This window comes from Tiliqua scincoides, chromosome 1, assembly GCF_035046505.1.
Source record: "Tiliqua scincoides isolate rTilSci1 chromosome 1, rTilSci1.hap2, whole genome shotgun sequence".
In the NCBI taxonomy this organism is placed as follows: domain Eukaryota; kingdom Metazoa; phylum Chordata; class Lepidosauria; order Squamata; family Scincidae; genus Tiliqua; species Tiliqua scincoides.
In genome coordinates this window covers 120,172,964-120,245,052 of record NC_089821.1, presented here as the reverse complement: position 1 = coordinate 120,245,052, position 72,089 = coordinate 120,172,964, and the positions used below count along the sequence as shown (strand labels likewise).

At 42.4% G+C, this 72,089-nt stretch overlaps 2 protein-coding genes and 1 pseudogene across 2 annotated transcripts in view; 1 reads left to right on the top strand and 2 right to left on the bottom strand.

The window, feature by feature from the left end:
• Positions 1 to 9,423, bottom strand: part of PLCL1 (phospholipase C like 1 (inactive)) — a 181,555-nt gene extending 172,132 nt beyond the window's left edge. Inside the window, exon 1 of the mRNA XM_066617874.1 lies at positions 8,784 to 9,423. Within this exon, the coding sequence (XP_066473971.1) occupies positions 8,784 to 9,050 (267 nt within the window). The 5' untranslated portion in view covers positions 9,051 to 9,423. The remainder of the gene's footprint in view (positions 1 to 8,783) is intronic.
• Positions 9,424 to 25,919: 16,496 nt separating this feature from the next.
• On the top strand, positions 25,920 to 69,524 carry BOLL (boule homolog, RNA binding protein). The gene is made up of 11 exons (XM_066637552.1): positions 25,920 to 25,943; positions 39,335 to 39,478; positions 41,706 to 41,797; positions 47,724 to 47,778; positions 50,884 to 50,959; positions 52,759 to 52,886; positions 53,981 to 54,052; positions 54,869 to 54,916; positions 61,213 to 61,341; positions 63,546 to 63,644; positions 69,366 to 69,524. Exons 2-11 carry the CDS (start codon positions 39,350 to 39,352, stop codon positions 69,522 to 69,524), a joined length of 987 nt encoding a protein of 328 aa, XP_066493649.1. The 5' UTR covers positions 25,920 to 25,943; positions 39,335 to 39,349.
• On the bottom strand, positions 41,041 to 41,159 carry LOC136637928 (5S ribosomal RNA; annotated as a pseudogene).
• Positions 69,525 to 72,089: the final 2,565 nt, after the last annotated feature.

Below are 72,089 nucleotides of genomic sequence, written 5' to 3'. Positions count from 1 at the left end.
TCTGGCCCTCCGGAGACTTGCTGGAGCCCATGCTGGCCTGAAGCAACTGCTCTCAGTGTGAAGATGACTGTTTGACCTCTTGCATGACCTGTAGGATGAGGGCTCCCTCCACTACTTGCTGTTTCATGTCTGTGATGCAGCAATGGCAGTGAAGGAAAGGCTAGCCTTGCTTTGTGCAAGGACTTTTATAGGCCTTGAGCTATTGCAAGACCTTCATTCATTTATACAAGTTCCATCTCCAATATATTCATTTATGTAAATTTATTCTAATTTAAAATGTAAATTAATTCAGCCCCCGACACAGTGTCAGAGAGATGATGTGGCCCTCTTGCCAAAAAGTTTGGACACCCCTGCTCTAGAGAGTCACCTTGAGAACCCATCATTCCACAACTAACACAGAGCAACAACTTCCCACACAAATGTTGAAATTAATAAGGTGAATACAAAAATTCACTGCCAACAAATCACCCAATAGCTTCCTTTCCTAAGATTCTTTTTTACAACCTAATGAAACAGAGTGCAGGGAAAAGAATTACAGATAAAAAGGATCAAGCAAAAAGATTGCAACCAAATGGTAACAAGGATACTCAAGGAATTCCAGATCAAAGTTTGTGCTGTCCTGCATGTTTAAGGGGGCAAAAAACATAATGAAACAAAGCAGATCACAGTCAAGGCAATCAGCAAGATTCACAGCATCTCCTAACATTTCCATTCATTTACAGTACTGCATAAGACTGAGAAGCAACAATAAGAAAGAAGGATGAAAAGCTTTAAGTCTTTCTGAACTGGCACATATAATAATGTTAACTTTTATTTTCAGAATATCATTTTTGGTCCTAACACTGCTGGGCTCTTGTGAAATTAACAGACAATAAGAATTCTGACTATTCACAAAACTTGGTTTCCAAAAATTATTTTAACCACACAGAAATCTTTATCCTGGATCAGACAGGCCAAGAAGGAGGTGAAGCCAATAGTAGTAAGTGGTATAGACAGGTTCAAGATGTATCAGAATACAAGTCGTGTCTCGTTATCTGCTAGGGTTCTGTTCCAGAACCACTAGTGGATTAAAAAAATCTGTGGAAAAACAGTGGGGAAATAGATTTAAAGATGCATTTTCAGGTTTCTTGCCCCTCCATTGCTCCTAATAAGGTCGTGTCTTGACATTCACAGGGGTTTGATTCTGGGACTCCCTGCTGATAGCATAAAATGTGTTAAATAAAAGCAATTTCAAAAAAATTAAAAAGTGTGTCCCTTTACAATTGTGGTTTAAAAATAGTTTTTTTTTTAATTGCAGAGAGGCAGTCAGCAATTAGAAATGCAAAGGACCCCATGCCTTTGCCTGGCTCAGCTGAAGAATGGAATGATCACTTGCATGACTCTCTCTACAACAGTAAGAAAAGCAGTTTTTAAACTGATTTTGAAGAGATGTATTTTCCCCTTCTCCAGGGATCAGCACATTCTTTCTCATTTGCAGTGGCCATTCATGTTGAGTCAAATCTGTGTATAAAAAATCAGTGTATAACAAGGTTGGACCTGTACACTGATTTCAGTCCAAAAAGGCACCTCCCCCCCCCCCATTTTGTGAAACAACCTACCAGATGAATAACAGCATGTCAGTTCTGGGGAGATGACCTTAACTCAGTGGTATAGCATCTGCTTTGTATGTAGCAAGTCCTAGGGTCAGTAGGGTTGGAAAACCCCATCTGAAATCCTGGAGAGTCATGACTGTGAAGTATGACAATATGTAGAAGCTGTACTTCATATGTAGTACTACAGTCTTACTTCATATGTTCATAAGGCTTCCTATAGTCACATTCCACATATTACTTCATATGTTCATATTCCACACATATTCCACACATTACTTCATATGTTCATATTCCACACATATTCCACACATTACTTCATATGTTCATATGTTCATAAGGCTTCCTATAGTCACATTCCACAAGCACAAACATGCATGTTTAATTCATTGCCCTTACAATTGCACACAGAAGCTTACAATCAGTCCTTATAACTACACTGTCAGGTAGAGAGAGAAACAACTCAAAGAAGGTCAGCCAGTGGTTAGCTACAGCCAAGTGAGGACTTGAACCATATCTGTACCCACACACTCTGTTAGCAGCACAGGCAGGACAACAAATGAGCACCAGATGAGTAAAGCAAGCAAACCATGCCATGGGCTGCAAGGGACAGCAAAGGGCAAAACAGTCATATTCCAATCCGACCAATATGACTCTCCAAGTACAACCTGTCTGCCAACACCCTTCTCCCCATCCACTTCCCATCATGGGTGCCTTAGAAAATAAAAATGTGAAGGGGGGGACCATTACTTATTATCTTTAGCAGATCCAAGTTTTAAACTAAAACAAAATTTTAAACTTTGTTTTGCAAAACAAACCCCAAAGGCAGTGTTCATTGTAAGTCATAGACAAAAATAGCATTTCTCATAACTCATCACTTTCACTTTCTTTTTAATTACAGTACTGATCTCTAGTATTTAAAAAACCACACACATGCACGCAACCTAATTTATACACAGCTGAGACAGACTAGCAGGAAATCTAGGAAAGGACAACTATGAACTGAGCTCAAAAATGTCTATCCTTACATAATCTACAACACATTCCTACACAACCTGCTAAATTCCATAAAGTGCCCCAGTACGTAATAAAGCACTTCTCAGAATCAAACATAACACTGTCGCTATTTAAGATTTATTTTGGAGAAGAATTTCTCTTTTGATCCAAGCCATGTCACAACCACAAAAACATCACTTTCTGCTTTATGTATATACCATACAGCACAAATTAACGCACTTGTCTTTAAGCTCCTGAAAGGTAATACAAGAATATTCATTGCTGAATAAGACTGTGCAGTAGGATCAATGTCATAAAAGTACTTCTAGTTAATTCAGCATAAAAGCTATTCGATCCAGATCTTTAATATGTGCATACGTTTCTGTGCAGGTAAGACTGTGTCAAACATGAATGGTTTTTCCCTACCTACCGTATTTTTCGCTCTATAAGACGCACCTGACCATAAGACGCACCTAGTTTTTAGAGGAGAAAAACAAGGAAAAAATATTCTGAACCAAATAGTGTAATAAAATATTTAATAAACTATAACAGAATAACATTTGAACCATGTAAAGTGAACAGCAGTCAACAGTGGCATTAAGAACCATTATCACTGTCATTAACAAATGGAGAGACTTAAAGGTTTGAGTACTCTAGTTTTCTGGAAATCCCAAGAACTCATCATCACTAGAGTCAGAATTTATGAAGCTCACAAAAGCAGGTGCACACAAATAGGGGATCACATTATCTTTCTGCTACAATGATGTTCTGCCAAATCCCAATCCACTGGGCCTCGTGCCCGCTTAAGGCTGATCAGTCCCCCTTGTGCAACTCACCAGTGCAGCAAGCAAAAATGAGTCCAGTTCCAGTCCACAGATGCCAAGTAAATCAGTCCCATCATTCAGAGTTACCAAATCAGAGTCCAGAGCCAATAAGCCAAATTACAGTCCAAGGTCAGGTTCCAGGTAGGTCAGTTAAATCCATCAGGGTATACAAGTCCAGCCACAGTCAGATTCCAAATTCAATAAACCCAGTCAGTCCCCCCCCCTCCAACCCTTTCTGCCTCTGGTACTCCTTATATCCCTGAGGGCCCTATTGCCTTCCAGTGGCTGCAGCTGTGCCCAGGATGCCCAGGCCTTACCCTTAAAGGGGCCACTGCTGACACCACATCTACCTCCTCACCAGATCTTCCTGGATTCCAATACAAGGGGGGGGGGAGCAGATCTCTATACAGACCAGTGCAAAAACAGGGGAAAGGTGTGGGGGAGGTAAGATCTCTGTATAGGCATCACAGCAAGACCAATGCAAAACCCCTTGCACACAGAACCAACAGATGGAAGTGGGGGGGGGGGGTGCAGATCTCCATATATAGCAGTGCAAAAGCAGGGGAAAAGTGTGGGGGAGGTAAGATCTCTGTATAAGCATCACAGCAAGACCATTGCAAAACCCCTTGCACACAGAACCAACAGATGGAAGTGGGGGGGGGCACAGATCTCTATACATAGCAGTGCAAAAGCAGGGGAAAAGTGTGGGGCAGGTAAGATCTCTGTATAGGCATCACAGCAAGACCATTGCAAAACCCCTTGCACAGAGAACCAACAAATGGAAGTGGGGGGGGGGGGGCGCAGATCTCCATACATAGCAGTGCAAAAGCAGGGGAAAAGTGTGGGGCAGGTAAGATCTCTGTATAGGCATCACAGCAAGGCCATTGCAAAACCCCTTGCACACAGAACCAACAGATGGAAGTGGGGGGGGGCGCAGATCTCCATACATACCAGTGCAAAAGCAGGGGAAAAGTGTGGGGCAGGTAAGATCTCTGTATAGGCGTCACAGCAAGGTCATTGCAAAACCCCTTGCACACAGAACCAACAGATGGAAGTGGGGGGGGGCGCAGATCTCCATACATACCAGTGCAAAAGCAGGGGAAAGGTAAGTCAGCCCCAGTAGAGCCAATGGGGCTCACTCCCAGGGATGAGTGGACAGGAGAAAAGCCTGCCAGCGCCTCCTCTCCCAGGGAGGAGCCCGTCTCAGTCCCTGGGCTCCCTGGACTCACTCCCTAGGCTCGCTCCCTGGGCTCACAAGCCTGCCAGGGGCTCACTCCTAGGGATGCGTGGACAGGAGAGAAGCCCGCAATTGACTCATTTCGCCTGGAGATGGACTGGTAGCTCGAGGATCGACATAATGAGCACCCCTGCTCTAGGGGCTTGCTCAGCAAGACTGCCATCCCACCCACGCTTTCCTGGGAGTGAGCCCCAGTGACGCTGAGACTTACTTCTGAGTAGACACGTGGGCTTTCTCAGCGAGCCTGCCACCCCACCCACGCTTTCCTGGGAAGCGGAGCCGAGCAGAGCGGGCAGGGGGCGGGGCCAGGGGCGGAGTTTTTTTTTTTTTTTTTGCAGTATTCGCTCCATAAGACGCACACACTTTTCCCCCCACTTTTTTGGGGGGAAAAAGTGCGTCTTATAGAGCGAAAAATACGGTACTTCTGCCTACTCATTAAAGGGAAGAGGAGCCGTTGTTGGTGTTAGCTATTTGAAACCTGACATGAAAGCTGCCTTTCTGCCTAAGCCTTTCCAGTTCTTAGTCACAGTTACAGATTTCTCCATACATTCAGCATAGTAACCAATTAACAACCAGCAAAGCGAAGCATCTGTGAACCACTGCTTTCCAAATTAACAAACACTGATGAACAAAACAACAGGAGCTTAGTCTGCCTCCCCTTCACCTACCCTGACTTGCACCTGCTGAAAATTGGCCACATAGCCAGAATTACCAGGGCTCAATTTCCAGGGCTTTCAACGTACCAGGGCTACACTTTCATTGGAGTGAGTTCCATTGAACATAATGTGACATCTGAGTAGAAATGCATAGGATTGCACTGTAAATCAAGTGTTTCCTCAGGGTCATCAGTGTAGGAACAAGTGCTCTTTACCAACACAATTTTTCCTTCATTTTTTAAATATATGTAAATAGAATCATGTTTTCATTCTCAGAATTTCAAGCAACTGTAGAAGAAACTCAGATTCAATCATCTCAAACTCTTTTCCTGTTACATATAAGTCTAACACTGGCTTACTGCTGCAACTACCACTGGAAGAGCTACTGTACATACTTGCTTTCCTATCAGTAGAGTAAACTCAACTCTGGTGTAAAATTTAAATCCAATTTGAAATCAAATTATAAGATTCTGCAGTTGTTTAAAGCAGCAAGCAATAAAAAGGGCAACATACAAACAAACGCAGGATTTGGAGTAACTACTGCTATCCTAGAGATAGCTAATTAGCTTAATATGATCTCCTCAGGTGTAGCATCCTCTATAATCCTTTAAAAGCATCAGACAGATTGGCCTAACATTGCCACTGCAGCATGGAAAGGGATAAATGCCCTTAACATGATAAACTAGAAGCAAAATAGTTACTCCCCAAATAGACCAAGTTACTCCACAGAAAAAGAAAGCATGAATTCATCAGCTGGCTGCTACTGAGTTCTTACATGCATTTGACAGGCACAACTTAATATCCTTTAAATAAAGTTCTAAGCAATGGTGGTCCAAGCTGATCCACAGCCCAAAATGGTAGCTGATGTGCTGTTCACCCACTTCCTGCCAGTGTACACACCAACTCTGCCCTCCCCATAGCAAGTGCAGAGGTGGACCCTGTTCCTCCCCACCCATCACTTTACAAGAAGCAGCAGGGGGGAGGCAGTAATCCTTTTGCCAATCACAAAGAAAAGGACTGTAGAAGCAGCAGAACTGAAAGAGGAGATCACCACCACCACCCTCTTCTCCTGGGCTTGTTGACTGGACAGAGCAAGTAGGCAGGTGGATGCAAACTGCAGGCAACCCCCCTCCCCAGATTTTAGCCTCCCCCAACTTGTCACTCAAAGTTCTCATTTTAGTCAGCCCCATGGATGGGTCACCTTGATCCAAAGTCTAGATTAGAAAATACATTCAAGCTGCCATGTCATAGCCTAGTCCAAGTGTGTCAAACATAAGGCTGCTGGCCAAAGGAGTCCGTCCCCCCAGACTTGTTTTAAGCAATTTATCCAGCTCCTGTCATAATTGGGCTCCCTCTTATCTTGAAAATATGAACAAGATTTGTACATTTTCTTTTCTGTCATTTGCAGCTAATTTGTTTCAATGTGAGAACAAAGTGCTTATTTCTGGCCATCATCTGCTAAATGATGTCACTTCCTGCTTAGTAAGTACTTCCAGCCTTCAGCAGGCAACATTAATGCTAACTTTGGCTATCTGTATGAAATAGGTTTGACACCCCTGGCCTAGCCTATCACACAGACCCATATGTTTACACATAAATTGGTTATAAACATCACGCCTTCCAGCCAATCACCCAAGATCATTATTAAATATAGGCATTCTTAGAGGTTGCACACTGAACACAAATCATATTAAGAAAGCATTCAGACAAACATATCTGAGTGGACTGTGTTTCAGGTGCCAATCTTTCAAACACTAAATATTTTCAGGGGCAGCACAGTCATGAAGCCAACTGAAACAGCCACTTCCAGTGGTGAGTTGGGGGAGGTGGCAAACCAGTAAGGGTACCCAGCAACCTCCACTCTCCTATCACCTTTCTGGGCCTGTTGCTTTGCTCAGCCTCTCCAGTCTACCTTTGAGTGTGACCTCCTTGTGCTGTGACCACCACCACCCTTTTCCCAAGTGCTCTCCTGTGTGTGGGGTCAAAGGGCCACTGCCTTTCCTCCCCCATAACTCCTTGTAAAGTGGTTGGGTGGGAGGAACAGGATCCTCCCAGTCTGGCACCTGGACTGGCACCAAGGAGCAGTGAAAAGGTGGCTGGGTTAGTGGAGTGGGACAAATACTACAGTGAGATAAGTGCTGGCATTGGGGAGAGGATACTGACACATACACTGGGTTAAACAGAACTGGGGACATAACAGCTCACCTGCCATTTCAGGCAGCAGATCAGCTTGGGCCACCCCTAAATGTTTTTTTGTCTCTGGCCAAGACAATGGACCATGTGGTCAGCCATCCCCTCACTGGCCATCAGAAGAGAAGGTGGGCATCACTTCTGTTCATCCCCAGATTGAGGGCCCAATTCTATCCAATTTTCCAGCACTGATGCAGCTGTGCCAAAGGGGTGGGTGCTGCATTCTGTGGTGGGGAGGGCAGTCACAGAGGCCTCCAGAAGGTAAGGGAATGTTTGGTCTCTTACTTCAGGGCTGGAAAGCTGACAGGATTGGGCCCTAAAACTCTTCTGATGTAAGAGTAGCATTAACTATTGTGGCTTCTCTTCTGCCACAAAGCATCTTCGACCTGCAGCTGAATCTCAAAACTTTTTTTAGAAAAAAAATAAATCAGAAGTAGTTTAATTAAGCCATTTCTGTGCAATGTTGCATATACACAACAAGGACCAAAAGTGTACACCTGTGGGCCAGGCAGAAACCGGTCTTGCTCTCTTGTTGTCACTGTGCTGTGAAACAAGGCTGCAATCCTAACCACACTTTCCTGGGAGTCAGTTTCCTCCACTGACTATAACGGGACTTAATTCTGAGTAGACAAGTATAGGATTCGGCTCCAAGATGGCACTCCTCTCCACACCTACCTGCGAGTAAGCCCTATTGACTATAAGGGGACTTACTTCTGAGTAGACAAACCTAGGATTGGGCTCAGCCCTCAATGCATCATCCCTCTTTGGGCCCATTGCTTGCTACCATAACAGGTAAACCTGAAGGCATTCTAAACCGCGGGTCAGGCGCCCGCTCCCCTCCAGCGCTCCATCCTGGAGCTGGTTTTCCTCCTGGAAAGAGCTGGCGCCCCTTGACACGCCTTTTTGCGCGGAACGCCTCCCCAAGAAGTTGCTGGTAAACCGAAGAAGCGCCCCGGACGCGCGTGTTTGCACGAAGTGGGCACCTCTGCTCGAGTGAGAGGCAGCAGCAAAGCCCTGGAGAGCCAAGAGGTGCACAGGGCGGGGTGTGCAGTCATTGTTTCCTTCGCCATGCAGGGCAAACGTCACGTGTGAATGGTACCACCCTCACCTCAGGAGGGAAAAAGGCAGCACACGCACACCCCAGACTCACTCACACATGCTCAGACTTACCCCACACTCACTCACACACAGTCACACTTACCCACCCCCACCCTCCCTCACCCCACACTCACTCACACTCTCACACACACGCACACCCACTCACGCCCAGAGGGAATGAACGAGGCGCTACCTTGATGATGCTGCTCCTCCGAGGGGTGGCCCGGGCAGCTTCGAGGAGCCCGGCTTCGGGGTCCGCGGCGGTTGGAACCGCCAGGCTGCTGCCGCCGGGAAAGCGCTCGGTGGCGGCGGCGGCCCCGGCCAGCGAGACTCCGCTCCTGCGCTCACGTCTCCTCCCCGCGGGCACCTCGGAGGCTCCGGGCTCCGGGCACATCTCCGAGTCGTCCTCGGCGGCGCGCCCCAGCGCCGGATGCTCCCGGCTGCCCGCGGCGTCTGCCATCGCGCCCTCGCCCAACAAAGCCCGGGCGCCGCAACTCTCCCAGGCGTTCCTCGCTTCCCGCTCCCGATCAGTGCACGGGAGCAGCCAGCCGCCCAGCGGGAGTCATGCTGTTGCCTCTGCTCCCGCCCGAACTCGGCCGCCCGGGGGCCGTGCAGGCTGGCTCTGAGCGCGGGCGGGCGGGGAGGCGCTCAACTTGGACAATGAGCGAATTCTCCGTGGCGGAGGCAGCCCAGCCCAGCCCCTGCAGACGCACACGCACGAGCCACCCGGGAGCGTCCTCGCTGGAGCCCGGTGCGCGCCTCCCTCCGAGGATGCGACCCTTCCCCTGGCAGCCGCTCACAGCAACGTGCAGCCAGGCAGCGCGCCCGCCAACGGGCAGGAAGTGCTGCCGCTGCCGCTCTTACTCCTGTGTTGTGACAAAGCCAGGCTTGTTTTGACAAGCGAGCCTGACAGGCACAGCCCCGCGCCACTTACTACAGGAGCAGCTTCCCGGTGGGGACCTCTGCGGCCAATGGACACCCTGCGGGGCGTGGCCGTGCGTGGGCTCCTCTCCCTCTGGAGACAGCCCCACTGGTGGCGGGGAGCAGGCGCTGCTGCCGCGGGACACAACCGGCGCGGGCAGGGAGGCTGCAGGCAGCTAGTTAGGGAGCATCTGCAGTGTTACTCACTGAGTGACAGCCAATCCTATCCGCACTTTCCTGGGAGTAAGCCCCATTGACTTACTTATGAGTAGACATGCATAGGATTGGGGAGGGAGGGAGTGGTGCAGGCAGGCTGACCACATGTCCTGTTTTTCCAGGACAGGTCCTCTTTTTTAGCCTCCTGTCCTGGGAAAAAACTTACAGCATAATCCTATGCGTGTCTACTTCAGAAGGAAGCCCCTTTGTGTTCAGTGGGGCTTACCACTGGGAATAGGATTGCAGCCACAAATGTCCCCCTTTTCCCTGTGAGCAAGCCCCTGCAGGCAGGACAGAGCTCCCTTATAATTAATAACTTATGTGTAATATACTTTTAAATTTTATAGTAAGTAATATAGTGTTTCAATTAACCACATGAAATCAATATACAAGTGTTTTTAGTTTTTATTTTGTCATATCCTACTTTTTTTGGTTGTCCTACATTTTGGGGTGCCATGTCTTCTTTTGCCGTTATGACATCTGGACACCCTGGGTGCAGGCATACGGTGCAGCATGCCTGCATGCCTATATTACTCAAAATTAAATCCCACTGAAATCAGTGGGATTTATTCACCAGTGCAGAGGACTGCAGACTCAACCCTAGGAATGCTGGAAGTTCAAAGGATGAGGCATGGAGGAGGACTTAGCACAAATCCTGACATCCTCCATCCTTCACTTTGTAATTACATTCAATTTGGTACATTCTGTCTGCTTTCTAACCACTTACCCACTGGGGGCCAATCCTATCCAACTTTCCAGCTCTGGTGCAGCTGCAATCTGGCTCTGAGGTAAGGGAACAAATGTTTCTATACCTTGAGGAGACCTATCTGACTGTCCCCTCACTGCAGGATGCAGCACACACCCCATTGGTATTGCTGCACTGGCCTTGGGAAATTGGATAGGATTGGGCTCTGAGTTCACACACCATTCTTCCCACTACTTGGCTGTAAAATGAGAACAAACCCATGGGGGTGTTCATTTGCCTCAAATGTCATGAGTGAGAAATGGCTGGTAATTTTTGGAAGTGTCATGAATGCCATACACACTTGGTTAAACTTGCTTATCATAAGAGCCACTTACAATAAAGTTCAACTGTTGCAGAGCCACACTATTTAAGAGGCACTTACATTCTAAAATATACTTACTCGCGATGAACTTTAAACTTACGTTGTAATCCAGTGGACTCTCAGTTTATATCCGGTAAATAAGTATAAAGTTTGAAAAATTTTATTTACCTTTTATATTAATTGTGATGCAAGAAGAAGCTCAGCCAACATACTTGTATTTTTGCAAGTTGCACTTTATATGTAAAAAAAATTATATATGATACATGTGAGCATGTGGCTCACAAGCTGCGGTTAGCCACCTCTGCTATAGTGAATTACTTTAAGAGTGGGATAGTAGTCTACAGAATCCAGTTCTAGATGGCCATTTTTAAAACAATTTTTGGAATTTACACCCATCTGCTGCAGGCTAAAATTATCAGAATAAAAACAAAATATAGAGAACAATTGGATAGGTTAGTTTAGTGGTCCTTGCCCACCTTGCTAGGGGCCCAATCCTATCCAATTTTCCAGCACCAGTGTAGCCACAATGCTGCCCCAAGGTAAGGCAACAAATGTTCCCATTCCTTAAGGAAGCCTCTGTGATGATTGCCTCTCCACCATAAGATGCAGCACACACTCCCTTTAGCATGGCTGCACTGGTGCAGAAAAGTTGGATAGGATTGGGCCCTTAATTATAGTAATGATTAGAATGAGATTAAAGAAAGGAAAAATATTAGTCTGAAGAAGTTCAACAATGGGACAACTTTAGAAATTCTATGGGGGAGACAAGCCCCTGAAGAGGACTTCAACCCAAAGCATTAAAAGTTATTAATGTAATTAAGGCTCAGTCCTAAGTACACTTACCAGGAAGGAAGGCTTATTAAGCATAGAGTGTGTATATAGGATTGCACCGTACATGTACAAACTAATAGATGTTGCGTTGGAAAATTACTTGATTGTTTCTTTATTTTAAGTCATGGGCAGCTATCATCATTAACCCCACTCTCTGGTCGCTATTTTATAGCAGTAAAAGCTGGTTTTGGATTGAAGGCTCTCTACCTCTCTAGCATCTGCTAATGGGAACATACAAATAGTCACTTGGTGTTATTTATTTTTCTTTTAAGAAGTGATATGCTATCCGCTAATGCAAACATTTCTAGAATAGCTTATGTATCACATATCATATCACTGATTGAAAGAGCAGCCAAACAACAATAATGAAAGTATTATCTTCAAACAGGAAATGCAATGACATGTGCATTTGTATCTCTTAAGAAGTTCTGAGGCTTGATGCAGCCAAACTAATCCTTTCTTCTGCCTGTTTACTGTACACCTGCACGTTGTTGCATGTTATTTTGTAGGGGTGCTGTGATATTTAAAAAGAAAAGGAGGCCCAGAACAACAGATAAAACCACACAGCCAACTACAAATGCACTTGTTAACTAGTATTATCTCTAACTATACAAAATAGTCAGGTATCAACAGAACAAAGAACTGAGTGGACCAATGTGCCCTCCAATTTTATGTGCAGCAGCGGATAAAAATAAGTCCTATAGGTGATTTATTTGTCCTAAGTAGACAGCAGAAAGCATCTTTCCAAACTCAGAAATTTCTGTCAAACCAAAAACATACTGGACATACAATGAGAAATGTAAGAAGCAAAAGTTGCAGAATAGCAAACAAAATAAATGGCCACTATACACATGATTAAGGACAGATAAAACAATTGAGAATATATGAAATGTGGTGAAAATGTGATTCAGGCAACAAAAAATAAAAGTCATTAATTCCTTCATTTAACATATGAGCAGCCAGTCAAGGTCCACATCATACTGGCAAGTGACTCCAGTAGATTTCCTCTGTCTGTTCCTCATAACTGGTACAAGAGGACAGCCCTAAAGGATGGCTGTACCAATGTCTGCAGACTCAAAGGCCTGATTGTCAAGCACGTAGGACATGCTTAGAGCCTTCTTGGCTGCTGTGCCAGACTCTAGTACTCCCTCCCTTGGGAAGTTCATACTACCCCGATATTCATACTACTTTCCATACATATTCATACTACTTTCCAGTAATATTCCAGTAATTATTGAAGATGTGTCTGTTTCACCAAGTATTTGGGGTTAGGCTGATCTTTTCCAGTGATGTTGTGGTTGATTCAAGAAGAACATGTGAGTGGCCAGCAAGGAAAGAAAGCGGGGTAAAAATCTTGTAAATAAATAAATTAACGTGTAGGGCACTCTCCATAGCCGTGCCCCACTAAGGACCCAATCCTATCAAATTTTCCAGTGCCAGTGAAGCTGTGCCAGTGGGACATGCACTGCATCCTGTGGTGGGGAGGAAGTCAGGCCTCCTTAAGGTCACGGAACATTTGTTCCCTTACCTTGGGGCTACATTGTGGCTGCACCAGTGCTAGAAAGTTGGATAGGAATAGGCCCCAAGTCCTTCGTTGTGTTCATTACAGGGTTTTCTTCTCCTGCCACTTAACTCTATTGTGAACTATTATGTTTCATTTAAAAGATCTCACTCAGTTCTTCCCAAACTCTTCAAGGAGGTTGCAACAGTTTAACAACAGTTTAATGTATAAATAAAATAAAACAAGACAACTTTCAGAATAGCAGCAGTATGAGGACCAAATCCTATCCCATTTTCCATTGCTGGTGCAGCTGTGCCAAAGGGGCCTGCGCTGCATCCTGTGGTGGAAAGGCAGTCACAGAGGCCTCTTCAAGGTATGGGAACATTTGTTCCCTTACCTCAGGGTTGCATTGCAGCTGCACCAGTGCTGGAAAGTTGGATAGGATTGGGCCCTGAGATTATTATTTTATGATGCCAAACAAGATGGATAAAATTTCTTCATTTATTTCTGAACTAACTTGATAAAATCATTAGTATCTATCTTTCAGACGCTGAGATAAGGGGAATAATTGTTAGGAAAAACAAGGAATTATGATCAGTGTAGATTCTGCCAGGCTGGATTGTTTTATTTTATTTTGCTCTGTGCTCAGTTTGTTCTAATGCTTCTCATGCTAGACATAAATGAAAAGAGCACTGTCAAATATAAATTCCTTTTTAAAATTATTATTCCTTATTATTGAAATTAGGCCCTTCCAATTAGATTAAAAACTACGTATATGAGACAGATACATAAACAAACCACACAAATTAAGATATGTTAATTTGATCCTCCTCCACTTCCCAATTCCTGCCTTTCAGAGTATATGCAGGGAAGAGTTTCAAATAATTTTTTACAATGACATATGAAATACTGGTGTATGAAGACAAGGAGGAGGAAGGGGGTTAGTTATATGACCTTATACTTCTGTTAGAATGGACCGACAATATCCTTACACATAAGGCTGCAATCCTATACACACTTTCCTGAAAGTAAGCTCTACTGAGTACAATGGGACTTAATTCTGAGTAGACATACATAGGCTTGTGCTTCAAATCTGATAGAGGAGATAACTAATGTCTTTGTCAGAGGTTTGTAAAGTTAAGGGCGCAATCCAAACCTGTGCTGGAGCAGGCAAGTCAGGAGGCTTGCGCTGGATCCAACACAGGTTCATTGGGTGCAGCAGCTCAGCCAAGGGCAGGGGAAGCTCTTCCCCTTACCCCTGGGTAAGGGCTGCATGTCCCAATGGGTCTCCTCAGACCTGTGCCACCTCTGGAGGTGGTGCAAGTCCGAGGAGAGCAGAGCGGCTGGAAGCCGCTCCGTTCTCTCTGGGGATGGGGGTTGGGATCCATCATAACTGCCGGGTCCCAGCCCTGCCCCTGGCTCCCCGCGCTCCCACCCCCGGGGCTGTCCATCGCCCGCCCTCCCCCATCCAGAAACATCCCCTCCTGCCACCCACGGCTAACTTTGTCGCTTGCGTTGGCGCACTCGCGTCAACACAAGCAGCGGCATGGGAGCTGCCATGGAGAATTCTGCCTGCCTCCGCGCGTCGGCGCATCTAAATGCACGGACACAGCTCCCACCAACGGAGCCGCAAACATGCTTTATGGCACGTTTGTGACATGGCCCAAGGGAGTTGGGCCGGCATAACGCACCTTTTGGATTGCGCCCTAATTCAACCAATGTAGGCAAACAGAAAAAAATACTTTTTTGTAGATCATTACTGGTTTGCCAAGCTTGGTGTACATACAGCAGAATAAATTAACTTGTGAGGGTTTTCACAGTTACTAATAGTGCTCTCTCTCTCTCTCTCTCTCTCTCACACACACACACACACACACACACACACACACACACACACAACAAAACAAACAAAATATATTTAGTGGCATGCACAAAAACACTTTGAAACTTAAACCTGAATCATATTCTATTGCCAAGTGCAAGCAACATGTACTTCTCTGCTGCACAACTGGACAAAAACGTCCTTTTTTTTTTTTTTAGTTCTTTTCACCTTTATAGGATGATGTAATTTGAAATAGAAAGTGTATAACTGCTTGTTGAGGACAAAAGATGAGAAAATGTTTCCGAAGAAAGATCGCCCTCTAGCTTTGATTCAAAAAATATTCACATTGCAAAACGCAGGGGTATTTCCGACAAACAGCCAAATCCTGTAACCTTCATTTTTCTAGGGTTTGCAGATACAAATATTCTCATTATGGAATAGCCATCAGAAACAAAGGTCACACATAAATCAAAGTGAATCACTTAAAATGCTCACTGATTGTCAAGATTGTCAAATTTCCCCTGGGGGCTGAGAATAAGAATAGGCCCTCAGTTTGGCTGTACTTGTCCTAAGAGGCGACTAAACAGCCACCGGGTAGATGGGACTCTTCAGCCTGGGAAGGCAGCTCATCTGAAAGAAGGAAAACTCTGACCCCAAACCTCCACTGCCTTGTGGCTACATCCAGTTATGGAAAAGGCTTCAGGAGTCAACCTCGAGGCAAAATCTGGAGCCGGAGTCCCTGAGGCAGTTCATGGCTGAACACAGTCACCTTCTGGCAACTACTGCGACGCTGCTGGAACCAACCATATTGGCTTCTGCCTTTCCATTGGACCATTTCAGCGATGTGGAGAGGGGGGATTTGCTGCATGGGTAACAGTCTATCCTCCATATCTACTTTACCCAGGCTTCGTGTACTGGAGAGGACACTCTGTTCCAGAACCACCATTCAGAGCACGATACCGTGGTCTTCCAAGACTGAAGGATGCCAACAAAAAAGTCAAGTTTACAAACTAGACATGTATTTCAGTTCTCTCTCCAACTGTGCATGAAAATACAAACATGTAAAATAAATACTGGCTGAAGAAAGACAGTGATCATGGAACGTCACACAGCATCTTATTAGGCAGGTTTGGAATTTTTAGTATTATCTTTTTGGGGAGTTTTGGATTCCTGCTGCTGAACTACTTAATTAAAACTTAGGCGTCTTTAATGTAATTTGAATATGATAATTTTGGTTCTCTGTTAAAAATGAATGAATGTATGTTTTCTGCATTGTATGTTTATCATTTGGGGTATTTTTTCAGCAAAGCAGAATAAAAATGCTCAAATATTTACATTTGATGAAGTCCTCATAATAAAGTTATTCTGTAGCAGAGGGATGTGCAAACTCCAGGCTATATGATCTACTTTGGGATTTTTAGTAGATCCATAAGAGCCTTCAATGGGAGCTTTTTTCCATCAAAAATAGTTTGTTCAAAAAAATTCCATCAAAAACAGGGAAACCACAATCAGGATCAAAACTGTAGCAGTAACAAAATTATAAAGGCCCCCCCCCACACACACACACACAATTTCAAGCCATTTCATTGCCACCCCTTGTGCACGATTTCCTTAAAAATAACTAAACACAGAGGTGCAACATTCAAGTATAGGATTACATCCTATGTAATCCTATGTGACAACAAGACATTTCCTTTAATTCCACACTAATGGCCTTGTTGATTTTTAGCAGCTATGAAGGCAAGGCATAAGGCTTGATGAAACGCCAAGTCCACTAAACCAACACAGTCACTCTATAATGTATAGAAGGATTAACTCTGTGTGTGTCCACATCCACACAAGTCCAAACAGCCATCGACATTATATTTCGTTCCCTATCTCTGCTTTACCAGAGTCATAAAGATGACATCAGTAAAGCCTTCATCAGGATCATTTGCTATTGCACCACAGTATTGTGAGATTGCATGGCTGCAATGCTATATTGAACAAAATACAGCACTGTCTTGTTAGGGTATGTTTCAAACACTAATCAAAGACACTTTACTGTTGTCTTCCTTCAGATAGTAACCTGCTATTAATCTAACTGAATTAATATTTATTCTATTCATTCTGACTGCTGTAAGTTCAGACTCTCTCTCCTACAATGTTATATGAAAAAGTGCTTGTCCTTGAAAGACATTCTTGCTCACAGTCCTGCAGATCTATTGTAACATGTTGTCCTTGTAAATGTTTTGTTCCCTAAAACAATCAATGTATAGTCTGTATTAAATTCACAATGCAAAAGGATAGCCTTGAGTCACTTTCCCACATTGCTTTGTTTGGGCTACAGCTTGCAATAGTCACTTTTAAAATAAATATTTATTAGACAGAAAGAGCAAATAAGAGTAGAAAAAGTCTTATGACAGAGCTGTCTACAATATGTTAGGTACTAAAGCTACTGGGTTGCTTCAAACAGGATCCAGGCAGAGCAACAAACCAGAGCAGCAGAAGCTGAAGGTAAAGGGGAGGGTTGGGGGATTTCCTGGCTCTGCTTGGATCCTTCTCTCCATTCCCCATAGTCACTTGGAAGAAGGAGTTGGCGGTTACATGCTCTAACACATGGAAGATATTTTATTTTATTTGTGGGGGCGAAGAGGAGAAAGATGGCAATTTGCGACTGGTTTGGATGTCACACAAGGATTGGCTGGGCCTGACATCAGAGCTTACATAGGTAGAATATTGATGGGTTTCTATACTCTCCCTACAATATCACAGTAACAGCAAAGGTCCAGTTTAGTAGTAACAGCGATTATATCACCACATACCTTTCACATCAAGTGCAGACATTTCTCCCAGCAATCACAACCAGACGGCAACAAATAATAGAACCTTGCATCACAGGCTCAGGTTAACTTAAGTAACTGTGCAACCATATGCACATTTATTCAGAAGTATGTCCCACTGAGTTTAATGGAGTTTACTCCCAGGAAATTGTGCATAAGATTGTAGCCTGACAGTGCAAGCCTATAAATACTTATTCGGAAGTCTCACTGTGTTCAATGGGACGTACTCTCAAATAAATCTGTATTGGACTGCAGCCTTAATTCATTCCTCACTTCCATCCAAAGCAATGACATGAGAAGGTAGAGGAAGGCACAGAGACGCCCACTATCAACCAACATAGCCCAAAGGTTTGGAGAGCACCCACATGTGGAGATGTGGAGATCACCCACATTTATGGAGATCACCCACATGTAAGAGGTGACAGACAGCATGGGAGCAAGGACAAAAGGGGACCATGGGCAGGACAACACAGAGAATAAAAGAGCAAAAACACACAGCTTAAACTGGAACGATGGGTGCAAGGGGGAGGCAAGGAGGATTCCCTAACAATATGGTCTCATGATGACCAGGAAGGCACAGCTGCAGAGAAATAGGACCAAACCACTGGTCACATGTAAATACATGTTATTATTTACTTATATACGGCCATTCATGTACATAGCACTTTGGAAAGAGTGAGAAGACAGGTCCCTGTTCTTAAGGCTCAAAATCTAAACAAGGAAGTCCATAGAAAAAGGAGAGGGAAGTAGATGAAGGGAAAGACTGGGAGATGTGGTGATTTATCAGGGCAGGGGGTCTGGTCTAGAGGGTAGAGCCTCCATTAGCCCGAAGATAACAGCAGAAGGTCGCCAGTTCGAGGACACCTGAACGGCTGAGAATGGTGAGACCTTGAAGCAGTTGACAAGCCAAGCTGAGTGATTCCACCTGCTCTTGGCTGCCCTCCATGTGATGGGGCTGCTTGTCAGCCTGCATGGGAGAACTGGAGGCCAGAAGTGAGACCAAACCAGGAAAGAGAGAACCTCTATGACTGTAAAAATTGTAAAAAAAAAAGGGGGGGGGATTTAGAAACGCCTGCCTATGTAAACCACCTTGAATAAAGTCAATCCGATGACCAGAAAGGTGGTATATAAACACCTAGTTATTATTATTATTATTATCAGGTTTATTTACAAGTAGATGTTAGGCCAAAGTCTTCATTAGAAAAGTGGGTTTTAATAAGACTCCATTAGCAGACTCTATGGGCAAAACAGCTTTGGTTGGGAGCCATTTGCAGCATAGAGAGGGGAGGGGGAGGGTCAGACACACTGTTCCATCACCTGCTCCGCAGTGGCTGAACAGCCCTGCCCAAAGCTACTTCATCCTGAAGAGCCTGTTGCTAGGGCACCACACATATGTGTTTATTGTGAAGCAATACCCATAGGAACCCAGAGTGGGTAGTCATGCAGGTTTGGGGGAATCTCACCACTCAGCCTCCTCTAGCTACTCCTCTTCTGGCTACCTGACTCCGGGCACTGGTTCCTTTACTTCCCCAATTGCCAAAACTGGAACTGCAAAAGAATAAACAGTGAAATGAGGAGAGGAGATGGAACAGCAAGTTAGACAGCTTCACTTTTACTCCACAAAAAGTGCCCCAAATGTGCTCATAAATACCGTACTCTAATATCATTATCTTTATGAGCCTTCAGTTTCTTCCTCAGGGAATGACAAAAACATATGCATCTATTTTACAACACTGTCAAACTCAGTCACTCATATCATATTTGTTACTATAGTATTAAAAACATATTCTACTTGGTATAAAAACTTAATATTTCATTTGAAGTATCAAATGCATTTATCTTTCTCGTTTCAATGGGAGTTTCAATTTCTTATCTGAATATGTGTTATGACTCAATATACAGTATTGTCCCTGGGCTGCCCAATGAGGTGCCTGCTTCAAGTACTGAGCTGAAGGAGGTAGCAAATTAGCTGGGGTACCTTGTGTCTGCTCATGAGTAGAGGTGATTGTTTCTGGTGAGTAGGATAGGATTATAGCCTAAGTCTTACTGAACACAATGAGTAAAATAAAAAACTGTTTTCCAACACCTCTACTCATGAGCCCCCACTGGCATTGTTTTTTTAAAACACGGATAATGTGTACACAGGGGGAAAACAATTGTATGCAGAAATCCTGTGTAGTGGCCAGTGGCACAGCTGTACAAATCAGGTGGGAAAAGACAACAGAGATGAAGCTGAAAGTGCAAGAAAAGGATGTGTTTAGTGACTTAAACTATTACAAATTTAAAACCGGAGCCTAGCTGAACTTGCTCATTCACACCTTAATGCAGATAGGGGAAAACTATATCTACCATTCACTCACTACAGAACCTTATGTAAAGTCTAACAGAAGGAGGAGAAACAGGGGAAAAAAGTGCTTAGGAGAAAGCAGCAAAGTAAGAACAGGGAAATTAACTTGGGTCTCATCTAAAAATGGTTGACAAACAGATCAAAAACATATGCATTTACAGAAAAAGAAAGCAACAAACATTAAACATGCAGTCAATATGACTAACATGAGACCAAGATAAGAAAAGACAGAGGAGAGTTTGTAGGTCTTCGGTTAGGTCAGGAGAGGGCAAACTGCAGCCCGAGGGCCAGATCTGGCATCCTCATGGATCTGAGTGCCCAGTGAGTGGACCTTTTGGTTCTGCATGGCCGCCACGTGATGTCCTCCCTGTTCAGAGGACAGGGACACTCTAGGCCAGGGATGCCCAAACCCCAGCCCTGGGGCCACTTGCGGCCCGCGAGGGCTCCCAATCCAGCCCGCTGGGAGCCCCCAATGAGCTCTGGCCCTCCAGAGATTTGCTGGAGCCTGCACTGGCCTGACGCAACTGCTCTCAGAGTGATGGCCGACCTCTCATGTGAGCTGTGGGATGAGGGCTCCCTCTGCTGCTTGCTGTTTCACGTCTGTGATGCAGCAGTGGCAGCAAAGGAAAGGCCGGCCTTGCTTTGTGCAAGGCCTTTTATAGGCCATGAGCTATTTCTTCATTCATTCACATAATTCCATCTCTAATATATTCATTTATATAAATTTATTCAAATTTGAAATGTAAAAACTTTTTTTCCTGGCCCCTGACACAGTGTCAGAGAGATGATGTGGCCCTCCTGCAAAAATGTTTGGACACCCCTGCTCTAGGCAGTCGCATCTGCCCAGATGTCCTGTTGCGCAGCATTCCGGAATGCCGGACAGACGACACGACTGCCCAGAGCGTCCTTGTACTTCATATGGTGAGAACATTGTATGGTGACCACAGAGAACACTTGGAAGCAGTCCAGACGGGGACCGCATAATAGTCATGCAGCACTTGAAAGTTTGAGCAGCACTGAGTTAGGCTGTGCGGCCACGGTTACTGATCAATTTCTGTAAGGCTTGAGAGTGTCGTGTTGTAGGGCAGTAGTTCTCACACATTTAGCATCGGGACTCACTTTTTAGAATGAGAATCTGTCGGGACACACCAGAAGTGATGTCATGACCGGAAGTGACATCATCAAGCAGGAAAATTTTTAATAATCCTAGACTGCAATCCTACCCACACTTACCCAGGAATAAGTTCTATTGACTGTCATTGTCAAAAGAATATACATAGTAACTTGTTAAAAATACAAGTTTGTAACATTTCCCCAAATGCAGTCACATACCATGGTAGCATCAAGTTTAATATATTAAAAATAAAATATTGAAATGAATGGAGACCCACCTGAAATTAGCTCATGACCCACCTAGTGGGTCCCAACACACAATCTGAGAAATACTCTCGTAGGGGCTATGGTGGCAAAAGAGCCAGGACACATGAATGTTTCCAAGTAAAAGTGCAGCCTCACAGACAAAAAAGGGCTATGACTAGAAGTAGTTTAAAACACACACACAAAACACCACATTTTGTGTTTAAATTATCCAAATAAACACAAAACACCACATTTTGGTGTTTTTTTCCAGAAATTAAAATAGATTACTTTTCCAGGTAAAAATACTGTAATACAGAGGTTGCATCTGCCGACACTGTATCATCTACTTAATAAACTTTAAAAGTGTTTAAAATTAATAAGAATGAGAACTTAGAATATAAACACATAACATCGCTTTCTGCCTTTTTCATTTTTTTCAAATCACAAAATCAGTAAAAAACTAAAATCATTTTCAAACACCCCTAGCTATGACACAAGCCCTTGCATGCAATTTAGGTTGTAGGTTTTGTTGTATACTATTCCTTTAAGAGAAAGGCCAAATGTTGAATGCAAGGCTGTACTCTTCAGTCCTGCTATGTACCTGTTTTCTTCTCAACCTGAAAGGAGAGACTAAGGCCAAACCTCAAACACTAGTAGTATGGATTTGTGCTAAAATAGAATTTCAGTCATCAAATATTTATCCTTTTGAAATGTGTACATCAACATCATTGATTTACAAAGTGAGACTCTAGAATTCAAAGCAGTGTTGTCATACATAGAGGATAGTGTGTTCCAATAGTGATTGCCTGTGATTAGACAGACCCTGGCAAGATTTGAACGTGTGTTATCCTCTTGCAAATGGATAGCACTGCTGATTGCTCAACAGTGCTGAGCATAAGCACACCGAATTAAATAATGATGACCAAAGATAGGAGGAATATAGATAAACAAAACTCGAATGAAGAGCTGTGCAATATTTAATGAAGAGCTATGCAAATGATTTCTGGTAATGTTATGATTTTCTGGAATATAAATCCTAAGCATGTCTTGTTTATGTAATTTCATTCTAGTTTCTAGAATGAAATAAATAAAAATGTAAGCTAAACTTTAAAAAGACAGCTAGATTATGCAAAATACGACTAAGTATAAAACAGGCTCTGTACCATCACCATATTTTCTGAATGTAAACAAAATGAAGGCTACTTGAGTTCAGTGGATATTGCGAAAGCATTCTCTCACCAAGATAAATGTTTCTTTGTGATGATCCACTTGTTGGTTTTCACCACCTTACTTGGATGTAATCTCCTTCTCGTAATCCCTTATGATATATTATCCCTGCTGAGCTGTTTTGCTAGCCTGTTTCAGTTTTTCCCTTTACATAACCAAACTGCTGCTCAAGACATCAGGCTGTGAATCTGTTGAGTAATATAATAGTTCTTTGTTGCTCACTTGCTCAATAAGCTGTCCTGAATCAGGCGGAATTTTGTTAGACAGCTCTGCAGGTCCAGTCTAAGAGCTCCTGGTGCCTGGGATGTGCACCAAGTGTCTCGCACCAGGTGGCACCTTGCCAAGCCAAATGTCACCCCTCTGTATCTGGTGATGTCAGCCTCAGTCACTCCTCCTTTATTCCCTGGATTTGAAAAGAAAGAGAGGAATTGAATGGTAGGTGACAAGTGGAAGAGAGCTATACCCTATTATTCTCCTCTCTGCACACTTCCTCTTTGGTTCTGTCACCTCTTTCTTTTGAAATCCGGACACTGGGAGGACAAGAACCAGTAGAGGCAGGTGAAAATGGAAGCCAGGAAACTTTCATCAACCCACTGCTTGAGCTGTCCACTGTTTTCACTGACCTCATAGATGAGCCAGCCCTGTTCTTCTCTATAACTAAAATTGCTGGCACAGATCCAAGTAGCCCCTTTCTGATATTCCGCTACCCTCTCCAAACCCCCCCCCCCACACCTCCAGCCTCCTTTGGCCAGTGCACTTACTGGGTCCAGGGCTGGATTTGGCCTGATGGCTCAACTGGCTCCAGAGTAGTCATGAATGCACTGGCGTCGCTAGGGAGGTGTGGGTCGCACCAGGTGACATGCTGGGGGGTGACACGCCCTGGGGGGAGGACGCGCTAACATCGCGGGGTTATGACCTACCATGTCATGCCATAGACCATCGGATGCGGAATGGCCAGCGGAGTGCAGTGCAAAAAGCAGAATTGAAATTGCTCCTTTCTGTCAAAAGTTATGGCCAAAAAACTGGAAGGAAAAATGCATGGAGCCCTAAGGAAAGTGAAAGTGAGCCCTATCATGCGTTTACTCGCGTGTAGGCGTACTTGCCATAGTCCGTTGGAAAGGGCAGGCTGAGAGGAATCCAACGACACCAGAATGGTCCTCACCCAATGAGTGCAGCCCCCAAAAACACCGAGAAGGAGGTTCCTCCTTCCCTCCCAGTCTATGGAGCCCTATGGAAAGCAAAGCAGCCTCACAGTCGCGTTTACTCATGAGTATGCAGACGTGCCTTGGCTGGTGGTCAGGCCAGGCAAAGTGGAATGTGAGGACACCAGAAGGGTCCTGATCTGATGGAGCTGCTCCAGAAGGCAGCCTCCCCCCCCTAAAAAGAACAAAAAAGAGGCTTGAATGGTAAGGAGAAAGTTTTCTATTTTGCACTTGTGAAGCCAGGTGGGTCTTTATTCTGATGTGCCTGAAACAAAAGAACTTTAAACTGGGCACTGGGAGGGCTGAAGAGCTCACTGATTCTTTTTGGGGGGTTGTTATTGCAGGCAGACTACAGAGTAAGCTCTATTGACCACTATGGGACTTACTTCAGAGTAGACATGCATAGGCTTGGGCTCACAGGTTGCAATCCTACCCACACTTTCCTGAGAGTAAGCCCCATTGACCACTGTGGGACTTACTTCAGAGTAGATTCACTTGGTGGAACAGGACTGGCTCCCCCCTATTTAATTATTTTATTTTAATTTAATTATTTATAATTATTTATTTTAATTTGCTTGATGATGTCATTTCTGGCCATGACATCACTTCTAATGGGTCCTGGACAGATTGTCATTCTAAAAAGTGGGTCCCAGTGCTAAAAGTTTGAGAACTGCTGCAATAAGGTATTAGTAAGTTGACACGGGGGTGTATGTGTGAGACTCTACAAGTTTTCAAAATCACTAAAATCCGAATTTGGAGGAACTATCAAACAATGCGTACTTTCATGCAGAATGCAATGAAACAAACCACATTGAAATATCTGTGTTCTAACAAAAGGTACACCCACTGGGGCGGGTTGATAGTACATAACCACACCCACCTGGGGCATTGCCCTGCCCACTACATGGGATGACGCACAGGCCTCCTGCACTGGGTGATGTGAATCCTAGTGATGCCACTGCATGAATGTGTTTTATGGCATGTTCGCGACACTCCTGGGTTGGTGTAAGAGACATACGCCAGCCCAAAACAAGGTTGGGATTACTCTCTAAGGGCCCAATCCTAAAGAGTGCGCGCCAGCTTACTGCCAGCTGTAAGGCATGTTTGCAGGCCCTAGCACTGGTGAAGAAGAGAAGCTGGAGAAGCAAAGGTCACAAGCAAGAGTGTAGCAGGATATGAGAGTTGGAAGTAGGGAAGGGTGAGGTAATGGATAGCTTTGAAGCTGTGCCTTTCTTTTATATAGAAGGCAGTTTTGCACTAACGGAGAGTCATAAAGTGCAGTAAAAGACATTTCAGTCATATCAACACCATTAATAGAGTTTTACATACTGCACTTGCTTTGCATATGAAATTGAGCTGCACGAGTTGGTTTATCATGGAAGAAGTTAATAGAAACTCCAGCAAATGTGCAAGTGTACATAATGATTATCCTCCACAAAACAAATGAAACATGAACAAATAATTGGTTGTAATATCTCTATCTGCAGCAAAATTATCCCACTGTTTTTACTTTATACCAGCAACACAGTCTGTGAATAGCAGAAATATTAAACAGAAATAACTAAGATGAAATCGCTGATTTTGTGAACAATACTTATAGCTAGCTACAATGCCTCCCCTAGAAAGTGGATAGATTCTGTTTTAATATCTCCCTTTGGGCCCCAAAGCAGTTTTTGCTATGTGTGATCCAATGAAGCATTTACTGTACTTCTTCATTCACAGAGTTCTCCTGGAGTGGCAGTTTAAAACCCCTCCCAACACTCCTCCTCCCTGCTGCTATTCCTGTACAATCTGTGTGTCAGCCAAGCTGGGATCAGTGGGTATATGTGTATATGGTGGAGGATTGTTGGCAAAATGATACCAAGAAGGGGGAGGAGAAATGTGTGTGAGTGGCAGAAAGCTAACAGCACACATGGAATGGAAGAGCAGCCAACAGTCAGCTGCTAGTGCCTCCTGCTGTTCCAAGCGTGGGAATAAGACACTCTACTTGCTACCAATCTTGGGCAGAGGAAGATCTAGTCATTTCCACTGTGCAGAGGTGAGTGACTATCTCTCCTTCTCCTTGTACTTTACGGTGTAAAGGGGGGATCTATGCAACTCCTGAGAGTTAAGTGTGCCTATCTCAGGACAGCAAGTTTCTTTGAGTGAGTGACAGCAGCAACAGGGGCTAGGGATGGTGGCAGAGGTGAGGAGACAGTCCTCTTTCTCAAGCATGGCAAATAAACCCAGATCTTTTCAATCCAGGATGGGGGGGGGGGATCTATAGTTAGTCATGTAACCATGCAAGGCTAATACAGTACACTGGGGGCTTAAAGGATGCTGATAATGCATTTTGAAGAAGAACTTTAGGAGGTGTCATGGATTCGCGCAGTGGTTGTGGTGGTGGTACAGGGCAGGCTTTTGGAAAGGGACTGCATTTATACAATTCTAGATTGTTAGTCTGAGGTCACACTGTTCCAGAAAGGAGCAAAAGGACTGCCAGAGACTAACTGCCAGAAAGCACTTGGGGAATGATGAATGCAGACAGTTTAAACCACATTGATATAATATGAAGCTATAAGCTTGTTTGACCTCCTGGTAAACGAAGTACAATATTGCACTTCATTTCTGTCTTCACATTACATGTGAAGCTGTAGTAAACAAAGTAACAGGTGGATAAGAACCACCTCATATCTCTGTGACTGTAGGAGATCATGATACGCTAATTTGTTAGAGCCATCATTTGTTTGTGCTATTTACAGGAGAAATGTGTAAAAGATTAGGGTGCACTGCAGTGATCATCATTGTTGTCTAGCTGTGCAAAGAATGCTGTGGTAGGGAGAATAACACCAGACACATAACACCAGAACCAGGTCTCACATAACACCAGAACCAGGGGACATCCACTAAAATTGAGTGTTGGGAGAGTTAGAACAGACAAGAGGAAATATTTCTTTACTCAGCGTGTGGTTGGTCTGTGGAACTCCTTGCCACAGGATGTGGTGATGGCATCTGGCCTGGATGCCTTTAAAAGGGGATTGGACAAGTTTCTGGAGGAAAAATCCATTATGGGGTACAAGCCATGATGTGTATGCGCAACCTCCTGATTTTAGAAATGGGCTATGTCAGAAGGCCAGATGCAAGGGAGGGCACCAGGATGAGGTCTCTTGTTATCTGGTGTGCTCCCTGGGGCATTTGGTGGGCCGCTGTGAGATACAGGAAGCTGTACTAGATGGGCCTATGGTCTGATCCAATGGGGCTGTTCTTATGAGAATAGGTTTAGCTACTCAAGGCCCAGTAGATTTAAAGTTACTTTCTGGAATTTAATTGGTTCAGCCAGAATTTGGCCTTCTGGGCTGACAGGATGATGCCAAGCCAGAATCCACATTTGTGTGGTGATAGCTTCAGTTAGCATGTGGGTGTGCATGCAGTAGTCAAAACTTTTATGAGGTACAGGTCCAAAGCACTAACACTTGTGTGACAATGGTTTCATTAACTTCCAGTTCCCTTTAGAACTTTTCCTCAGAATTTTTTTAGTCAAATTCATATCTTATTGAAAGCAGGAGCTGTTTAAAGAGGAAGGTGCTCTGTGAACACACTCTGTGGCCCTGTGTCCTTAGGGTGCCAAAACAGCTGAAATAAACAACAACAAAACTGAACACATACATACAGTTCGTAATCAAATACTGTTGATTGTAAGCCTAGACTCCATTTTGACACACAGATTAACACAGCAATTTTTCAGTGTGTTTTCATGGTGTGCTGTGAATGGTCTGCAGGTATGCCACAGGAGTTTGGGGAGAATCATTTATTGGTAGGGCCCATGGGGGTGTGAGCCCCCCGCCGGCAGTATTGTGTTCCTTGTCAATTGTCAAAAAACCAATGGTGTGCCTTGACAATTTTAGCACCTTGTCAGTGTGCCATTAGATGAAAAAGGGTGAAAATCACTGGTGTGTGGAGGGCAAGGGAGGGGGTGCCAGATCTGATTCCAGTTTCACCACCCACCCACTCCTGCACACTCACATGTTCGTGGGGGGGGGATAATCCCCTCTGTGCAAACCAAAAGGGGTGTGAAAGCACATTAACAGACAGGTGAGTGCGAGGGAGCGAGGGAGACAAAAATTATGGAAGGTCTTTGTGATCTTAGCCAACAACATACCAAGATACCACTACAAGTGTGCATCACTGAATGACGGGGATATGTTCTCCTATCCCCGTTGTTATGCAATAGGTCATTAAGTGAACATTCAGTCCAATCTGTTGCTTTTGCTGTGTAAACACACACTCCACGCCAGATGCCAGCTGGCTGCAGGTAGATTATCTTTTCTTTGCATTAAGACCCTCTGCTGCAGGCTATGGGAGACGCGATTGCCTCATTCAGAGCATCTTTATTGTGCTTTGACCACCACTATATATGAGGCATGTCGTTAAGCGAGCCGTCGTTAAGCGGTAATACGCTGGGTGTGTGCGTTAAAAACAAAATGACCAACATACTACTAGCCTGTTGCCCTCTGTTGTTGAGAGCAGAGTCTCATATGCGGCTCACAGGTGTGTGGCAGTGCGGAGGGACTCAAGAGGCGGCAGTGGCGTCGCGCTGAGAAGGGCGGGGAGGAGCGAAACCCCGCCGCCCGTTTCACTTCAGAAGCCCGAGCCCTGCGCCAAGCAGAACGCCGCACCCTCTCGCTTCGCCCTCAGCCTCTTCCCCCCCCCCCCCCACGCGCGTGCTCTTTCCCAGCCAAGCCGAAGCCGGGCCACGTGTGGCGAGCGGGTGTTTGCCGCGCCGGCCCCACCCCGTTTCCCGCGACTCCTCCCGCTCTACCCGTGGTTGGATGCGCGCGCCCGCCGCTGCGTGTGAAGGGAGCTGCGTGCGGGGAAAGGCGCCGCCGCCACCACGAGTCTGAAGACCGCAGTGCATGTGCTTTGTGAGGAGGAAATATGGATTCTGACTCCTCGGTTAGTATGCGCCCTCCCCGCGGGACGAGAGGGGCTCCCTCCCCAGAGAATGGCGCCGTTGTCTTGGTCACGGGGCTGCTGAGGGGAACACGGCTCCCGAGGCCAGCCTGCAGCTTTAACCAGCGGGGGGGGAGGGAGATGAGGAAGCCGCCGACGGCCGTTTATTGGACCGTTGGCGAGGCGCGCGAAGTTCCTTCACGAGCCGACGCTTTCCCGCCAAAATAGGCGAGAGACTAATGGAGGCTCAAGACGAGGGAGGCTTCTGGCGCGAGCCGCTCCCCCTCTACCCCGCCCCCTCGCGCTGTTATGGTTGCGCGCGCTGCTTCTCAGGGGCAGTTGGGGCTCGCGCAGGGCTGTAACCGCTCCTCGCTCGCCTCGTGACGGGGAGGGGGAGGGGCAGTTGGAGTGGAGTGACAGTTGGCCCCTCCCCCACCGCACCATTCAGTTTCAGGTGTTTGGGGGCACTGTCCTGTACAGTCGTCCACATTTGCTGGCTCAGCTTTTCTCTTGCCCTTGCAGATTCTCCTCCACTCCTTTGACACCATTGCAAAAAGACATGAAAGTCATTCACTGCAGTAAAAACTAATTTATAATATTTCTATTCTCCATTTCCAAAACTGACACTGCGTGTCTACTCAGAAGTAAGTCCCATTGCGTTCAATGGGGCTTACTTCTGAGAAAGCGCATGCATTGGATTGCAGCCTGCATGTCCAAAGCAGCTAGCGACCATCGCAACACGATCAACCAATCATGTCAGGAAGGAAGCACGCTCAAAAGATTTTATAGTGCCACTTTGGTATAGCTCAGTGTTTCTCAACCAGTGGTACAGATACCACCAGTGGTGCTTGAGGGGGTGTCTGGTGGTACTTGCAGGACCCCTGCTGCCGGGGGCAGTGAGACCAGGAACGTGACACAACAAACAGCGGTAGGAGGCTTGGCTCTGTGAACAGAGCACCAGAGCATGCTTTTCTGCTCTCAGGAAAGCGCCTTTAGTGGTGTTTGTCATGTCACATCTGGCCTCCCAACCCAGAAGTAACTGGCGATGATGGGCCTAATCTTATCCAACTTTCCAGCTCCGGTGGGAAGGGTACACATGTTCCCATACCTTGAGAAAGCCCCAGTGACTGCGCCTCTACCACAGGATGCAGCACACACCCCACTGGCACAACTGCTCCAGCACTGGAAAATTGGAAAGGATTGGGCCCAGTGTCATCACCAGTGACTTCTGTTGGTACTTCAAATAGGAGGACTATGTGAAGTGGTGAGGAGGACAAATGTTGAGAAACAAATAGTCATCTACCTTATTTATACTATTTTAATGATCCATTGGATTCTAATTTGTTTTATTGTTTTAATTTTTTTAGGTTCTAATGTGTTAATATTGTTTTAATCTTTTACTGTATTGTGTGTTCCTTTAATGTTGTAAACCACCTTGGGTGTAAACCACTGGGTGGTAGAAAGGTGGGGTAAAAATTCATTTATTATTTCTATCTTCTCCATTTCCAAAAACTGAATGTTCAAAGCAGCTAGCAAACCATCATAACACAATAAATCAATCATGTAGGAAGAATGCATGCTCAAAAGATTTTATAGTGCCACTTTGGTATAGCTGTTCACTGGGATACCGACAGTGTGCCCTTTATTAATAAACACGTTTATGTGTGGCATAATGTACGGTTGTGATTTTGAAAGTCAAAGCAGAAGAGAGAGTAGCTATCAATTCCTGATTAATGAAATAAAAAAAGATCAAGCTTTTGTGTGCAGTGGATGCTTTCATGCATACAGTCTTCTTGATTTCAGCCTCTGGTATTATGTTCATATGTGATAAATACAGGAGAGCCATTTTAACATTGAACATGAATTATCACAAAATGTAGATTTTCTGTTTGAACTACAGATCTACTTTTCCTTCAGTCTGTGAAAAATACCCTGAGATAATCCTGTCTCTTCTCCCCAGTATTAAATATTGCTGTTATTTAATAATTAATCTGGTTTCCGAAGTTAATTTGGAAAATATAACTTCATGTTTTTATGAAAGAAAAGTCATGATCCTGCCAAAGTTAAGCAAGTTAAGAAAGTCTCATTAATTTTAATAAGTGCTCACTTTATTATTTTTGTAGTTTTGTCAAAGTATGTGGCATTTTTACATATTGTAAAAAGATGAATCTTTGTGGGTTCACAATCTTGATGCTGACAAAAGAGGGAAACAGGTGAGAGAAAAGGAATGGAAAGGCATCAACAGGGGAAACATATCATTGTTGGCAACCTTCAGTCTCGAAAGACTATGGTATCGCGCTCTGAATGGTTGTTCTGGAACAGCGTCTAGTGTGGCTGAAAAGGCCGATCTGGGAGTGACAATCCCTTCCACACTGGGAGCAAGTGCAGTCTGTCCCTGGTCTGTCTCCCTGGCTATGGGCCTTCCTTCTTTGCCTCAGACTGTTGGCCAAGTGTCTCTTCAAACTGGGAAAGGCCATGCTGCACAGCCTGCCTCCAAGCGGGCCGCTCAGAGGCCAGGGTTTCCCACCTGTTGAGGTCCACTCCTAAGGCCTTAAGATCCCTCTTGCAGATGTCCTTGTATCGCAGCTGTGGTCTACCTGTAGGACGCTTTCCTTGATGTATTATATTAAAATCAATGGTTCAGTACTTTAAAATGCTGGATGCATTACCCCAATGCATTTTAAATTTTTGAATCTTTAAGGACTCAATCCTATCCAATTTTCCAGTGTTGGTGCAGCTGTGCCAATTGGGCATGCACTGCATCTTGCAATTTGGGAGTGGTCACAGATGCCTCTTCAAGGTATGGGGACATTTGTACCCTTACTTCAGGGCTGCATTGCAGTCCTTTTTGTGCAAATAGCGGCACATCCAAAAGAGAAATTTCTGGTAATGTAGAATATTATACCTTGCAAAGTTTCTTGATATCCTTTGTCGTTTGCACTTCCAGGGATCTATGTATTTTGGCTGTCCATGGGGGAAGGAAGGAAAGAAATCTTCTCTGACATCTTGCTGTGCTTCAGGGGTACTTGGAATACCTCCAAAGCATATTGCAAGGTTGTATTGTTGTGCTCTCTCCTTTCTTCAAGCACAGGTGGAGAGGAAGGACTTGTTAGTGTAGCACTACTCTTTGGCAGTGCTTGGAATATTTCCGAAGTGTCGTGCAACTGCAGGGTTAGTTCTGCATTCTCTTCTCCAGCTTCAGGCTTGGGAGAAGAGCAGGAGTTTATTACACTTGCTATGCAAGCAGATTTTTGGCCCCTTATCCTTTTTTCCGTATATGCGAAGATGAACATATGTTCAAAAAAAATGTGCAGCTGTCAGTATGTGTAAATCCAGTGAGTTTTCTCATAAAGGCTAAAGTAACATATATTCAAATCATGTTGGGATCATAACTATTTTAGAAAATTCCACATTCTTCCCTGATATGGTCTTTAAAAAGGGTACTACCTGTGAAGTTAAAAAGGCAGTGATTTGCCTCCTCTTGAAAAAGCCCTTCCTAGATCCTGCTGTATTGGATAACTTCCAGCGAGTTTCAGACCTCCCTTTTCTGTGCAAGATTGAGTGGATGGTGATGGCATCTTGGGTCCAGAGAGTTCTGAATGAAATGGATTATTATCTAGATCAGGGTTGTCCAACTTTTGGCAGTCATGGTGCTGCATGACCTTTGTGTGATCCCCTGCTGTGCCAACCCAAAAGTAATTGGCAGTGACTTGATGACTTCACCGCTAATGACTTCCGCATTCTGGACCTGCTGAAGTCATTGGTCAGGCTCAGAATACAAGTCTGAGCCTGCTTCTGGAGGCAGAGATGGGTGTGGCAGCTCTGTCTCTCTGCTGCACAATTCCAGCTTCTCCTTTTCCAAAGGAGTTCGGAATAGTGCAGCAGGGAGACCTAAAAGTTTCTGAATCGGGAGGAGGCAGTAGAGGGGCAGTGGCTGGGCTTTCAAGACCACCCAAAAAGGCCTCATGGGCCACACATTGAACCATCATGATATCAATCCTTTTTAATCTGACTTCAGGCTTGAATTCAGAATAAAGGCAAACAGCAATAGGAAGAAACATGAAACCGACATACCTCCCACCTATCCTAACTAAAACAGAAATGTTACTGAAACAATTAAGTTTTTAACCTGAAAGGCCTCTTAAGAAGCTCTTAAATCACAAAGAATCGAGTTCCATAATCGCAGTACCATCACAGAGAAGCCCCGAGGAGCTTAGGAGATCCCTCAGAAAATCACAGGGCCAAATTGGTGCATGCAAGAAAGATGGTCTCTCAGGTCCCCTGATCCTAAGACATAAAGGACTTTAAAACTAAAACCAGTACCTTGATTTGTGGCTAGACAAATTGGTAACCAGTGTAGCTGTTAAAGCAGCAGTCCAACTGAGTTGAACTACCTGTACTGGTAACCACACGGGGTGTGTGTATGTCACATTCTGCATTAAGTGCAGCTACCAGACTGTCTTCAAAGGCGGCCCCAGGTAGACTGTGTTACAATAATCAAGACAAGGTGTCAGCATGGTGTGGACTACTGTGGCCAGGTCCAAAAGACACAGGTATGGCCACAGCGGGCACACCAGTCAAAGCTGGGCGAAGGCCCCCTTGAACAAAGCTACTGCTTGGATATCCAAAAGCAGCTGTGGATCTACAAGGACCGCCAAACTGAGTACCTGTTTCTGCAGAGAAAGTGCAACCTAATTCAGAACAGGTTGATAGTCCAGCATCTCCATCATGGATTTCTGGACCATAAGAACCTCTGTTTTGCCAAGATTTGATTTAAGCTTGTTAGCTTGTCGCTTCCTAACCACCTCCAGACAATTCTCCAAGACCTCAACAGCTTCCCTAGAATTTGGTGGAAAGCAGAGAAAGAGCTAGGTGTCATCAGCATATTGATGGCACCTGACTCCAAATCTTTGAATGACCTCTCCCAACAGTTTCACATAAATATTAAACATCTTAGTTTTACCTTATCATGCCTAGTTTCAGAGATATGGCATAGCCATGTTAGCAAATGGTTCAAGCAGCTTCCTCATGAGGAAGCCATGGCATAAGCTGTTTTAGCATTCACTAAAGAGGTTATGCCATATCTCTGAAACTAGATGTAAAAGGGCAAAACAGATGCCATTTTTTAAATCAGTACTCCAAATATACCCAGGAATATGTCTAACTTTTACGATAGCAGAGTTTGTGTTGGGCCATGTAATTGTAAAGCTTGGAAATTTCTTATTTATTTTTTATTTATTTATACGGGTATTTATTTACCACCTTTCTTTGGTCATCAGATTTCTCCTCAGACTTTAATCCAAGGCGGTTTACATAGGCAGGCTGTTCTAAACCCCCGTAGGGATTTTTACAATTGAATAGTTATAGTCTTACATAGAACTCCACAATCCAGCTGGATTCCTTCCCGGTCTGGCCTCTTTCTGGCCCTTCGCCTCCCACGCTCCACTTGACGGCAACTCCTCTCTGCCACCTAGGCTCAGCTCATCAGTATATCAGCGTGTCGTCAGTTCTTGGGTACTTCTGGTTGTTTCGAACTGGCAGCCTCAGATCTTCAGGCATACAAGGCGGCAGCTCTACCAACTGAGCCAGACCTCCTGCTCACTTTTATATTAATAGTGATGCTAAAAGGAACTCAGTTTACCATATTTCTGTGAGCTGCACACTATGTATCAAAGAGCTGTATATGGCTCGCAAGCTATGGTTTTCCCACCCCTGCTTTATAGTGACAAAGTGTTGCGGTGCCCCAACCTGAAGCCCCTGGCCTCTGCCCCCTTAAGGGGTGGGGGCAGGGAGGAGGCAACGACGTGATCCCCAGGATCGCGTCGCTCAGGGGGGCTGCTGGAACTGAGATGCACTCACCAGTCCCTGCAACAGCCACCCTGGGGTGCAGGGAGCCCTGCGCAAGAGTCTGCAGGGCTCTGCAGCCTGCAGAAAGTGAAAGTGGAGTGATTGCGCTCTGACTCTGCAAAACCGGTGAGTGCATCCCAGTCCTTGCAGCCCCCCTGAGTGACGGGATCCTGGGGATCGCATCACTGCCTTCCCCTCGCCCCTGCTGCCTCCCTCTCCTGCAAGGACTTACTGCGGTTTTCAAACCCCTTGAGAGTTTGTAAACCGCAGCCTTATGCTATAATTCACACATATACTATAATACAGTGGGCCCACTTTATCTGCAGATTTGACCCACCACAGGTTCCAAACCCACATCTAGAGAACCCAGAGAGGACCTCCCAGATGTGACCAGAATTGCATACTTGGAAATCTCCCAGCAATTCAGAATGTCTGCTGGAGCCTTCTAATAAGCACTTCCGGTTTCTGGGGAAAAAAAACTTTAAATGCCTACTAAAGGGCTCTAGCAGGCTTTCTGAATTACGGGGAGGTCGTCTGTGACCTCCATGCACCTCAGAAAACAAGTCGGACTGCTGATTTCATTATCCATTGGTTTTTTGGGATCAGCAAAGGTTCTGGGAATGCAGCTCAGCAGAAGTGGCAGTGCTGAAAGGGCGGCCTATGTAATAATTGGGCTTTCCCAATACCTCAGCAGCTTCTCTCTCACCCCCACTTGTTGTGCCTCTTTCCTTGTACCGTTGCTTGTTTTCTGAGGCCTCCTTACATCTCGTCCTCCCAGCACCTTGGCAGAAGCAGTCCTAAAGGTGTCACTGGGAGAGCCAAATTACCACACAGGCTACCCTTTCAGTAGTGACACATCAGCAGTGCTGCTGAAAGTGTGGCCTGCATGATAATTGGGCTTTTCCAACACTGCCATTTCAGCACTGCCGATTCTGCTAATTCACTTTGCAACTTACCAGCTGAGAGCAGCTGATTGCGGTGCTGAGAGAGTCCATTTATCACAGGGGTCATATAAAGAGCTTCCATGGGCCTTATGTTTGACATCCCTGAATGAGGTCTCATAAAAATGTGTATACAGTTTTTTTCCAGGTACCCTGTATATCAGGGCTTCTCAAACTAGGGCATTCTGATGCCCTAGCCTGCGGGCCCTGGCCTCTGCCCCCTTAAGGGGTGGGGGCAGGGGGGAGGCAGCAGTGCAATCCCCAAGATTGCGTAGCTAAGGGGGCTGCAGGGACTGGCATTTACTTACCTCCTGGGGGTGCAGGGAACCTTGCGCAGCCCTCTGCAGAGCTCCCCGAAGCTTAAAAAGTGAAAGTGAAGCATTTGTGCTCCACTTCCAGTTTTGCTGGGGTGGAGCATGATCACCCTGCTTTCACTTTCTCATAGGGCTCCCCACACCCTCGGGAGGCTGTAGGGACTGGTAAGTACATGCCAGTACTCTTAGTTTCCTATGGTATATGCTGTTAACTGTTTCAAGCTGTATTTTTTAAAAAGAAAATATTCCAGAAAAAATATTATAGATGTCCCTGGGAAAAAATTCAGTTAATATCGCCAAAAAAGAACCACAGTCATTTTTCAAAAAGCATAGTTGATTGTAAAAATGTGGAATAATGCCTGTTCTCAAAGAATGGATTATGATGTTTTCTTTTAAATTAATGTGAGGGCAAGCAGAGTAAAAAATTCTTTCCATTTTTATCATTGTATATAATTGTGTTTCATTTCAATAAGTCTTAACCTCTGAAATGATAGCTCATTAGCAATTTTTTAATATTTTAGTGACATTTTCTGAGCAGATTTTTTTTGTTTTCAACAGACTCAGGAAGGACCTTGTCGTGGTTCTGTTGCTCATAGCACACCATGCTATGCTAACGCTTCCTGTGCAGACTTTATATACTATAATATGAACAGTTCAACTATGACTAGGCTGTGTGATATTTTTCTGGAAAATAATTTTTAAGTTTGATTAAATTTACAGGCTGTTTACACTGAGAGTATATCACATTTCTTATTGATGGATAGTTAATGGGATATTTACTCAGCATGTGGTCAGTCTGTGGAACTCCTTGCCGCAGGATGTGGTGACAGCATCTGGCCTAGATGCCTTTAAAAGGGGATTGGACAAGTTTCTGGAGGAAAAATCTGTTATGTGTTACAAGCCATTATGTGTATGTGCAACCTCCTGATTTTAGAAATGGGTTATGTCAGAATGCCATATGCAAGGGAGGGCACCAGGATGCAGGTCTCTTGTTATCTGGTGTGCTCCCTGGGGCATTTGGTGGGCCGCTGTGAGATACAGGAAGCTGGACTAGATGGGCCTATGGTCTGATCCAGTGGGGCTGTTCTTATGTTCTTAATACTGTTTCATCCTTAAGTCGTTCACTGTCTTTATATGCCTTCATAGTGGATCACAAGATGCAGTAACAAGTTATACACATTCTTTTGCGATATGCATTGGATTCTATCCTCCCCTTAGCACAGCCATTTTCAACCATTGTGCTGTGGCACGTTGGTGTGCCGTGAGTGGTCCATAGGTGTGCCACAGGAATTTGGGGGAAGGTCATTTATTACTAGGGCCAGTGGGGGATATGAGCACCCACTGGCAGCATGGTGTGCCTTGTCAATTGTCAAAAACCTGATGATGTGCCCTCACAATTTTAGTGCCTTATCAGTGTGCTGTGAGATGGAAAAGGTTGAAAATCACTGTCCTATGCAATTGAACTGGTAGTAAGCCCCATTGAAAACTGGATTTTTGCTGAGTAAGCACACATAGGACTGTGGTACATGCAGTCTCTATTCCATTTTTCATCATTGCCATTATTAAGAATGTTTATATTCCACATTTAAACAAAACATTCAAAAAACGTCTACAGAGAAAATCAAATAATTGAATGGCTCAAATAATGTAAAAATATGCTGTAAAAATCTTATGGATATTAGAGGGAACAACCTTATGTCTACAACCCATCTGTCATTTTTGAGGAAAAAAATTGATTCAGAAAATGCCAGCTGAAGAAGTTGACTTTTGAGTATGAGCAACAAGAACCAAAGCCAGGGCTGTTCTTCCATGGCTGAATTGCTGGCCCAAGTGTACTCCTATTGCTAGAAACTATTGAGTCAAACTCGTTCCCTTAAAAGGCCATGCCTGGTTGAAATGTTACAAAGACTTGGCACCGAATTATGGTCAAAAGTGAAGTAGGGTCAGATGAAAAGTAATATAGTATAGTAGTACATTTGCTAGGGACCAAACCGAAACTGTGAGTGAGCTAGTTTTGGCCTATTTACTGGAGAAGTATGTTGTGTAAGTGATTTATATCCCACCTTTCCCTCCTGAATAATTGGGAGTGCTTAAGGTTCCTCACTTGTGACCGAGTGCATAATTATCTGAATTCATTATGGTGGTGTGCTTAAAATTTTATAACCTTAGAATAACAGATGCAACATGTGATAAGATTTGGGGCTTGTGATGAAACATGGGAGCTGGGTAGGAAAATAGTGTGAAACTACTGAGCTCTGGGGCCAGTGTAGTGGCTTCCTGTGCATTTAGCCAGACCTTCAGCAGTCTAACACTGTGGTGGAATTGTCCTATGGTGGCTGACTGGTAAGTGTCAGAACCAAGTGAGCGTACTTTCCTTCTCTATTGCATGATGAGAATGAAGGATGTTCGAGAGCAGTGATTTTCACTTTTTCACTTTTTCATCTCATAGCACACGAACAAGGCACTAAAATGATCAAGGCGCACCATCGGTTTTTTGACAATTAAGGCGCACCATGCTGTCAGTGGGAAGCTTGCATCCCCCAGTGGCCCTACTAACAAATGATCCTTCTGCGGCACACCAGTATGTCACGGCACAGTGGTTGAAAATGGCTGTACTAGAGTCACAGACCATAAAAACTTGTAGCATCCTAGTCTTGTCAAGCATCCCCCAGTGCTTATGTTCCTCCAGGACATTATAGACCCAGGGGTGTCAAACATAAGGCCTGGGGGCTGGATGTGGCCCCCGGAAGCTTTTTATCTGGCCCTCAAGCTCTCAGCTGCAGAGCATTGCTGAGGTGTTACTGCTGAAAAAGAAGCCCACATGAAAATTGGGCTCTCCCATATCTTGAAATGTGGTCAAGATTTTGATCATATTTTCTCTTCTGATTTGCAGTTAATGAGAACAGAGTGCGATTTCTGGCCATCAGCTGGTTAATGATGTCACTTTCTGGTTAATGACATCATGTCCAGCCCTCAGCAGGCATCCTGAATGCTAACGCCTTCTGTAGAAACGAGTTTGACACCTCTGTTATAGACTATCAATTGTTTGAGAAGGCCGGGGTTAGAATTTAGCAGATGTGGTATCCTCAATGAGGATGGGCAAATGTGAAGGTGAAGTCTTGAAAGACTATTGTATAAGCCTACAGCACTCGGTATTCCCAGACGGTCTCCCATCCAAGTACTAACCAGGCCTGACCCTACTTAGCTTACGAGATCAGACGAGATCGGTCATGTGCAGGGTAGATTTTTCCATATCCCACCCATTAAATGATGACTTGGCTTTTTAGACTTTTATGTCTCTAAGAAACTGTAGTTTTTCTGTACCTATGTTTTCTGTTTAATGGCATATTTACTAAAGTTGAAAATATATCTTAACAGGTCTATGTTCTTTTAAACAGCAAACCACAAATCAGATGCAAACTGATTCTTTGTCTCCATCTCCTAACACTGTGTCACCAGTGCCTTTAAATAACCCTACAAGTGCCCCAAGATTTGGAACAGTCATTCCTAATCGCATCTTTGTTGGAGGAATCGATTTTAAGGTATTTTTTTCTAATGTTTCTAAGTTAAGTAATGTTAAAAGTATTTTTATTACTTCAGTCTTACAGGTTTACTTTTATCTTGTTAGATACATAAGATTATTAAACATGAATAAAGCTTGACTGTATAGAAAGTATGTTTTTAATATGTCATGGGAAGAACAGTAGCTCATGAATTTGAAAAGGGTATATTCACCATGCAACAAACAGATATCAGTGGTATTTTTTGCTGCAGTGCTCCTTTTCCTCTTGAGTTAACTGATAATTTAAGAAGAAAATAAGCCAAGCAGAGCAATAGCTAACAGAGATGGTCTGCCAGCCTTGAACCAAGGTTGGTTTTGAAGGATACAAAGCATAAGGATATAAGAAAAACTCCTCTGGATCAGACTATAAGTTCTATGTAGTCTAGCATCATGTTTCCCTCAGTGGCCCACCAGCTGGCTCTGGGAAGTCTGTAAGTAAGAGAGAGACATATTTTTCTCCTACCATTGCTCCCCTGCAGCTGAGGAAACTTACGTTTTTAGGTATAGCACATACTAACAGTAAACATTTTTTATAACTTAGGGTCAAACTCAACATGCAAACAATACATGCTTTTGACTCTTGAATTTTTTTCTCTTTAACAGATAGCATGAAGCATACAAAATAGCACCAAACTTTAAGGGCTTTAGCACTTACTCAAATTAGCACGTACATCATGATTTCTAGTCTTATTGCATCCTCTCACTCTATTTATATTTTAAAACAAAATCTTCTGTTGACTCTTCCCCATTATTCGTTAAATTCAAGGGTCAAAAGCACACATTTGGTTGCCTGTTTAGTTTGATTCTTAGATCTTGTTTCCCTACTTATGTATTTAGAGGCTAAGTAAAGACTGTAAGATTTATTTGCTCAAGAACAGCTGCAGTTTCTGTTAAGATTCAGAACTTCAATCAGAATCCAGCCCTTTGTCATTGTCATAGAACAAAAAGTCATGTGATCTTTCTGAAATCAACTGCTATTCTAATTCAATGCAACAAACATCCAGCTCCTTGCATATTATTCCCTTGCAATTCCATATATCCTCCACTATCTTCAGGACTGTAATCAAAATTCCTTTATCGCTTATCCAGCTGTTTTAGGACTGCGATTAAAGAGTTTTGTGATAGCCTGCCTATGTGAACTACCTTGGGTCTCTGAGACTCCTTACTTGTTGTGGGAGTCATTGAGAAAAGCAGTATATATGTACTATATAATAATAATAATAATTTCTAACCAGTCCAGAATATGTCCATACCTGGAGATAAAACGCAGAGCGCTTTTGGTTCTGCTTCTAGAAGAAAGCAGTGTATTATATTTATGTCAATGAGTTTTTATGGTGATGGTCATGATTTGTGTCTGAATTTTATTCCAGATTGTACAATGCAGGTACTGCCAGACAGATTGGTTGCTTCAAGAGCTTTGGGGTGTATAGATACTAAGCTTATGTACATTAACCAAACAGGAATGCCCATTCCAGATATGCAAACTAACAATGGAAGTTTTAAAATGGTTGGCAACCTTCAGTCTCAAAAGGCTATGGTATAAGCCTACAGCACCCAGTATTCCCAGGTGGTCTCCCATCCAAGTACTAACCGGGCCTGACCCTGCTTAGCTTCCAAGATCAGACAAGATCAGGCATGTGCAGGGTAATAAATCTATGGTTCCAATCCATACGCTTGTGTAGTTGTAAGTTTAACTCATTTAGTGGGGCAGGCCTTAGAGTAAGGGCATGAAAGATTGTGTATAAGATTGCAGATTGTGTTTGTGTATAAGATTGCAGTCTGCTGTGAAATAATAATGAACTAGGAATGTGGCAAAATTAGAACAGGCTGCAATGAGATTCAGCTGGTGGTAGTATTCTGAGGAATGATATAATTGCAATGGGCCAATGTCATGTGGCTTTCAAAATAAATGTTAATGAAGGAAGTCAAACTGAGGGTGCAGTCCTAACCCCTTATGTCAGTTCTTTCCAGCACTGACATAAGGGCAGTGCAGCTCTGAGGTAAGGGAACAAACATTCCCTGACTGAGGAGGCCTCCGTGAGTGGCACCCAACTGCAGGTTGTAGCACCTGTCCCATTGGCACCGCTATGCCAGTGCTGGAAAGTACTCACATAAGGGGTTAGGATTGCACCCTTAGAATTTTATCTTTAAATATATTGATTGTAATCATTTGATGTAATCGTTGTCTTTTTATTTTATTTTACTAGACTAACGAGAATGACCTAAGGAAGTTTTTTTCCCAGTATGGCTGCGTTAAAGAAGTAAAAATAGTAAATGACAGAGCTGGAGTATCAAAGGGGTTAGTAGAATAAAGCATGCACAAGTGGAATCATATCAATTAGTGCAATATATGCAGGAATATGTCCCAACTGTTTGTATTTTCAGTAAATATGTCACATTTAAAGTTTAATCAAAGTTCTTTAAAAAACCAAACAAAAATTAAGCTCTGATTTCTTTGGATACAGGTTGGGCATCCCTTATCTGGAATTACAAAATACAGGGTATTCCGAAATGCAAAACATTTTCAAATGCCAACATGACTTTTAAAAAACTTTTTTGCCAAAAAAAGAAAATCACAAACTGTGTTTCATGCACAAAATTATTAAAAATATTGTATAAAATTACTTTCAGGCTATGTATACAAGGGGCATATGAAACATAAATGAATTTGTTGTTTGGGCCCCGTCCCCAAAATCTCTCATGTATATGCAAGTATTCCAAAATACGGAAAAATCCAATAGCCAAAATGCATCTGGTCCTTTCAGATAAGGGATGCCCAACCTGTTTTAATTTCATCCTTCTCTTGCAGCTATGCAAACAAATTTACTATAATTACTAGCCCTCAAACATTTTTACTTGCCTACCTCCCAGTGTGTTCCTAGTAATTTATAAAGAGAAAAAAGAGTCCCAACTCTTTTAGAGATAGGAAAGCTTTCCTGCCTAATCACATAGATGCAATTCTTGTTACAAGCAGCCAGGCAACTGCTGAGTTTAGCTTCAGTCTTAATTTTTTGTCTGATTACAATTAAAACTTGTTAAGTTTTTTAGAATTGTGATTTTTCAAACAGTATGAACCTGCCTGCTTCTCCGTAGTCCTTCCTAATATTGATTAAATGAGGCTATTTAGACTTCGTTAGAAAGGATGGTGGCACTTCCTTTCAATGAAGGTCTTGCAGTCTAGGGTCCTTCAAGCTGCCCAGTGTGTAGTTAGATGAAAGTACACACACACTGACAGGCATTTGGACATAAACTCCTGACAAGTCAGGTAATACCTGATTAGCAAAGGCATGCAATGCACAGTTTTCATAATACATGCCCCAGTTTATATCACTGGCACCATTAGGAACTTCCTTCGTGGCACAATTAGCAGCTACTGTAGCGAGGGAAAGGAAACTGTTCTGGAATGGGATGCAGCAGGAGCCAGTGGCTGAAAGTGGGACAAGTGGCCCCCTTGCCACAGTCCCTGTCTAGATTGGGATGCACTTCATGGTTGCTATTTAGTTTAGTGCTATTTAGGTTGCTATTTAGTTTAGCTAAATAGTTTAGCTATTTAGTTTAGTTTAGAGGTTTAGTGCATCTGAGTCAGTGATGTGTTTAACATAACATCTAGTTTGGCCCTTGTCCTTCTACAAATAGCCCCCCCCCCCCCAGTTGTTGTTTCCCAAAGATTCTTTTGATTAGTGCATGATCTAAGAAAAACTTTTGGGTTTCTTCCCAACAATACCTTCTGGAAGAGCAGTTTAAATAATTTCTATTCAGCATAGCAATGTCCACTAAAGTAAACTCTGTTTATCTAGAAAATGTTCTTATACTACATTTGGAGGGGTATATTTGGCTACCCCCTTTAACCTCACAACAACTTAATGAGATACATTGTGAGATACATTTTCATGAGTTGTGATTAACCCAAAATCACTCAAGCTGCAATCCTATACAGGTGAAGTTTATCCGCAGATTTTACATCCGCAGATCTGACTCAACACGGGTTCCCCAGACCAGTGTTGGGCCAGACTTGGCCCCACTTGAACCCTTTGAAGGGGACCAGGGCTGTGCTCCAGTCCCTGCCAGAGGGCTTTCAAAAGCCCGCGGAGGTTGCACACATCTGCTTGTGGCCTCTGCAGGCTTCAGAATGACCTGTACAGGCAAAAAAAGTGACTTCCAGTTTCCCTCAAGAAACTGTGACATTTTTATGCCTTTTAAAGTATTATGAGACCCGGAAGAGCTGTTCTGTATTTCAGTTTTAAGATAAATAAAACAGAATATCTACAAAACCTGTATTTGAAGAATTGGCAGTTCCTAAGTCAAATCCAGTCCCCAGTGCAGTACCATATGGCAATTGCCAATCTAGAGGAAAAAGAGGGAAATGGATAAGCAGTTTCTTTGCCAGTGGAAAGTGGCAGCAGGTCATTTTAAGGTATTTAGTATTCATAACACTCCACACACAATGACCCACTGTTTATTTATTTAAATGACTTGTATCCCATCATTCCGTCCAAATACATAAGCACTCTAGGTGGTGTACATGATAGGGAAAAAACCAGTAAAGTGCCAAAATAGGAACAAAATATAAGATGCAATAATCATAAAAATATAATTAAAAAATTGATTGCGAAGCAGAAAATTGTGGTACAAGTTCATGTGCAGCTTATTTTACAATGTATACAGTTGTACCTCTGTATCCGCGGAGAATCCGTTCCTGAGCCCCATCCAGATACCAAAACCTGTGGATAAGCAAATCCGTAGGTCTGGTCCATACAGTCTCTGAACATGACCAGATATGTTCTCCAGTCAGTGTCTGGAGGTGTGCTGAGGCCTGTAGAGGTCATAGAGGCCTCCGGAGGTGCTCAGATTTACATCAAAACCAGAAGTTCCTTTCTGGCACTTCTGCAGGTTTTTCTGAGGCCCATAGAGGCCAAGCAGAGAACACCTCTGGTCACATCTGGGAGCTCAGGTCTGGCCATCCACTGCAGGTCTGGCTGAATCCATTAATGAAATGGCCTGACCTGTACAAGGGCCAAACTACATAAACATGTAGTGTGCGCTTCAGAGGAGAGCTTTTAGTCAAATGCCTTCTCTTTTCCTTTAAAACAGCCACATGTGGCTTTTTCTACCTTGTGCGCTATTTTAAAGCCAAACATTTTCTCACTGAAGAGGCTATTTGCTCCAAATGTGAAATCATCACTTCAGGGGCAGATTCTTCCTTCAGCAGGGCAATTTTCAGGTTTAAAACAACACGCAAGGAAAGAAGGAATTTCTCCCTTCCATGTTTATTAGTTCTGACCAGGATCTCTGCCCTTTGCAGCTGTTTTAAAGCAAAAGAAATGTGCTTTTGGTTGGTAACTGCCTTCTGGAACACGTTTGCATGCTTTTGTAGGTTGGCTCTTAGTTAACCATTCAAGGAAGGGGAATTTCCAGATTCAGAAATTGTTTTAGTTTCTGTATAAGCTAAACTAACTATATTCAAGAAAATTTCCTATTTCTTGGACTAGTTGGTTGGACTGTAGTTCAAGCAATTGAACTTAGAAAGTACCATGAATTACATCAGGATTTTCATTTTCAGCATAGCCAAGAAACTCACTTGATCTAGTTCAGTGGTTCTCAGACTTTTAGCACCAGGACCCACTTTTTAGAATGAGAATCTGTCAGGACCTACCAGAAGTGATGTCGTGACTGGAAGTGACATCATCAAGCAGGGAAATTCTTAACAATCCTAGGCTACAATCCACACTTACTAAGGAATAAGTCCCATTTACTATCATTATTAAAAGTATATACAGAGTAGCCTGTTAGAAGTACAAGTCTGTAACGTTTCCCCAGTGCGATCACAGGCCATGGTAGTATCAGGTCTAATATATTACAAATAAAATATTGAAATGAATGGGGACCCACCAGAAATCGGCTCATGACCCACCTAGTGTGTCCCAACCCACAGTTTGAGAAACCCTGATCTAGTTCGTGAGCGTTTTGAGAGAGTTCAAGGTTTGCTGCTTAGATGATGTTCTGCTGATACTTGAGTAAAAAAAAATATATTCCACAAGTATTGTATCACATAAATACTTGTGTACTGCATATTGGCTTGGATCCAAATAAGCATAATCAGAAGAAAGTCAACAAGCAGATGTCACTGCCCGCTCCTCTCCATGGCATTCATGCGAAGAGTTACTCCTGAGGGTTGGAAGACTCACAGAAAGCCTGGGACACGGTACACTGAGTGGAGGATGCCCAGTATTGGGACAGTATATCTTCCTGCAGTTCCTGCATTCCACTCAACTCCCTTTCCTGTGGGTCCCCCCCTCAGGAGCAGCATTTTGGAGAACTTCGGGAGAAGGGAGAGGTTTAGGAAGTTTGCCAGTGGTTCTTTGGATCTAGCTCATTGGCACACAAATACCAATCTTCATATACGTGGCAATCCTTAGAGGCAGTAATGGCAAAGGAAAAAGTATGGTCCTTACTTCCACGTAAGGACATTTTTGTAAAATACAATAGAAAGAATAAAGACCAGAATAATTACTGATGGATGACAAATGCATCTGCTCAGCATTTGCAAATACAGTTCTGAAGGTGACAGTAGAGTTAATAGTCATTGTGGATAACTTGAATTTCATTTGAATATGTCACAAGACTTTTCCCCCCAGCAATAGCCTTTTTTTTCCTCCATCAAAGCATTGAACAGATATATACAGATTGGTAGAGCGCAATCCTAACCAACTTTCCAGCACTGGCATAGCTGTACCAGTGGGGCATGTGCTGGATCCTGCAGTTGGGGGGCAGTCATGGAGGCCTCCTCAAAGTAAGGCAATGTTTGTTCCCTTATCTTGGAGTTGCATTGCCCTTATTTCAGTGCTGGAAAATTGGTTAGGATTGAGGCATCTATTGCTCAGGTGTAAACTATATGTATTGACACTTCCTCCAGGTTTATTTTTATGTGTGTGATCTGGGTTATATTTTTTTAAGTGCAATCACAATTTGGATATGCCACTAATATTGGACTAACTAATCACAGCGATGTAGCATGTATTGATAGAGCAGTATTAAGATGGGAAGTGTTAATATTTTAAATAGAGAGTAATCTGTTTTTTGCTGGGGTGGTAAAAATCATCCTGGTAACTACACATAATAAGCTAAAAATTCTGTATTTGATAAACAGTATTCTAGTACTGTACAAACCGCATGTTCCTTTTAATGTGTTTTTTCTTCCATTTTAAAATGTATGTCAGGAGCCCCATGAAACTATGAGGAGGGAGGCTTTAAGACTTTTGCTCCCACTATTTAATCGCAGTTTGAATAATTTAAATGAGGAACAAAGTCAGTTAGCTTTTTGTTGTGGTTTTTGTTTACATAGCATGGTGGTGATTGTGACTGGAACCACTGCAAGGCAAAGTCTTAAATCTCCTCCAACCCTGTCACCTTTTTTTTTGCTACAATTTAGAGCAGTGGTTTTCAGACTGGGGCGTCGTGAAGTCCCAGCTTGAAGTCCCTGGCCTTTTTCCTCTTAAGGGGCAGGGGCAAGGAGGAGGCAGCGATGCGATCCCCAGGATTGCGCCGCTCAGGAGGGCTGCAGGGACTGGGAGGCACTCACCAATCCATGCAGCAGCCGTCCTGGGGTTCAGGGAGCCCTGCGCGAGTGTCTGCAGGGCTCCCCAGCTCATTAGAAGTAAAAGTGGAGCGATCACACTCCACTTCCACAAAAACGGAAGTGGAGCGCGATCGCTCCACTTTTACTTCTAATGAGCTGGGGAGCCCTGCAGGTGCTCGCGCAGGGCTCCCTGCACCCCTGACAGGCTGCTGCAGGAACTGCCAGTCCATGCATCCCTCCTGAGCAGCGCGATCCTGGGGATCGCGTCGCTGCCTTCCCCCCACCCCTGCTGCCTCCCCCGCCCCCACAAGGACTTAGAGCGGCGCAAACTTTCCTGGAAAGTTTGAAAACCGCTGATTTAGAGGATGTCCTTCACCCACACACACACACACATACTTCATGTTGTTTTACAAGGAATAAAAAAATAGCAATCCAAATTGCGCTTTAAAGGTAATGTGTGATTTGGCAATAATAATGCATAGTATTTGAATTTTATTTTTTTTAGTTCTCATCAAACAAATGGTTCCTCTTCTTTTTTGTGACAGTAGAGCAGAGATCCACACCACACAGATCCAGCAGTGGCAATTCTTGTTTGAAAAGTTTCAAATATTATATATAATAAGAAAAACAACTTATCTGTTTTACTTAGGTATGGTTTCATCACGTTTGAAACTCAAGAAGATGCACAAAAAATTTTACAAGAGGTAAAACAATGTTATATGTGTGTACAAATTGGTAATAGCAATATCCATTAGCATTATTGTTTAGCTTTAGTATTTGAAGAATGGTGTGCTGCAACAAAACGTTACATTGTTTTCTAGTCCCTAACCAAAGCATTCTTGTTTAGAGCTTCAGTAACCTGGAACAGAAGCCTTATAGTGCTTGGGGGAGGAACATTTAATTTTCTTTCTAGTCCTGCTGAAACCTTCCCTTGTGGAGCTGTGTAGCATTAGAGGACTCAGCTTTGAAGCTGGGTTATCCCTGAACTTGAGCACTTTATTGCTTTGGGGGGGAGGGGAAAAGAGTATATTTTTTCCTTTCCTCCTTCCCCAAATGTCCCAAAATAGGGTAAGAAGGAGAGTTCTAATACTCATTGCCAATCTTCCTGATGTAATGCATAGAGGATACTACAAGGGACTTCCCCTTTTGATATTCCATGGCTTCTGAAGGGCACTGAGTATGCTTAGTCTTTGCTGGACTACTTTAGGGTTTAGGGTTCGTTTTACATTTTCCCTTCTTCATTAGAAACTCAAATACTTCTGCATATCTGGGAAGTTCTTAGAATATGTAGAAATCACTATGCAGTAGACATAGGGCACAAAATTCAGTATTAGAAGGGATGATTGATAGCAGGAATGGGCCTTCAATGAAGTTTCTCTTCCAGAGGCATTGTTCTGGAAATGTTTACCTGTATAAATTCATCAAGTCATCTGTTTTGAATTGGTATGCTTTCCTCATAAGTGGTGTTTGTTTACATTTTTATTTTGAAGAGCACTTCTACTGCCATTGCCATCCATCCCAGATAAATATGAAAGGAATTACTGTTTCCTGCTGGCAGTTCTTGTAACAGTATAACCTTTGCTTGACTTAGGACCCAATCCTAACCAACTTTCCAGTTCTGGTGCAACCAAAATGCAGCCCCAAGATAAGGGAACAAATGTTCCCATACCTTGAGGAGGCCTCTGTACCTGCCTCCCTACCACAGGATGCAGTACACACCCCATTGGCATAGCTACACCAGTCCTGGAAAATTGGATAGGATTGGGCCCTTAAACATTTATCTATGCCTGGGGGCTGATTAAATGATTTGGTGAATATACAGGTTTTCATACAGTCTATCTTTGGATGTTCAGAGGTTATTCACCAGCAATTTGTGACCCAGATGCTGATATGTGAAATCTGAGGGGACCAGCATGTGGGTTATAGACCCTTTCAAGATACGGCTTCTCACATGTTCGGCATCTTGTTTAAATAGATCCAGAAGAGCTTGTGCATACAGTTTAGGTTTTTCCCAGTCTGGTAATGAGTGAACTGTATTCCTCTCTGCCACAATTTATTTTATTTTATTTTATTTATTTATACCCCGCCTTTCTCCCGGAAGGAACCCAAGGCGGCTTACAAACTGATTAAAAACACAATTAAAAACATGATTTGAAAACAAAATTAAAACATATTAACAACAGACATCTTAAAAACAGCAGTCAGATAAAAAAAGTGTAAAAAGAGCAAACAGCAACAGTTTATAAAAGGGCCTAAGCCTGTAACCATATGTTAAAAGATGTTAAAAATGATGTTAAAAAGGCTAGGAACTCAGAAGGCTTGTCTAAAAAGAAAAGTCTTCAGGCCTCACCGGAAAGTTTCAAGAGAGGGAGCAGTTCACAAATCAAGAGGGAGGGAATTCCATAGTGTTGGTGCCACTATTCAGAAGGCCCAATTTCTTGCCCCCCGCCCCATGTACCTCCCTGGGTGGCTGCGCTTGTAAAAAGGCCTTCTCTGACGATTTAAGAGGACAAGCCGGATTGTATGGGAGTAGACGATCTCTAAGACTTAACATGTAACAGATGATGATGATCAATGTTTATCAGAGTACAAATCTGGGATTAACTGCAACTGAGCCCCTTTGTTGAGGAACCTTAGATAATTGCCCAAGATTCTCCTTAACGCAGTTCGGGTGCTATAGCTCTATCTCATCCCCCCCATTGCTATTAAAGACACAAAATGATCTTGAGCAATTTCATTACTGTTTTTACTGATCTGCCTTATATATCTAATTCCTGTAGCTGATGGGGACATGCTTTGAGCAGGGGATAGATTTCCTTTTCCTAGGAAGGGCAGGACAACACATTGCACTAAAAGCATGAGTTAGTCGTGTTTTCTGTTTGTGTTAAATAGGATGCAAGAGATTCAGAAAATTGCAGTGGGATAACTTTGTGTTCATAGTTGCCCCCACCATTTCTGTTACAGCCATGCAGACCACCTTCATGAAATTTACATTTAAAAAGTAAATAGTATATTATTATTTTTTAATTATTATTATTAATATTTATAGTGACAAAACGTAGTTCAGAAAGTGCTTTAGGTAACAAAACAAATAATAAATCAATAAATGGTTCCCAATCCCAAGGGCTCACAGTCTAAGAAGTGATGCAGAAGAGACACTAGTAACAGCCCTGGAAAAGTGTTCCATTCCTAGAACTCATGTGGATGGCAAAAATTGCATTAAAGCAAATCCATTTAAAAATCAATGTCCCTTTGCTAGGTGATTTAAAAACAGCTTTGCCTACCTTTGTGATGTAAGACAGAGGCATTAGGCAGACAATCCATCAATTAGTCTCTCTCCAGGTGCTTAGAAAGGTTTCACTCAGCCAGCAACCAGCAACCCCTCCCTTCAACCAGAGCACAGCTCTGAGAAAGAATGTGAAGTGATTATCTTTCTTTCTCATGCTCAGGGGGAAGGGAGGGGTGGCTTACCTTGGAGTGAAACTGTTTTAAGTGCCTGGAGAGAGAATGATTGATGGATTTTCAGTTGGCTGCCCTCTCTCTCATTAACGAGGCTATTGTTAAACAACTTTTTTCTTTTAATTTAAAGGGCCCTTCTCATTGCATTGAGATAAAACCGCGGGTGAAAAATCTGTGGATAATTAGGTTATACCTGTATTTGAAGTGAGATAACAGAAATCTATAAATCCTTGTTGTTGCATGATTAGTATGTTTGTAAATAAACAATTGTTTGGACATTAATTTGTTGATTACGTTTTGTAAAACAATTATTATAAGGAAATCGTGATATGTATTTGTTTTTGGTTTAGGCTGAAAAACTAAATTATAAGGATAAGAAACTGAATATTGGTCCAGCAATAAGAAAACAACAAGTAGGGATTCCTCGTATGTATTTGCTTGCTTGCTTGCCCCCCTCCCCGTTTTGTGGAAATGGTAAATGTAATGGAAAAAACTTAACCTGTGCCAGTGTTGCAGTTTTGTTTACAGTGTAATCCTGTGTGTGTCTACTCAGAAGTAAGGCCCATTACAGTCAATTTCTCTGGAATTTATTCCCAGAGAAGTGTGTCTAGGATTAGTAAACATAAAAATTTCCTTAGTAAAATGACCAGCCTTTTTCAGGCTTAGGATGGTGGTGTATGCCTGCAGTAGCATCACTAGGGGAATGCAGGGAATGCAAATCACAGTAGGGGACAACATGGTGGGATGAAATTGACTGTTTATAGCTGGGGAGGCTAAACTGTTACTTGCAAGCTGCATATATTGTTTGGCTCCTAGAAATGTATTGAATGAGGCTAGGTGCTATTGTTGCTCCTGCAGCAGGAGAAGACAGAGACAGTGAAGAGAGAGGCATGGTGAGGCAGCCAGGCAAGTCCTGTGTGCCAGAAATGAGTATAGTGTGAGATGACTGGGGAGAGAGTCCCCAGGCAGTGGGAACTGCTTGCCGATATTTGCAGTGGCTGCAGTTGGCAGAATGGCATTCAGGAACATGAGGTGGAACAGAAGGGAGGGGAAGAGAGTCTCATCAGTGAAAGGAGTCTCCTCTGGTGCTGGGCTCCCACACACAGCAGGCAGAGGCAGTGGCGGGAGCAGGCAAAGGTATGTGCTAGCCCAGGAGTGTCCAAAGTTTTTGGCAGGAGGGCCACATCATCTCTCTGACACTGTGTTGGGGGCCGGGGAAAAAAAGAATTAATTTACATTTAAAATTTGAATATATTTACATAAGTATACATAAATGAATATATTAAAGATGAACTTACATGAATGAATGAAGGTCTTGCAATAGCTCAAGGCCTATAAAAGGCCTTGCACAAAGCAAGGCTGGCCTTTCCTTTGCTGCTGCTACTGTATCACAGATGTGAAACAGCAAGCTGTGGAGGAAGCCCTCATCCCACAGCTCACGCGAGAGGTCAAACAGTCGCCCTCACACTGACAGCAGTTGTGTCAGGCCAGTGTGGGCTCCAACAAATCTCCGGAGGGCCAGAGGCTCATTGGAGACTGGGGGCTCCTTGAGGGCCGCATGTGGCCCCAGGGTCGGGGTTTGGGCACCCCTGTGCTAGCCTAATCAATGACTGTCAGGAACAGGCAGACAGAAATACCACACTTTCTCCCACCATTTCCTTGGAGATCTGCCCTTTGGAAGACCATGGGGGAGACACCATGACCACACAGGATGACAACTAGTGATACCTATGTTCCTGGCTAAGGCATATGCCTGATAGTGGCCCAGCAGTCTTTGTTCTTATTACATTACTCTGTTTCATACAACTTTTTCTATTCTTTTAAAAATATTATATAACAACATCATTTTAAATAGCAGTGAGTTGAATTTTTAAATTAACACTTTTTGTAATTTACTAATTAACAAATTACTCAGAATTCTGATTTCTGGCCGCCTCCTGCCCACTGTAGTTCCTTGCACCACCTGTAAAGCAACTCTTGAGAGATGGGGACCCGTCAGAGTTTGATGTGGTGCAGAGGGCTGTAGTTGTGGGGAGAGAGATGGTAATTTAAGAACCCTGCTTATCACATGGTGGAAGTCTGCATGCATAAGTGCTCCATTGAATCCAAGACAATATCTACTAGAATTTTCCCAACTTTTATTCTTTAAAAAATCCTGTTTTCTTTGCTGTATTTTACGTATGGAAAATGTCTGTGCGTTTTTATTCTGTTATTGCACATTTTAGGATCAAGTATAATGCCAGCAGCTGGAACAATGTACTTGACCACTTCAACTGGATATCCTTATACATATCATAATGGAGTAGCTTATTTTCATACACCTGAAGTTGCTTCTGTTCCACAGCCATGGCCTGTAAGTAACTTTTTACATTGTGATATACTGAGATTCTAAGGTAGTGCTGGTATATTTGAGCTGAGGTGTCACTTCTGGTTTTCATGCAAAACCGGAAGTGAACCTCTAAGGCCTTCCAGAGGCCTTAGAATGCTTTCTGAGGCCCACAGAGGCCATTTGCATCTTCCACAGGCCTCGGAAGAAGCTTCAGAGGCGACCGGAACACAACTCCAGTTGCCTTAGGTTGGTCCTAATCCAGGGGACCTGCTTTGAGCCAGAACTGTGGATAACTAATCCATGGATATGGTGGCCCCACCTGTAGGTCTTCTGAGTACTCCTGACAATTTCTGAAATTAGGAGCATTGCAGAAATACTTGGGCTGATTGAGATGTCATGCAAAGTCAAGATCGCATTCTGGTTTCATGTGACATCCTATAACTTCAAACATCCATGCTCATGCTCCCCTCTGTCCATAAGGGAAGGAAGGATTCTACTTTCTGTTTCATTTTAGAACAAGCCAGGATCTGCTTTGATGTCTAACCCAGCCAGTTCTGACTTATTCTACCCAGAGTTTCTAGGTTCAGATCCTCTTTTATGTTAAAAGAAACCAGAATTAACTAATTCAGATATTACTGCCAGTCCTGGCTGTTGTAAACCAAAACAGGAAGTAGAATCTTTCCTTCTGTCTTACACAGAGGGGAGGAGCAGGCTTGTGGGCATGCCTGAGGCTATGAAACACCAAGCAAAGACAAAATTAAGTCCTTACTTCACATGTAGTATGAACTGATACTTTGTTCCTTGACCTTTCAGTTATGTGTCAAGAATGCCTCACAGGCTCATTCACTCCCCTTATGCAAATTTTCTCTCTTTTTATCATTGACCATGGTGTTGCACAAATTCTGCACCAATCCTAATTTTAACCATAGTTAGCCTGAAACAAGCTTAAAACCCTGATTTCTTATTTCAAAGCTAACCGTAGTTAAGTGGCATTGGTTCAGATGTAAGCTGGACCATGCTGTATGCTAATGAAGGAGAAATTTGCACTGGAAAAAAAAATAATTCTAGTACTTTAATAGAATGCTTGTAATGTTGTAATTATTTTTTCTCTTTTAAAGTCACGCTCTATTTCCAGTTCCCCTGTGATGGTAGCCCAGCCTGTTTATCAACAACCTACATATCACTATCAGGTAAAAATTGAAATATGTTGTTGGTGAGATTATGGCACCAAGGTGAAATTGGATTCAGACCAGTTTGCAATTGTGAAAATTTGTTTGCTGAAAAGGAGTGGACTAAAGCCAAGGAGACCTCGCTGGCCCCAGCAACAGCCATGCCACACTCCCAATCAATCTGGCAGCCAATGGATTGCCTCAATTTTCCTGCCTCTGCCTCAAGCGCATCCGGGGAGGCTGGGCAAACAGCACCGGGGTTCTAGGTGCCCCAGTGCAATTCTGTGTTGTTTAAAGAAGAAACATTGTAAAAATTTGCCAGCTTGTCCACCTTGGCTTTTATCACGTTGTTGCAGTGTTTCTGAAACTATGGGTCAGGACCCACTATGTGGGTCATGAGCCAATTTCAGGTGGGTCCCCATTCATTTCAGTATTTTATTTTTAATGTATTATACTTGATGCCACCATGGTAAGTGACTGCATTTTGGGGAAATGTTACAGCTTTGTACTTTTAACAGGCTACTATGTATGTGCTTTTGCCAATGATAGTAAATGGGACTTACTTCTAGGTAAGTGTGGGTAGGATACAGCCTTGGATTGTTAAAAATTTTCCTGCTTGATCATGTCACTTCTGATCATGACATCACTTTCTGACAAATTCTCATTCTAAAAAGTGGTGCTAAAACTTTTGAGAACCATTGTGTTATTGTATTTCAGTCTACTATGTTATAATTAATGTCTTCAGTATTTATTTTATTATACAAGCTGTGTACATGCATGGATTGTTGCTTTTGACCTTGCAGTATTAAAATACATTCCTGTTTTCAATTACCATAGGCTCCTGCACAGTGTCTTCCAGGACAATGGCAGTGGAGTATTCCACAGGTAATTATATTCAGTATCCATTATCTGTGACTTCATAGAATTTATATCCTGCCCTTCTTTCAAGGTGCTAAGAGTGACATACCTTGTCCCTTTTCCCCAATTTTATCCTTTAGACAGGTTAGTCTGTGTTGTAGTGACAGGCCCAAGATTACAGGTTCAATCTCATTATTTGTGAGGGTTTTGTTCCCAGAACTCATGTGAATGGCAAAAATGGAACTGTAGCAAATCAATTTTAAAAACTTTGCTCAGGTGATTTAAAAACAGCCTTGCTTACCTTTGTGATGTTAAGATAGAATCATTAAGACAACAATCCAACAATCAGTCTCTCTCCAGGCCCTTAGAAAGAATTATCTTTCTTTCATGTGTTCATGGGGATGGGAGGGGGTCGCTTGGAGAGAGAATGATTGATGTTTTGTCAGCTGGCTTCTCTCTCTAACTATTATAAAGGACTGTTTTCCTTTAATTTAAAGGGCCCTTCTCATCATGTTGAGATAAAAAGCTCTACAACAGTAAGAAAAGCATTTTAAAGGCATCCATTTTTCCTTTTTTCCAAGGATCAGCACATTCCTTCTCATTGGCCATTTGTGTTTAGTCAAATCTGTGTGTAACAAGGTTGGACCTGTACCTGTAAGTTTGGTGGCTCAGCAAGAATTTGAACCCATAACACCATACTGGTTCTGTTTATTGTTCCTTATTGATCTTAAGGCACATGATGCAAGCAGCACAAGTAGCATACTGACCACGTGAACAGATGTTCACACGGTCCTCTTGCATTGGTGTAGCTAAGGGAAACCAGGTGTCAGTTGTCCTGGACTCCACCCTACTGGGGGGCTCCACACTGACTCAGGAGTCTTTAAACAGGGACTTCCATTTTGCTCAAAGAAGCACTTTTCTTGCTCCCCAGCTCCATGTGGGCAGGCTCTCTCCTCCCCCCGATTTCTCCAGGGTTCCCCATGTCTTTTATTTAAGCAAACTTGACTTCACCGCATAATGGCGTATTCTCCCTACTTAGCAAAGTAATCTGTCCCCTGCTTTTGATTGGATTCCTTGCTTTTTGTCTTGGTTTTTTTTGCCTCAGGAGTAGGAAAGCCAGCATGATGTAGTGTGGTGGTTCCTAAAGTCCTTTTTGAGAGGAGGGAGCCACTTGAGTCTTCGCAGGGGCAGGCTGCAGCAGCAGTGTAATCCCCAGGATTCCACCACTGCTGGCACAGATGGGGTGCTTTACTTACCAGCATTGTAGCGCTGGTCTCTGGAGGGGGTGCGGGGAGCCCCACAGAGCCCTCTGCAGGGCAAGATAAAAAAACCCTGCTGGTAAGTAAAAACCTCCTTCTGTCCCAGCAGTGGCACAATCCTGAGGATCGTGTCATTGCTACCTTGCCCCTTCCCTGCCCTTTAAAGGGCATAGGTCAGTGCTTCCCAGGCTTGTGGGTCAGGACCCACCAGTTTGGGAACTGTTGGTTTAGTGGTTAGAATGCTAGACTAGAACTATGAAGGTTTGGTTCCCCAGGTTTGAATCCTTCCTTGGGCACAAAACTCCCTAGGGAATCTCTGGCCAGTTTTTTGCTCTTGCTAGTGAATTTGATTCTCTGGTTTATGGAATAAATTTTATTCAAGGTCTTCAATCTCCCTGGTGAGCATATGATTTTAATTTTTTATTTTCTCTCTTGCTTAAGGAATTGTGCTCCCTACTGAGCAAATTGATTCCCCTGCTTTTGAGTTTTCCTTGTTTTATGAATTAGTTCCTAATTCTCAGAAGAACTCCCAGACTCTTTAAACAGAGACGTCTGGTTTTTGTGGCAGGCATTCTTACAGAGTGGGGCTCCAAAATCTTCTTTGACCCAGATGTCAGATAGATGCCTTCTCTACGCCACTACTCTGCTACTTTGTTACACTGACCCTCAATGCTTGACAGATTCATATCCTAAAAATGTTAATACAGTGGTACCTTGCATAATGAATGCCCCGTGCAGCGAAAAACTCGCAGAACGAAAGCGTTTTGCGAAGTTTGGTAACTCGCACAACAAATTTTTATGACCTATGCTTCGCAAAACGTTTTTTTTTTTTTTTTTTTTTGCTTTGGTTTGTCTTAAGGGGGGGATCTTCATGTCAGTTTATGATTCCGTTCACCCTAGTAAGGGGAGGATCTTCATGTCAGTTTATGATCCCGTCCACCCTAGTAAGGGGAGGATCTTCATGTCAGTTTATGACCCCTTTCACCCTAGTAACGGGAGGATCTTCATGTCAGTTTATGATCCCTTTCACCCTAGTAAGGGGAGGATCTTCATGTCAGTTTATGTAAGTAAGTCCCATTGTGCTTGCTCCCAAGAAAGTGTGCACAGGATTACAGCCTTCAAACTCCTCACTCAGCATCCCCCCCATCGCTCATTCACCCTCTCACTGCCCCATTTCCTTCACGTTTCCCCCCATGATCACGGCAAAAGCAAGCAATTGAGTGCAGCTGCTCTGTCCTCCCCAGCTTAGAGCACAATCCTGTGCGTGTCTCCTCAGAAGTAAGTCCCATTGTGCTTGCCAGGAAAGTGTGCACAGGATTACAGCCTTCAAACTCCCCACTCAGCATCCCCCCCCCGTTTTTGAAATCCTCTGTACAGTATGTATGCCTTTAAAGAGCACTTAATAAACACTTTGTAAACCAAATTTGACTTTGTTCTGACTTTTCTTGCCCATAGGAATGCATTAATTAAATTTCAGTGCATTCCTATGGGAAAACGCACTTCGCAAAACGAAAACTCGCATAACAAAAGGACTTCCGGAACGGATTAATTTCGTTATGCGAGGCACCACTGTATATAATTTTATTTTTGTGTGTGCAAAATTTATTTATTTGTTACAGATACAGGTAAGGAAAATGGGTTAAACTTAGGGCTGGGACTACATAGGTTACACATGAGGATATTGGCCATAGATTACAACATGTCAATCCAAAAAAGAAATCAACAACGACTGAAAAAAAATAATCATTGATACAAAAATTATCCTATTTGTTATTATACTAATTAATGATTTAACTAAACAGTCACTATTGTTTAACTAAAATTATTTATCCAATCATAAAAAGGCTTCAAATTTTGCACATAAAATATTCTTGCTGCTATACTGATATGTACAATAAAATGTTTCTTATATTGGTCTTCAATTTCTGATATCACATTTAAAAGGAATATTTCCGGTTTGAATGGTACTACTCAATTCAATATCTCTTGTAACAATATATATCACTTTCCAATATTTATTTACTTTCCACATAACCACCACATATAATAAAGAATTCCCTCATTCTCTTTGCATATCTAACATTATTTGATGATCCAGGGTACAGTTTTTGCTACTTCCTCTGGCATTAAATATCATCTACAAAACAATTTATATAAATTCTCTTTAGAAGATACCGCTTTAATTATCTTAATACCACTTTAATTATCTTAATATTTGTGTTCCAACTTTGTTTTCATTTAAATCTACTTGATTTGACATAATTAATGGAATACTCCTCACTTCTGAGGAGAATTCAGTCCATTAATATCTACAAAAAATGTCCACTTGTTATTCAGCCATTTTCCCTTCCTGTCTTAGTATTTTCTTTGTTCTCTGTCTTGTTGATATTTTCCTTCTTGCTCCTCCCACTGCTCCTTTCACTCCTTCTTCCTCTTAACTCCCTTATATTTCTTGATCCCTCTCTTTTCTTCTTCCGTTTTCTCCATTTTATTCTTTTTGAATTTAATCCAAAGATTCTTCTCCAGAGAAAGGACGCACTCTTTCTCTGAGAGTTCCGTCTTTTTTCTTCCTGAAAATTCTGCATTCTAATAATAAATGCTGCTTTTTCCATCTCCTGTCTCATTACAAAAATCTCCAGTTCTTTAGTTTCATCTGACATTTGGTCCATTCTCTTTCCCATCCCCTCCATACTTTTCTTTGTTTGTCTGTTTGTCAGGGAGGAATTTATTTGCCTCATTTGTTCAGATAGTTTTCCAACTTCTTGCTTCAGTTCATTTCTAAATTCTCGCAACATCTCCATTAATGAGGTCTGGCTTTCGCTAACATCTTTTAGCGAAATTGATCATTGTTATCAATATCAAATCAAGCTGATTCCCACAGTTAAAGAGTCATTCAATTCTTATTGTCTTGCATCCCTTCTTGTCAAAGATAGTCTTTAAGTTTTTATATCCAAAAGGGGTGGGTCAGTAATCCAATTCAAGTTAATAACACTGTCAAATTAAGTTAGTATACCTTTAATTGTTCAAGACCGAGTCAAGCCTTTTGCGGCAAAAACGAAAGTGAAAATTGTTCCATACTTTAAAGATTAATTGTTAATTTCTTTTCCATGCATTCCATTCCAACAGGGTGATCCTTTATCTCTTGTCTTCCAATCATCCTTGTTACAAATAAGAAGAAAGAAAAAACTTCTCCAGCAGAGGCTTTTTAAATCCACATTCGCTCTTTTTCCCCTCTGGGTGGCTGCAAGCCAACATAAATAATCTTAAAGTTGTCTTTCCCTCCTTCCAACCTCTTGATTGCAATTCTTTTTATAGCCTTTTAATGAACTGGTTACTCACAGTTAAAGGCTTTGTTCACTTTCATGTTTTATCTAGGCCGTGGGGGGGGGGGGGAGTCTTCAGCTGTCCGAATCATCTCCAAAGATGGTGTCCGGGATACGATGTGATTCAGCACAGAGCAATCGGGGAAATATCTCTGAAACCACCGTTTCAAAAGACTGCCCCGTTCAAGCTCTCAGCCTTCGTTCCTTCTTCTTGGCAACGAAGAGTACCTCATTGTTGAGGTCCTTGGAAAACACATCTATTTAGCAGTTCCCCTCGGAGCCCTCCAAGGTTCCCTGCTACTTCACTGAGCTTTAACGCCGCTCCCCGTTAATATATAATTTAAAAATAACTTTAAAATAATTCAGTCAGATGATTATTATTAGTATTAGAATTTATATCTTGCACCTACAGTACAAAGTACATTTTTCAACAGAAATTATTGTGATAAATATAGTGCCATCAATGTACATTATGCTTTATACAGAGTAAAAAGCATACTCTATATATCTACCCAAGGAGCTTGCAACCTAGATATTGACTCAAAGGAAACAACAGAGGAAGGGAATGGGTAGAGGCAAGAGTAAACAGGAATTTTCCATATTTAGTCTGTTTCCAAATTACATCACTTCTCCCTTAACATTGTTGCAAGACTCCAGCCCTTCCTTTCTATCTCCTTGGCATAACTCTACTTTATGTTTTGATCATGTCTCACATTGACTACTATGGTCTCCTCCTTGCTGGTCTTTCACTGACTCAGGCTTCTCATCTCTATCCAGCATTCTACTGCTAAGGTTGTTCAACTCGCTCATTGCACCACCCATCTCACACCTCTCCTTAAATTCCTCCACTGCCTCCCATCAGCTCCCAGGTCTAGCACAAGCTCCTTGTCCTAACGTCCAAGGTCTCAATAACCATGCCCTTTCCTACCTCTCAGCTGTCATACTTGTCCTGTGATCTTCACTCTTCTAGCACAGCCACTCTCAACTTTCCAATAATCTCCTGCTCCCTCAAAAGGCTATACTTTCTTCCTTGTTGCCTCTTATGTTTGAAATTGTCTCCTAGCAAACCTATGAGATATTTCCATACTCACATCCCTCAAATTTCTTCTTAAAACTCACTTATTCCTTGAAACCCATGACACCATGCCTTAGTCCCCATTACCTACTGTAACAAAAGTACATGTAATTGAAATAAACATACCGTTAGATTTCCATCATACCATCTTGTGTATTAGTCGAGACCATATTCACAACACAGTTCCAAGTAACTGCTTTACTTGTAGAATTTTGGGAGGCAGGAATGGAGGGAATGTAGGAAGCTGCTTCTACTGAGTTCGACCATTGGTCCATGTACTGTCTACACCAGTGGTTTTCTTAAATTCTATTTTGCAAACAGATTGGGTCCCCAGGGTACAGAATTCTGGGTCAGTTACATTGGCACCTCTGTGTAGGTATAGTCCATATTTTGTGGTGCTTTTGTGTAGGTGTAATACCGCTTGGGCTGGCAAGAGCCAGCTGCTTTGACATGTGTGTTCCAACTTATGAACAGACCTTCAGAACACAACCTGTACACATGTTGGGGATTTATTGTATTTTTAATGTTTTCCCCTGTACAATAATGGGCTTTATACTTGTTTCAGAATATTATAACACAGGTTTTTTCTATCTTTAGTCTGAGTTCTTTTGAGAATTGAGTAGGTTATAAATGTAAATAAAACAATTTTTTCATTTCATTTTTTAGTCTCCTGCTTCTCCCACCTCATTCTTTTATCTACATCCTTCTGAAATTACTTATCAACCTTTGGAAGTTGCACAGGATGGTGGATGTGTACCTCCTCCTCTTTCCCTCATGGAAGCTGCTATTCCAGAGGTATTTATGTTCAATAAAGTACTTACAGCAGCATTTGCTCCACAAAATTATGTCTAGATTAATTAATTTGATAGAGAACATAGAGAAAGTGGTTGCTCATGATTAAACATTTTAGAAATCTTTGAGATTCATTTTGATGAAGGCTGAGCCACTAGGGAGCAGGTTTGATACTCTGAACAATATACAGGTCATTCTTCTTTGTCCATGGGTTTAGGACCCACAGATCTGACCCAGTGGAGTCCTGACCCACATCACAGTTTGTGAAAACTGGAAATGCATTAAGAACATAAGAAGAGCCCTGCTGGATCAGGCCAAAGGCCCATCTAGTCCAGCTTCCTGTATCTCACAGTGGTCCACCAAATGCCCCAGGGAGCACACAAGACAACAGACACAACCTGCATCCTGGTGCCCTCTCCTGCCTCTGGCAGTCAGAGTTTGCCCATATCTACTATGACTTGTAACCCATAATGAACTTTTCCTCCAGAAATTTGTCCAATCCTCTCTTAGCCCAGGCAAGATGCCATCACTACTTCCTGTGGCAAAGAGTTCCACAAACTAATTATGTGCTGGGTAAAGAAATATTTTCTTCTGTCTGTCCTAACTCTCCCAACATTCAACTTTCATGGATGTCCCCTGGTTCTTATGTTATGTGAGAGGGAAAAGAGTGTCTCTCTATCCACTCTATCAACCCCTTGCATGATTTCATATGTCTCAATCATGTTCCCCCTCAGGTGCCTCTTTTCTAGACTGAAGAAGCCCAAATGCTGTAGCCTTTCCTCAGGGAAGGTGCCCCAGCCCAGTAATCATTTTGGTTGCTCTCTTTTGCACCTTTTCCATCTCCACTTTTATCCTTTTTGAGATGTGGTGACCAGAACTGGACGCAGTACTTCAGGTGTGGCCTTTCCATTGATTTGTACAGTGACATTACAATTTTAGCTGTCTTATTCTCAATGCCTTTCCTAATGATCCCAAGCACAGAATTTGCCCTCTTCACTGCCGCTGCACATTGGGTCGACATTTTCATCGAGCTGTTCACAAGGACCCCAAGATCTCTCTCCTGATCTGTCTCAGACAGCTCAGAACCATTAGCCTATATGTAAAGTTTTGATTCTTTGCCCCAATGTGCATGACTTTACACTTACTTACATTGAAATGCATCTGCCATTTTGCTGCCCAGATTCCCAGTTTGGAGAGATCCTTCTGGAGCTCTTCACAGTCACTTCTGGTCTTCACCGCTTGGAAAAGTTTGGTGTCATCTGCAAACTTGGCCACCTCGATGCTTAGCCCTGCCTCCAGGTCATTTATGAACAGGTTGAAAAGTAGAGTCCCAGGCAGATCCTTGAGAATTTACTTTCATTTTAGAATTTCATTTCTAAGACTTGCAGGAGGCTTTCAGAAGCTTGGGGGGCACATGCTGCCTCCCTGAGCCTCCAACCACCTTCTGGATGTGGGCGATGGCCCCTATCCACAGATTCAATTATCCGTGGGTTTTGGTATCTGTAGGGGGGTTATTTTATTTATTTATTAGATTTGTATTCCGCCTTTCCCCTCCCAAAGGGCAACGAATGTGGTGAAAACAAGTTAAAATACAAGGAAACAAACATTAAAATTACAAAACACTTGAAAACAATTAAAACAAGTTGAGGGATGGATTCCCTGCAAATACCGAGGGCTGACCTGTACATTCACTTATATGAGAGAAATTAAGCAGGAACACTTGGAATAGGTGAAATGCTGTCTATAAACGATTTTATCCGTAAGCAAAATCTGAAGAATAAGATGTTTTTTCACATATGCTGTACATATTTTGCAGTTTAGTTTGTAGTTTCCTTGCTTCCTTTAATTATTTAAATACATTATAGATTTGTCCCACTCATGTTAGTCCTCCTTTTTGCCCAAATTAGGCAAAAAGTGTGCAGATAATAGTCCTGATCCTTAACTAATAGCATGTCAAATTCAGGGTTAGGTCTGTATTTTTAAGTAACTTCTGAAGAAAAAGAACCTGCAAATGTTAGTCATTTTGAGGAAAACTTTAAGGCCATGATTAGTGAGGCTTTCTTAACTTAAACTCAAAAGTTGTTCTTTGTTGGTAGAATGAAAGTCGTTTTTTGAGCACATTTTTTGTGTTCATCTGTTTACCTACATAGAGAATTTTTAAATACATGTGTTGTAAAAATATTTTAAAATATTTGTTTGTATACTAGCCATATTCTGATCATGGAGTTCAAGCAGCATATCACCAAGTTTATGCTCAAAGTGCCATAGCAATGCCAGCTCCTGTGATGCAACCTGAGACTGTTAAAGTAAGATCTGTAATCCTTCTTTTACATTCTGCATGTATCTTAGTTGAAAAGTCACACAACAAGTTTAATGGGGAAGTGACAGCAAAAAAGGGCATAAAGTATAGGTGTTGTTTATTGCAATCTAAATGTTGCATTGTAAACTTGTTTGAGCTCTTGGAAAGGTAGTGTAAATGGATTAAATAAACAAAGATAACATTATGATCTTGTACCACTTGTTCCTTCTTTTCATGCTGAAATTTTATGAAACGTTAGCTGCATAAGGTATTTCCTCTAGATGGGGCTATAATACCGAACATCAATTCAGTAACATTCTGCTTGCAGCTAGATTTGAAACTATGAAGCATGGTGATCATAGGAATGATCAAACAATTCAAGTACTGTTTTTCCTTCTTTTCAGAAATGTTTTAGATTTTATCTTCAGTTGTTATGTTTGTGTAATGGTGGAATCAACAGCTGATGAGGGAGGGTGCCCTGCTAGCCACCATCACTTTGTAATGCCCACTGTTAAGAGAGGTAGTGGCTGAGGGGAGTCATGTGTATTGGATAGTGCCACCATTTCTGCTTTCTCCTTCACTGACATACTAGGTCAGTGACAGAATGGGTCACTGGATCAGTGACATTCCCACCCAGAAAAGCACAGAACCAAGTGGTTATTGATTGAAACCAAATTGCAGTAGTGTCAAAAGCAATCAGATGTGATAACCTGCTGAATTCGTAGTGAATGTGGACTAGGCAGTTAAGAAATAAAAAAAAATTGCAAATTTATTTTAAAACCCAATAGAAAAACAAAATGAGGAACTTTGGGGCAGAACAGTACAACAAGCAGTCTGGTAATAATGCCTGAATTTGTCTGGATGTGGACACCTAGCAACAGCTTGATCAAATTGGATGTAGTAACTAATATTGCCCCACAGAGTGAGCCTACTTAAGTAGTTAAGTGAAAAGCACATAAAACCTCAATTTGTCACTTAACTGGTGAACTTTGCAGAGTGGCTTGGAGTGAGAAGAGCAAGCAAAACAAAATAAATTCTCTAAACATGTCTAGATAGAAATTAAATCCTTACTGCCAGTTACTTGTGTTGTCCCAGGAATGCTGGGTTTCTACACTTATTGGTGTGTCTTTGGTCAACTGGCAGCTGATTCCAATAGCAGAGCTGATGAGTCACATTCAGGCATCTTTGTGCTTGATCTTAAGAAATCTATGTTTCACTGGGCACACACCAATCTCAGTTGGAGGTTTGGTTTAAGATCTGTTGTCTCTGAGAAAAGCTTGAGATGGAGAGAAAGGACAGTACACAATCAGCCACATGTGGCTGTTTGGGAATGGTGTTTGAACAAAAAGAGGGCCATCCCAGATTAATGGTGACTACATCTAGGGTACAAGGCAGCCCCTTTGGCTCGGCAATATCCTAAAGGGGCTCTGGGGGTTAGAAATGGCACCAAAAAAGGGGGGGGGGAGAAAGCAGGGCATTCATCACATCCATACCCAAGCCAAGCACCTCATCTCTTCAGACTCCACTAGGTATCATGACCCTCGCTAGATTGAAATAATATTTGTGTGCATGTAAGTAATGATAGTGGCTATAATTTCTAAAACCTTTTTAGGTTAGATTTAGAAAACCAGTTTTATAATATCCTTGGAGTTCACATATGATTTTTTTTTTTTTTTTACTGAATAATGATCACATCCATTCATTAGATTCTGAATGGATTAGTTACTGCTTGGCTTGGTATACATTCTTAATAAAATACAGTGGAATTTAGGTATCATAAAATCAAGAGACAAAAAATGTTGTATTTGGGAAGACCTTACTTATTGTGTAATTGTTGGTCTTAATACTGTTTTAATATTTTTAGATTTTGAATTATGTGTTCATTGTTGTTATCAATAATTTTTGTAAACTATTTCAGAAAAGCTGTAAAAAAATCAAGCAAATAAATAAAATCAGTTGTAGATACTTGGCTTACCCAGACTTGCTTTTAGGTAGCTTTGTAACATTCAGAAACTGGGCTAACAGTCTTCCTATTCAGATCTTTAAAAAACTTTCTAAAATACAGTGGGCCCTCAGTATCTGCAGGGTATCCAAGACACCCCCCCCCCATGGATACCAAATTCCATGGATTGTGAAATTCATGGCAAACCTATGCTAGCAAACCAGAAGTGCCTTTCAGAAGCCTCCAGGAGGTTTACTGAGGTGCATGGGGGCCATCCACAACCTCCTTGTACTTCAGAAGGCCTCCTAAACGTTTCTGAATGGCACTTGCAATTTTTTGGCAAACTGGAAGTGCCTTTCAGAAGCATCTTGGAGGCATTCTGAGGGTGGTTGAACATGACCTCCCTACACTTCAGAAGACCTCCCTGGTGTGTCTGGAAGACATGTCCAGGATGTCTGAGGCCTTCCAGCCGCAGGTCAGCACCTGTGGCTGGAAGATATATTCAGATCTGCAGATGCTGAGCCTGCGGCTATGGAGAGCCCACTGTAATGTCTTCCAGTATTTTAACAGTTGCCACACTTAGTTCAGTAGTGCCGTTTCTTATTCTTTTAGTCTTAAAGACGGCTAGCACATTCTGCCTCTTGAGACTGGAACAGGGAGAGAGAACCAGGTTGAACATGCTGTTTTCTCAGTTCTTCTCTATAAATGTGTAGCTCTGTTTTTACCTCCTCCTCTGTGGAGTATAGCTTCCAATGCAGAATCAATTTCATCAACCAAACCTGAGAATGTCTTTTAAAAAATTAATATCTCTGTTCATTCCCGTATTTTTTAGCATGAATGTACAAGTATGAATAAGGGAAGGTTCTGGATCTTCACTGACCAATGCCATAACAAAACATCTCAAGGGCAACATGAGCACCTGTGAGGTCCATGGCAGGCCCCAAGTCCAAATTAGGGCCTCCTGGGTGGGAGAGAAAGGGGAGGGTGATCAAGGCCTTCCATTTCCCTTCCAGAAGGGGAATCTTATCCACTCTGAGGGATAAGAGCCACCTCTAAATAGTGTTGTCAGTTAAGACCAACTTTATTGATTATAACATGCCATAAAAATAAACTATTTTTAATAAATAATAATAAACTGTAGTGCTCGCTCTCTCTCTCTGTCTCACACACATTCGTGCTCATTCAGACCTGGCCAGCAAATTATATGTTACACTTGGGCTGAAAAATCACATAGTGGCAGAGTTCTTCCTTTTTATCAGCTGGCTGATAAAATCCATGGTTAGATTTTGCACTCAATACAGACTGGGGAGAAGATGAGATGGCAAAAATCTTCTGTCTCTGCTCCCCTTGACTTTGTTTCTTATCCCCCGGGACAATTCTTGGTTATATAAATGATTTATTTTCTATCTCTTAAACTGGAAATTTCCATTTCCAAGCAGGCTTGTTTCTTACAGGAATAAACTTGCATTTGAAACTCTGTTACTCCTTTCATACAATCTTGAATTCTGATAAATCAGTCTTCCGCTGATGAGAGGGCCTGTTTGTCTGTGTGAGCTGTTCTGCATGCTTCCTTTGCCCTTGATGAAGTACCTCTGGTTTTGAGGTGACTCTAGCTGGCTAGTGCAGGTGCTGGTAGGGATGTTGCAGTTGTCTGTAGCAGAACTAGAGATACAAACTATTATTTCTGTGCTGCCTGTTAGCCACTGAGCAGTGAAGGCAATAGGTAGTATCTGGGCATGTGCATGGCCAATGACTTGGAACACTTGTGTGTGGCCGTTAAAGAGGATCGGTCTCAGGGAGACACTGGTCCCAAGCAGACAGTAGCCAGTGACCCTACAATAGAGCCAAGGCTGTGAAGGAGCACAAAGTGTGCAAGAAGTCCCTCCCCCAACAGCAAAAGACAGCTTTTCCCTGCCTTAGGGGACACTTTGTGGTCATGATATTTTATAGTTATTTAGTGGATTTTTATCCCATCTTTCCTACAAAGAGACTTTGTGGTCATAAGTGTTTGCTTGCTTTGCACAGCATTGTTTGAAGGGAATAGAGAAGGGCAGGGATCTTCCTAATGAGGCTCCTAGATTCCTGATTAACTGTAACTGCCATATCATTGCAGACTTACTTTCAGGAATGTGATTGAGATTCCAGTTAGGTGTTTGGAATCTTAAGGCAGAGTACCTCTATAAAGTAATACCAGATGTGATATTAATTACTGTGCATGCTTATGTATAAGTCAAGAAATTTAAGTCTTAAAATTGATCCTAAAATCCTGGGTCAACTTATACATGAGTGTATATGGTAAATACTGTCAGAGCAGTGTTCTTCAGCCTTGGGTTCAGGACCACACTGGGGTCACGAAGCCTCGGTTGTGGGGTCACAGCAACTTATAGGAATGAAAAAAGTTGAAGGCCACTGAACTAGAGCACCGCCAGGTACAGGGGGAGGCATCAAGTGTACGCCTGTCAGGAACCAGGAGATGGTTTCTCAGTCCTGCTCAGGTTCTTAGCAGTTGTGCTAAAAAGCTTTCACTAGTACCAGGCTTCATGCTATCTTTTTCTACTCTCTATAATAAGAATATTTGGTTACAGTGAACAGTGCTGGGAGGGCAGAATGAGAGTGGGGAGTGGGCGGTGATGAGTGGGCAGTGGACAGAGTCCCAGGAGGGGGCAGGACCAATGGTGGGTCCACAGACTCATACTTTGTTTGTTTATTGGGTTTGTGTCACGAAAAAGGTTGAAAACCACTGTCTTAGAGTAACGCTTAAAGAGAGGCAGAGAGAGGCTCTTGAGAGAGCCCCATTACACATGCATCCACCTGCATTTTTGGAGCACACAGAGCATGTTTGCAGCAACACCAGCCTGGGTCAGTTGCAGGAGGGAAGCCTGTATGGAACATTCCCTTATTTGCTTATTCCCTCCGTTCAGTCTACCCAAACTGATAATGCTGCTGCACCCATACAGGCTTATTCCCCTCCTTCATCCTAACCAGGCTGGAGTACATGGGGAATGGTTGTCTGACATAAGAGCGTATTGACATGACACCATTTTTGCAGGGATAACATTACATCCTTGTCAGGGATAGGAATAATCTCTGAGGGAGCATACTATCTGAGCTAATCGCTACTTCTTACCCATTGTGCCCTGAGTCAGCCCAATTTTTCCCCTTGCTGGTAATGTTCTGCTGGTGTAATGTTTCTGCTGTCAGTAGATACTGCTGGCACAGTGATGTTATTGCATCAATATATGTTCCTTATGCTTTTGCATCTTTAAGCTTCACTTCACTCTCTGACTTAACTGGTATGAGTGTCTCATTTTCTCAGATACAAATTGTTATTGAGCCATTATTGATGGCTCAGACTGGATGCAGTTTCTTGTTCTATCTGTGAGAAATTGTTTGATCAAATAGCAGTTTATTGAGACTTACGTAGTAAGATTACATGGCGGTTTTCCCAGCAATTCCTTATTTCCAACAGCCATCACTCAGTTAAGACATGGAGGCCATTAGTTGGACATTCAGATTTAGAACAGAAACAATTTATATGTATTCTTTCAAATGCAGTCAATAAAAAGATACTGTAAATAACGTCACATTTTATGTGTTCATTTCTTCTGGGAGCTCTGTTATTTTTAGTTGTATCTTTAAAAAAACAAAAACAAAAAATGCTAAGCATAGGTATCATAATTGACCTTGATTGTTTTGAATAATGTGCATGTTTTTAACTACATCTGCTTATACATTTATTATAATAAACTACTACTTTGAAATGTACAGCCTTTTCCCCTTTTTTAGGAAGCCAGGATGCACTCCGTGAGAAGAAATTTTACTCACCCTTCATCTATGAATTTGAAGCCTCGATATGCACGAAGTCCCCACTTTCATCCTAGAAAAGATTACAGATCAGACGATGCAATGCTTGCTACTCCTTCCTCTACAGACTCTGTTAAATAGAACCTTAGGTATCTACCAAATTACTAATATGTTAGCATATGAAGGTATGTAATTTTGTGGCTTTCAACATTTGAGTAGAGCTAAGTCAAAACGTTCTTGCTTTTTGTAAGGGCGTAAAAGACCTTGCACCTGTAAACATGCAATTAGTACAGTAAACCTAAATGGCAGGACAAAATCATGGTTACCTTTTATCAATTGGTAAACTACTGTGGTGACAAAGATTAGTAATTTGAACAATGCAATATGCAGACTATATATGCACTGTTTACTAATACAATTTAAACAAGACAAAATGCTCATAATAAATTACAAGAGTGACTGACTACAGTATTAAAGCTTTTTTTGCTAAACTAAAAACATAAGTATGCTTAGATTGTCAGTATTCTGTTCACCATTTCTGTTTAAGCATATTTTTTTCTTTGTATCCTCCATAATTTATTGCAAACGTTGTTTTATATATTGCAGTTGAAATCAAATCAGTTCTTTTTTTAATTAAAATTCTTTTTTTAAAAGCTGAGAATTAGACCAACTGCTTGTATCCACATAACCCTTTTTGTGGCTAATACTATTCTTAAATATTTTACATGAGTACCATGTTATTTTAGATGTGGAAAAATACAAGCTTTGCATTAATTTTACAATATTTGGAAACCTTTGGTCAACCTTTGGGTATCACTATTTGTCTTCTCCCTGCACAGGAAAAAAATAAATCACTGCTTATATTATGTCCTGAGGAGGAATGCAATTTTCTTCTTTGCTACAAGGACTTAGAATTCATTGTTTATTCCTTGCTTTATAGACTTTTTAATGTCATCTCTAAGCTTAAACTTATACTGGCAGGAAAAAAATATATCTGTTGTATTTAATTGGAGTGGAAATCCAGTTCTGGTTTTTGCACAACACTCATGATTTTAACCAGTCTTTCATCTGTAAATATGTCAAGCTCAGCCTCTTTTTATTTCATTTTCATTTTTTAAAAGTAAATTTTAAACTGTTTTAAAGGGATTATTTTTTGCTGTTTTGTCAGGTAGCAATTTTTGTAGTCAGTATTATAACAGTAATAGTTACATCAGCAAGGTAACATTTAAATAATTTAAGAACAGCCTTATAACATTGTACTGGAGAATATATGCAACCTAATTACCTGCTTTGTTGACAGTATTTTATCTACGATTTCAAATGGCTAGAAGTAGAGAGAGTAAATTCAGACTCTTACCAAAATTTTATTTATTTTTATAGTAACATACTCACTCTAGATCTTTGAAAAGGTTTTTCCTTTATTGGGCAGAAAAAGAGATCATATTCAAAAATAATTTATATATTTTGTAAAAATGTTTAACTCTACAGCTATCCAGATTCAAGTCATTTATGTCTAGTAAAAATAACTTGAACTGTTGGGAATATCAGTTTAATGTTTCTGTTTTTATATTGTCAGACGTTTTAGAATGTATAAATGTGTTGATATCTCTGAAAACTGCTTCATATATGTGAAAGGATTTTCATAGTTGTACATATCCTTGAAAACCATATAAAAGTAGCCAAAAAAGGCCTTGTGTTCTGTTCCTATGGCCTTATTTCTAATTGTATCATGAAACAGTTGTATATAACTCATTGTATCCAAGCAATCAAGGTGAGTTTTAAATCTTTTGCTTGGGTTCCCATTTTTACTTGATTGTGCCAAAAAAAAAGCATTTTTTTTCCTGAATTTTAGAATGGAGATATCCAAGTACTACTCGGTATTTAGAAATGCAATTTAGAAAACAACTTTACTCATACTTGAAATCCTTTGATCTAACTGCTAGTGTTATGGAGTTATTGATATTGTATATCAGGTAAAAATAATATCCAAGACTTCCCATTTTAGATAATTCAATTTAAAAGAACTCTAGATACATCAGGGTTTACTTGTTTTATGAAATACAACTTGGCCAAAAATGGATAACTATATCTTAAAACGCAGAGTATAATAGAAATAAGTGATGAATAAAAAGATCCCATATAGTTATTTTTAGGAGTATGCCTAGAAGTAAAAATGCTGCCTTGTACACCCTGCAATATAACGTGTGTGGGGTATAACCATTTTTTTTCAAAATGTACATTCTGTTTTTTATGCAAATCACATTACAGAACTAAGAAATAATATCTGGGCAACATTATTATTGTGAGAGCTAACTGAATCTAATAAATCCCCCTCCCTTTCTTCTTTATTATGTTTCTCCATGGAAAGCGTTAGCTTCTGAGTATAGGATACTTTATGATTTCTTATGAAGCTCTTATGTGTATTGAGTGACAGAAAGCAAGCATTCACAGTGCCACTAGTATTTGTTGTAGACTGCACTTGTATTGCTCTGTGGTTAAAAGCCTGATTTTAAAACATTTGGTTGGGATACATAGCAGAATCATACTTGCCATAGATTTAAGGTGAAGAAATTATTTAAGTAATGTGTGTGATCATAACTCCAAACGTATTTTTAAGAAATAAGTAAGAAAAATGCCATAATGTTAAATAAAACAGGACTTTCCTATGTCTGAAAGAATGGTCTGTTTTGAAATTTTAATAAGCAC

What these genes read in the sequence shown, in the direction of transcription:
- BOLL (XM_066637552.1), top strand. Translation starts at nt 39,350, where the DNA reads ATGCAAACTGATTCTTTGTCTCCATCTCCTAACACTGTGTCACCAGTG. An exon ending in TGGAAGCTGCTATTCCAGAG is followed by an intron (nt 61,342 to 63,545) that starts GTATTTATGTTC and finishes TTTGTATACTAG; the next exon opens with CCATATTCTGATCATGGAGT. An exon ending in TGCAACCTGAGACTGTTAAA is followed by an intron (nt 63,645 to 69,365) that starts GTAAGATCTGTA and finishes CCCCTTTTTTAG; the next exon opens with GAAGCCAGGATGCACTCCGT.